The sequence below is a fragment of the Rhyacophila brunnea genome, unplaced genomic scaffold, assembly GCF_057557595.1.
Source record: "Rhyacophila brunnea isolate RB1 unplaced genomic scaffold, BYU_Rbru_1.0 scaffold_21, whole genome shotgun sequence".
In the NCBI taxonomy this organism is placed as follows: domain Eukaryota; kingdom Metazoa; phylum Arthropoda; class Insecta; order Trichoptera; family Rhyacophilidae; genus Rhyacophila; species Rhyacophila brunnea.
The window spans coordinates 12,514,638-12,586,726 of NW_028232871.1; the positions used below are offsets into that span (position 1 = coordinate 12,514,638).

Sequence of the window (72,089 nt, forward strand, 5' to 3'; positions counted from 1 at the left end):
ATATGCACGCCGATTATTTCACCATTTATTATTTTTTGAAAGTCGCTCAGGATCTAAGGGTACCTAAGTTTTTTTAAAATTTGAACCCACTTTTCCTGGATTCGAACTCCGGACCCCTAATTAATAATTTAATCGTAAAGCGTCAGACTGTAGTCGACAGCATAACCATAATAATATTTAAACAAAACACGGTCACAAATAGGGACGCGCCTAGCGGGGGTGTTGGGGGTGCGAAAAAAACCGGGCGGCAAGATTCAAGTGGCAGCAAATGTACGAAAAACTATATATATATTATTTTTAACAATATAACAGGTCTAGAGGCTCAATGGCAGTATTGTAGTTTAACAGTAATGTATTTAGTGATAGGAGTGAAACAAACACAAACACCCAGGCTTTGAGAAAATCATATACATATATTATGTCCTCACCGGATCGAATCCGGACCTCCCGGATAAAAGGCTAGCCGCCTTACGAACTGCATAAAACATGGCGGCATACCACAAAATGGCGATTCGAAGAATTAAACCGAAATAAAAACTGGCACCCCCCAAAATCATCAGAATGATTTTAAACGTTGAAATTGAAAGCCGATAAACTATACCTTTGGGATTGGACAAATAAAAACACGGCAAAAAAATATTTGTAATTCTCCAGCACCCTTTTTAGAAAAATTTCTTAGATTTTAATTTCTAACACAAAAATTTCGAAACACTAATGTCGGGTTTTTTTAGAAACCCAATCCCTAATGGAACTGTCAAAAAATTCTCGGTGTCCACCCGAATTCCGGAGTGGTGTAGGTCATGGCTGGGGAGGCCTGACAGGGCTCTAACCTGGGGGACCCGGCGTGTCGGGTTGACCAGATAAGTGAGATAAACACATCATAAATTAGATTTAATAGTAAAAAAAGTCGCCTGCGGCGTTATTGTACTTCATGGCCATGAACATTTTCAATTATATAATTGTGCAATAATATATTTTTTGATTATTGTGTGTCGATAATTGACAGCTCCATTATTAAAGTAGATATATTAAAAATCGCCAATAATTCACTGTATGAGTACATTTAATTTGAACTAAAACACAATTTGAAAAACGTTAATGTAGTGTTTCACACTGCCTTTAATCTTAGCGGTGGGTAGGGGGCCCGCCAAATATCCTAGCCTGAGGGCCCGTTTCAGCATGTGGGGACCATGGTGTAGGTACACCGAGTGCAATAGACAAAAGGCCGATAAACGAGAAATTAGGCTGTGAAGAAAAAAAAGATCCTATGGGACTAATTTACATTCTCCTTCTTGCCCCCCCCCCCCAATATTAAATCCTGGGTGCGCCACTGTCTGGCTGTATCTTTTGTATACCTGAAGCTGGCCATGGAACGCCACCAGATTCCGAATCCGATCACTACTTATGATACATAATTACAAGAAATGGATAAAAACATCAAAATAAAAATAAAACGTATTATTTAAAATTATTAAAATATGGAAATTAATTTTAGTTATCCATTTATGTGCCCCCTTATGTTTTGTGCCCTAGGCGGTTGCCTAGTTCGCCTATATGGACGCACCGGCCCTGGACCTGGTCACAAATAAATCACATTGTCAAAACAACCGAACTAGAGAGGCACCGGTAAGCAACCATTGTACGTTCAACCTGGATTTAGTTTTCTTCATCGAGATAGATGTTATCGTATTTATGTATCTAAGTAATAAATTTGATTAGGCTTGCCTTAATTTTTATAATTTTGGCCGCTTCTTTCGATAATTTCTCTTGCATAGAATTTGTCTTATCGATCGGCATTGTGCGTTTTCTATTGATTGCAGATAAATAGTCTGTTTGCTTGCGCTTGCTTTCTTCTGATTTACCCATTGCTTCATCTGGCGGATACTGTAATAAAAATACGCATATCGACATTATCATAATAGATTGGTATTGATATTGAGAAAATTTCCACATAATATGATACATAATACACTATTCAATAGTTTTTCACGTGTTGTGAAATTTTCATTAGGGCACAACAATCATGGCGGAAAAACTTTCCATGTCATGAAATAGGTTGAAATATCGACTACCGCTTAGAAACTAAAACAAGGCGCAAATTGTATTGCATATTTACCTGACAAATATCCATTTTATCCATAATTTCGTATGTTTATCGAGTTTTTTTCAATCAAAGCGTAAGGCGGCAATGCACGACGTGAAAAACAAATGAATCAAACTAGCAAAAAATAAGTGTGGCTGTTGACACGTATTTATCTATGGCTATGTACACTTTATTTTGTTATAAAAATATTTTGGGAAAATGTACGAACAAAAAAATACACAATAATTATTTTTAAAAGAATAATATTTTTTTGTACTAAAACAATGTAAATAATATGTAATAAATAAAATAATATTGAAAGCGTGTAGGATTTGAGCTATAGGTCAGAATAATTTGTGTCATAAAGGTTGTATATGTGTAATACGTAGTAGTGACATCTACCGGTGTAAAAGAAAACTATATTATTTAATTTTCCGGAAGCGGAAGTTCTGGCGTTCTCTTTTAATTACTTTTATTAGGAAATTAATAGGTAGGTATATATGTATAGGTAACGTGATAATAATATTATTATTTTGTAAATTTTTGTAAAAAATTATAACTATATTATTATATTATTTTCTTCAATAACCACCTCTTAGGTAGGTATATCATATTATTAAATCCGTGTCATCATTATTAAAAATGAGAGCAACATTACAAAAATTAATACAATTTCGTATACAAATAATAACATCATCGTTGTTATCATCATCATCAGCATACAAAACGATGTGGATTTTTGCTGCTCGCCGTTTTTTTTTTTTTTTTTACAAAAAAATGGTTGATAGCTAATCGTTCAACCTATTACGTCCATCCTCTGGATTCAAAAATACATTGAAACGTCATAATTTATATTAAAAAAAATACATTTCTGATGTTCATAAATTGTTGCAGTCCCAAGATAAAGATAAATGCTGACCTTTTGTGGTACAGGGTTTTTTTTAATTTTACCCATTTCACAAAATTTGACCGTTGCATCCACATGGATCTCTTTACATTCCATAATAAAAGGGATTTAGGATTTAGGGAAAGGGTACCTATGATGAAAATAAACAACGCAATTTATTTAAAATGTTTTTTTTTATTCAACAATAATCAATCTGTTTTCTGAATTATCACTCATTCGTCGCCGTTCAAATCAATACATTCATTCATCAGGAAAATACAGAAATATACTTCAGTCATTCAGAATACAAAATCTTAAAATGAAATATTCCATTAACCCTTTCCTTGGCAATGAATTTTATACCAGACATTATATTATTATGTATTATCGAAGTTAATAAAGTAGTATTGACACTGAAATTGATTGAAAAAAAGGAAAGACCATCATAATTATTTTTAGGTGATTTTTAAAGAATACATTTTATAAATAATTAATTGTGCTCTTTTATGAATTGAGCGTTACGGTGATCAAGTCACAATAATTTAAATATAAATTTTAGGTGTCTACTATATATTTTGAAACTGGAATAATTACTTTTTATCATTTTTTTTGTTTTTATTTAAAAATATTAGTGCATATTATTATTTGCAATGTCCCATATTTTTCAGGGATAACAATGATCAGATCCATACTTTATTGACTCCAGCGTAATTATCTAACAATACAGTTGGTATTATAAATATGATGACTGCCAAGTCAAGGGTTAAAAACATACACAAAAAAAATCAGCTATAGAAACACAACACATTTTTATAAAAATTAATGTTACCAGATTCCCATAGCCGATATTTCATTATTAGATACACTAAAGAGAATCAGCCATAAATCGAGTCGATAACTTTTGACACGAAATATGCACAAATAAATAAATAATCAAATAAATAACGTATTACTACAATTATTATTAAAAAACGAACATGAATCATTATTTATTTTAATTAAGTCTAAGTCGATGGAAGTTTTGCATTGAAAAAATGAACAGTATTGTCGTTTCTTTTCAGCAGGTCGGTAAAAATCATTTAAACAATGATTAGGTAAAGGTATTACAATTTGGTCTACAAACGTCAGTCTACTAAATTCAATAATAATATAGTTTTTCAATTCGTTCGAGTTGTTATTTTTTGCAGTCTATTCGTAAAATAAGTCACTAGTAAAAGGGGTGTTAGAAATAAATAATTCGAAGAAAATAAATAATTGCCCAACGTTAATGTAGGCTTTGTCATATTTAGCGAATTAAAAAAATGGATTGTTCAACCATAAAATGCAAGACAGTGTTTCGTTCGAAGCTTTTACCGCATAAAATATCAATTTATTGTTTATTAGGTAGGTATGTACGAAATGTGAAAAGCTTCGAACTATTAATATCCCGGAAAAAACAGTGTTCTATTTTCAAAAAGTAGAATGTCTTGGTATGCTAAGAGACAATAATTGAACTGGGTTGCTATTAATTTAATAATTTTATACCCATAATAGTTTAATCGAATTGTTTATAAGGTTGTTTATTTACTACACAGTGGAATTTTATCGCCGTATTTAAATATGTTTTTTTTCGACGGCATGATAATTAATGGTGGTGAGGGGGGATTTTCGTAGGTTTTTGTTTTATTATTTATCGCATTTTTTTAAACTTCGTTACATTGGAGGTACATTTGGCGGCAGTCAACGCCTGATCTTCCTCTGCGTCCAGCTTCATAATATTCGTCGAAGGTTGAGCCGGATTGCCTCTCTAGTACGAAGCTCGTCGCGTATCTGGAAGTAAAAAAAATATAAATATTATTAGAATAATCTTATCAAGCTGGTTTCTAGTAAAGATTGGAAGATGGCTTCGCTTATTTTTTTCCCATCCAGTACCTATTCGATATTATTAATCGTTTGAGGTACCTATGCAGGGAGTTGATTATGTACGACGTAGACCTACAAACTTATCTAAAGAATGAGCAAAATTGGAACTACGAACTACCATAGGACGCCATTTTGAAAATGTCATTCGAATATCAGATTTTGTCCAGTTAGGAGTCAGATTGGGTAGTTTTCGACAGTGGCTCCCCCATCACATTCTTCAGATAAGTTTGTAGGACTGTAACAGTGTGTTAAAACAATTGGTTGCTAGCCATTTATCCAATGCGATACAATATCACGTGCTTTGGATACCAGTATGTTCGTACCTACTAACATGCTGATTGAAAAATGAGTACAATTTACAGCTGAGAATAACACGTCTGTGTGGTTGCTATCTTATGTTACGAATCCACATAAGACAGACCAGCGGGTCTATTCTATACACAAGGCGACTATCGACCGCTAAAGCGATAAGTGATAGTATTTATTACATACTTATTAATTTGTATTGAGGTATTATAATTGTTACAAAAACTATCTAAGAAGTCAAAACTGTATCTCGCTCTAAATTTTATCACAGTCAAGAGAGGTGCTGTTAAAATATAGCACTTATTTCAACAATTACAACCAACTTAGTGTAATTTTTATAAGAAGTGCTAATACTTTGATACAGACCTACCCTAAGTTCGATAATATTTATCACTTTATCACTTTAGCGGTCGATAAGTATAGAATATACTCACAGGAATGCGATATTGTGACAAATAGGACAGATATTTTAATATAGCTTAAATTATATACCTAGTTCTTTTTCTAGCCACTAGCGTAACAGTAGCATTTTAAAACCCGACAAAAATTACCGATGCCCATCCGTCGATATTTTGTTTGGAGTCCACTTATGCCTGACACAGACGCAACCATTGGTAGCTACAGGCCACAGCTGCATCCCATGTTTCCATCGCTCATATCAGAATGAGGTGTGTCTGGCTACGAGGCATATGTGTGGGGCATGCGCTGCACCAGATTACGACAAGGCGGAGGTCAGTCATACCGACAAGCTGGGGACATCTCAACTTCCAACGCGAAGCCAACAATGTGATACTTGCAGTTCACAGCGTGTGACTACCGCTGGTCGCAGCCATAAGTGATTGTATCTATAGTAGGCCAAAAGCATGGACTTAAACTTAATAAACAAATCGATAAAAATACATACGTTCCAAGCTGGCAGAACACGCTCTTAGGTCCAATGTCTGATGAGCATTCGGTGCTGGCCTCGCAGACGTACTTCTGGAGGCACTTGTCGTCGGTAGTAGCGAAGGATCTGACGTAACTCTTCATCATCGTGATGCCGGCCACAGCTGCGTCACTCATGGAGTCTTTCTTGCCGAGGGAGCGGGCTGCCATCGACCTGTGCGAGAATGATGTCTTCAGGGCGTCAAGGAGGTTCACTACGATGTTGATGAACTGGAAAAATAGCAAAGAAAACGTGACGTAAATTTTCATGGGATCCAAACACGACATGTGAATATCTACATACCTACTCAGTTTCATAGGCAATTTTTGTACTTGTAGGTATCGTGAAATTTTCGACCCATAATTATATTTTTTAGAGTAAGTATTAATTTTATTCATCTTACGTGTGTCTGCTTTTTCTAGCACACCTATTTTTTGCACCCAAATTTTTAACATACCTACTTACAAATTCAGCTATTTGTGTGATGTAACTTTGTAGACATAATATAGGTAAATTGAGAAGCTTTTTCTGTAGAGATTGAGTCTAAACTCTAAATAATGTATGAAGTTGAACCTCGAAAAGAACGAAATGTATTTACGTGGAATTTTATTCTAAACGGTACAGACCAGTGGTTCCCAAAGTTGACTGGGCTCCGACCCATCTAACAAAAATTTCCAAACTTGGGTCCCACCTCTTAGCTGTCTTAGAGAAAAGAGGGCATACATATTGGTAATGCTCAGATTCCCTAGTGGCGAGTCGTGAAACTACTTAATGCTGTCTTATTTGTTCTAATTGAAATAAAAAAAATATTTTTTATTAGTGTTACCAACATGAATGAAAGACTGTTGAAATAAGAAACACAACTTAAATAAAAAAAAAATATTACTTAAATACCTACACCTGCAAGGTTTTTTTACAAAGTTATTTCAATGGGAAGGATGTATTTGTTTCTTATTTTCCTTCATTACAGTTTTAGCATCAACTTCAATTTTAGTTACTTTTAATCGCAGTGAGTTTTATATATCCAATTTATTTCGGTATTTAGTTTTAATGTTAACCATAGCCGAAAATCCGACCTCACATAGGTATGTGGTAGTAAAGAGGAGGAGGACTTTCATAGCTTCATCGAACAGGCAATGATAATTATCAGCAACTGAGAGCCAGAATTTCGTTAACTGTTTACGATTGAAACTATTTTTCAGTGACGTATCTTCTGATAAATCAATGAATTCTTCACTTGCTTTTGTTGACATACTATTTGGTAAGTCGTCTTGAAATGGGTTACAAATCCAACGCAACGAATCAAACTTTTTCATCTCTTCCCCAAAATAGTCGTCAAAGTTATTCTTCTATTTACTATTACTTCCTATTTTTTTAAATTCATGTATACAGTGGCGAGGGCCCACTAAATATTCGCTCGCGACCCATAGTTTGGGAAACCATGGTACAGACTATAGTTTTAATGTAAAAATTGCTGAAACAAGTTCGAGTTTTACTACCAAATTGCCATTTTAATAGGTATCCAAACAATGGGGTCCCTTATTGCCTCCGAATTCAAAACGAATCACGCGTGTTTATGCTCTCAAAAATGTACATTTTCTAAATTCGCTACCGGGTGGGTGTAGCACTTGAAATAGTTTTATCATTCTGGCTTTTAAATGGTTTAATTACGCAATAGATAATTGATCAACCACGTACAACACATCGAAGATGTTTTGAGAGGCGACTGAGACAGTCTTCAGAGATGATTCTATATCTACGATGTTGGTACTTTCTGACGAAGCGACCACCTCATCTGATGCATGGAAAACTGTCACTGATTACGTTAGAATCAGGGGACATATGCGAAGCAACAAGACTTACTTCTCGAGTGTGGAGAAATATGGGATAAACTTAAACGCGTGGTAAAAATATGTTATTTTCAATAATAACGTTTGTGTGCATTTAAGTTTGTCATGTAACCAAGACACTTCAGAGGTTTTTTTATTTTAACCACTTGACCTGACAGTCATTAACTAATAAAAAAAATCCTGCTTTAAAATGTTGGTTTATTAGAGTAAGTATATGCTTCATATATAGCAGTGGCGAAGGGTGGAGGTAGACTGTTAAGACCCGCCATAAACAGTGCACACTAAACTTTGTCAGTTATTCGTATTTGTTTTCATTGAAATAAGACTACACTTTACAGATGTTGTTTGTTAGTTTTTAAAATTCAATTAAACCCTGCGAAAACCAAGCCATAATATATAATAGTAAAAAAATACTCGTCTATCTATAAAATATCTAAAATTATACATAACTTTGAATATTTTAAAGATATACATACCTACTAATATTTTTATCTATTATAGTTTGGTTTAGGCAGGGCTTAATGAATTAAAAAATGAACCAACAATAATATGTGTACTATATAATACAATCAAAAACAAATAAGTATGAAGTATGAATGAAAAAGTGTGCACAATTTTGTCGTATCGTCCATAACATACCAAAACTATTACGGTTTGGTTTAGGCTGGGCTTAATCGATTTAAAAAAAAACTAACCGATACCATCTGTAAATAATTGTAGTCTTAGTTCAATAAAAAAATACGTATGACTAACAAAATTTAATGTGCACTAATTATGGTGGATCTTAACAGCCTACCTCCACCCTTCGCTACTGCTATATAGTTACTATACTCTCTATAGCGACTGGCTTTGCATTTCTATCTTATTAATCTGTTCTGCGGTTATAATAGATTTCTTATACTTAGATAATTAGTTAAAAAATCATCGACGAGTTGTAGTAATGAACTAGTAGGTATTTGTAATTAAGATATATAACACAGAAAACATACCAACCAAATTGATTACCTATTACCTACAAGTATTGAGCTGATCTTAAGTGGAACACTTAAGTTAAGGAACTTTCTCTTTTATGATCAGTTAGTGACCGTGGGATGAAATCGAAGATTTCATAGTGCCATAGACCTTTTCTCATGCTGGTATAAAGTCAAAGCGATTGACGAGTCAAGTAAAAAATATACAAACTCTTGAAAATAACCATCTTAATATCATAATAACAATTTATTCAACCACCCTTTGTTAATACCGGTATATTCACATTATATACAAATTAAAAATAGTGTATTTTTATATATAAATGCTTCAATTATTTAATTATAAATAGGTACTTTTACTCAGTGGCGGGTTTAGGGACGTAGATGCCCGATGAATTGATTGATTTTGAGGGCCCCCACTCAAAAAATAATAATTGATGTCACATCTTTAATTATTAAACATTCACTTTGATATTAGCTCGGGGCATCTTTGTACTCAATTTGTGAGAAAAACAGTCGGTATAATTTAATAATTATATGGCTGGTGTGCCTAGTCCCTTTTTGTCGGCTCTCACATCTAAACTCGCCTCGTCTGCCGCACAGCCATAAATCAAACCTTCATCTACCTAGCGACAGTCGCACGTAACCTTCGAAACGTATAGAGATTTTGATGCGGCGATCGGCGAGCCGGTATAGGAATGACCAATTCGTAGGTGTTTGTATGCATCCTGGTGTCTTCGACTCGCAGCCCGAGAAGCGTGCAACTTATCGATTGCAACAGTAGATGTTTTTTTCAAACTAAAAATTCGCATTCGAAAATGCAATTCACATTCCATTTGGCAACTTGTGTTTTGTGAATAACGATGACGTTACATCGACGTATTCGACACGTTGCGGGCGGACGAGTTTTGATGTGAGAGCCGGCTTTATCTTCTGCGTCAAAGAAAATCGTTGCTGCTCTTATTAATGTTAATGTTAATGAAAAACAACATTGATTGTTGATATTGTGTAATTCCTAAATATTGTAAACATTCAAAATTAACTAAATTGATTAAATTATAATATAGTGACGCGTAGAAAATGTTTGATCGAGATATATTATTTGGTTAATATTGGTGTGTTCGCCTTACCTCTCCAGCCTGTTTAGCCATGGTCGAGACCTGGTCGGGATCCTTGGTACCGAGGACCGCGGAGAGCACTGCAGCCAAGATACCCTGAAGCAAGCCAAACAAAAGCGTTCTGGTGCCGTAACCATAGTAACATATTTACAGATTTTCCTAATCCGACAGCTAAACTACAGCTGAGCGGCCAATTGGTGATCGTGTGAACTAGACCTTATAAACTACGTTATTGCAACAAATGATATTCCTTCAAATTAATTTAGAATAATATTACTATTAATACGTACACTATTCAAAATTCCAAGTATAGTCTGTTCAATTTTTCTTCATTAAATAAACTTGAAATTAATCTGTGTTTATCTTAAATGAAACACTTATCACAATACAACGTAATAAGTGATTTATAATATTATTCGATATTAAATTTAGACACCTTCATTAAAATTAGACAATTTAATCAGTCCCACGATGGCCGCGCGGCTTAAGCGTCAGCCTATAGCGTCGTGGGTCCCAGGTTTGAAACATGGACTGGCAAGTACACGTCATATTGTTTTTCAATTTGTGCATGAGTCAGAGTATGGACCTAATAGGTTGAGCAAGTGGCTTACATCCATTTCTCGTAAAAACAAAATTTGTTAATACAAACTTCCACTCCGTGGAAGGCCCATATGATCTTATTAGGATCGAACATGGTCGGAAAAATTTAGACACAACATTTGGTTGTCTTGTAATTTATTTTACATGAGAAATAACATAAGGAATATTATATGTTGATTTCAAAATTTTAGTATTGTATGCAAACTGATATAAATGACAGTATATTTGTGAATCAAAAGTAATCAAATTGCTTACGGAATATATGAAAAAGTGTTAGCACACAATTATTATTTATAATATGAAGTTAAGTGAACTCTTCATTATGACAATTGGTAGTCTATGCAAGTTCAATCATTTACTACATTTTGAATTTTGATTGCGGCAACATTAATTTCGCACGTTCAATTTATTCCCAGCACACATGATTGGTTAATTTCATTTCCTTTCACTTAAATGACCAATCAGAGAAAGTATTTTGCGGTGTTCTCTTATTGTTTTTATGCCGGCTATATTATGAGCAATTACTTTTGATTCACAGTACGACGTCATTAAACAGTGGAAAATATTAGTAGCGAGTAAAATATTCAAATAAACAAAAGCGAAATGTGATATCTACCGTGGGATGTCCATAAATGTATCCGTAATAATTAATTAAAATCAAAATTATATGTGATAACCAATGAATGCAATTTACAATTTATTTTTTATTTAATTTAATTTAATTTTTTATTTTACATTTTTATTTGTTTCTTTATTCAACACCATAATAGGCCGTGAAGCCCAATAGTAGTGGTAAAACTCTCAGGCTTAAGGAATTTACATATTAGATTATGTAAATATTATATTTTGACTTCACTGGGAATCGAACCCAGAACTCCGTGATGGAAGGCCAGCGCCTTGCGCATTGCACCACGAGAGCCGCCGCATTAGAAAAACACTAAAATAAAACAATAATTAACAAATTGCTGTTTCAGTATTTATCAATATTACTCAAGGTAACCCGGACTAACTATAATTTGAATTTAACTGAAAGATAATGAACATTACTTTAAGTTTTATTAATTTAAAATTCTATTACATCTATGGACATCGCTTGTTTTTAGAAAACTATTTTTTTTATTCACAACACCGTGTTTGTTATAAATTTTTATTTATATTTGCATTTGTTTGGTACATTTAAATAAATGATTATAGTTATATAGATTAAAATGTATTGCCAGGATATTTTCAATTAAGTAACTTAATTTTATTCGTCATGACTAACACTTATGTATACCAACCAAAGAAACGTAACAAATGTACATATTATTTGTTATCATTTTTTCTAAATTAAAATTTAACAAAATTATAAATGAAAATATGTATGTAAATATGATTTTTCTTATTTGAGATCTTTCATACCTGTCTTTAGGTAACATTTTAAATGATTTCAAAAAATCTGTCCCAAGTGGGAATAGTGATATCTTTGTTTATTAATTTGAAAATAGCTAAACCCAATAATTTCTAGTGATTTAAAAAATGTGATGTGATCAGTGGTAATGGTGACAATATCGTTTTGGATTGAGCTGATTGATATCTGTTTTACAGTTATAATTAAATAAAAAGTAAGGCTTAAATCCAGTAGAAGTTTCGTGGTAAAACCATGCCTTGCACCATCATACCCAAAGAGAACCGACTGTTACCATGGGAAGCGAATTCAATAGACTGCTGAGATAAGCTGAAAATCACTCACGAAAATCAAAGTATGGAATACCTATTTTTACACAAATCATGCCAACATAAATGCAATCATCCAGTCTGATAAATATCGTGCTGCCTTTGATAATTTCTGGAGCGATATCAAGGGGCATAATAGTTTATCTGGCACGAAGAAGAAGATTAAACTGTTAAGTATGTATGTGGATACAAATATAAAACTTAGTCGGCTGGATGATGTATTTATATAAGACGAGCTAGTCACACATAACTTAGAACTGACATTCAGGAGATCGCAAAGCAAACAAAGAATTATTGATCATCTTATAAGATGCGAAGACCTAGGAAGTCTAAATCAGGAGGAAAGCGGCTTTGGATAATGAAGGTATGGGTTTACGTAGGGTGTTGATTTACACTTTCCACTTATTAAAAACACTGATTCAGGGACATTAAGTATTACGTCAGTATATTTCGCTTGACAAGTAACAATTAATTATTAGCAACATTATTTTACAAACGCACGCTTTGGCGCGAAAGGTGGCAAATTATTGTATTTAGAGGCGACGTTTAAGGTTCAAGGGTAGGTTACCGACTGCCCGTACCGTACCTACTATCGATCCTTTGTCCGCCCAGAAAACAGATAACGGTAACTTTCTTTTTGTTTGTTTCGCTGTGCGTGCATCCTGGTCTAGCCTTGACTCATTTACAGTTACAATAATATCATTATATTCCCAACTCTGTCGATTGGAGGATTTTCGATGGAGGATTTAGGCATTATGATAATATAATAAATATTATTTGGTATCAATAGATAGTATCCAATGAAATATTGTAAGTATATATCGCAAGGAGTGCCTTTCTCAAAATGAGACGCTCCTTAGCAATCGAGACCTTAACCTAGGTCTGAGACTCCGTATGATACGTTGTTATGTTCTCTAAATTTTTTTCTACGGTATGGAAGTATGGACGTTAAACTATAAGATGTCACGGAGACTTGAAGCTTTCAAGATGTGGCTATATAGACGCATCCTCAAAATTCCTTGGACTGACTGGGTGACACATGTTGAAGATCTCAATCGAATGGGAAATGACTGAGAAGTTCTGCGTAGTATCAAAATCAGGAAACTATAGTACCTCGGCTACATTATGAGAGGACAAAAGTACAGCTTTCCCCAATTTGTCATTCAAGGAAAGATCAATGGTAAGCGTAGCAGAGGACGGCGCCGCATTTCGTGGCTTAAGAACCTCAGTGATTGAAACGAGTCCAGCTCCACTGAACTGTTCGAGGTAGCAGATGACAAATCTAAGATCGCCTTGATGGTGGTCGACCTCCGCTAGGGGATGGCACAATAAGAAGAATAGTGAAATATTGACGGTAAACGTAATATAGTCTGAAACCGCTTATGAAGTTTTATGATAGGTAAACATTGTCTTGGATATCAGGCGATTAAGAAAAGATTGCCATGATAGTGACCATGGTAGCGAAATGCATGAGAAGAGTAAGAATTAAAACTATACATTGCTAATGGATCTTTCGGTAGATTTTAATATGATTACAGAATGTTACGAAATTTGATTATAAAAAACACAGCAGTTCTTTTATAAATCAGCTCAATCCGTTGATATATATCAAAAAGTTAGTGTCGTGAAAATGCACCTCAAACATCCAAATTAAAAAAAAAAACTTGTATATGCTTTCAAAATGTCGTCCAACCTGCATGGGAGATCCGTTGTCAACTTTGTCGATTCCGTCGCTGGACGCACCCCCTCCGAGGATGGCGGTGAGGATCTTCAGACCCATGGAGAGAAGGTTAGCCCAGGGAGATGGTGCCACACCGGTGTCAGTGTCCAGGTTGTCGCTCTTGTTGGGGCCGGTCGGGCCTCCGTTGAAGAACATCTGCATCAGCATACCTGGAGGAAAAGACGCGGCAAGGTCTTAATTAAAGGGGGTTATCATTTTTTATCCCCTTATAAAAGTATAGTAATTGGATAGATATATTTATGTATGTATTTATACAGTGCCATGTTTTTAGTAAAGTAAATTACCATGTTCGATCCTAAGGAGAGCATATGGGCCTATTATACAGAGTTTTTTTTATGAAGAATAGTTGTTAATCATTCGGGTTAATATAAATTATACAAATATGGAAGCTGCTTTATGCACTAGGAATAGACAAACGTGAGCAAAAGTGAGAAGGTAAAAGATTTTTGAATAAGCTTATAAATCTGTCAATAATTTAGGTATGGTTAAAAGTCCCAATTGATTTAATTGACGGAATGAATCTTTCTCTTGACCATGTCCGATTCTAATAAGATCATAATATGGGGTTTGTATTAATAGATTTTTGTTTTTACGAGAAATGGATGTTAGCCACTTCCTCAACCTATTAGGTCTATACTCTGACTTCAAAAACAATTTGAAAAACAATGTGTATTTGCCAGACTCGATTCGAACCTGTGACCCACGACATTATACGCTGACGCGTAAGTTGCTCACCAATCGTGGACGGAGTGAATAGATATGCAAAATAATATTGCGTTGTTTTAACTGCAAATTAATATTCTAATGGATTTAAATTCAAATTCCATCAAGTATCCTCGGTCGATAGTATGAATATTGAAAATTAATACGTATTATTTCTTGGGACATTTATGTTCTTGTTGACTAGATTTTTCCAAAGATAAGTTAGTGTCTAAGGCCGGGGTTCTTAACCGCGTGCCCATGGGCGCGCGTGCGTTCATTATTGTATTTTATCGGTTTTTTTATTTGTAACTGTATGGGTGTTTTATGCTTCTTTTGTGAATGCCATCACAGGCGTTTAAATGTAAATAAATATATAATCTACCGATATAATAAATGTAACACATAACAATTAAATGTATTTTTTTAGAAATCCGATGTGCGCCCGCCACTATTATCCCAAATGCGCCCGCTACCGCAAAAAGGTTAAGAATCCCTGGTCTAAGCCAACGTGTTCGCGAGCATAGTGGTAAAATGAAATAATAATGATACTCTTGTGATATAGGTTGACTCACCCAGCATGTTCGACCATGAGAATCCGCCTTCCTGGATCTGATTCGTCTGGATATCGTCGATGTCGTCGAGCGCCACTTTCTTCATGGCGTTGGGCTTCTCGGCGAACTTCCTGTCGACCGGTTGAGGCGCTGCTAGGCCTCCGCCATAGTAAGATGGGTGCTGCGTTCGTACTTGACTGCCAGCCTATAATAATCATAATAATATAAATTATTAAGTTATCCATGTACCAGTGGCGACGGGTGACTTTTGGAAAGAGGTAGGCTGTGGAGATCGGATAAAAAGAACATACTTGTCAGGTATACTTACGAGAAATAAGAAGATAATACGATATTACTACTAATGAATAGGTACACACTAATGATAACGACACACTAATTTAATGAAACTTCAAAAACTCACTGACGACATAAAACTAAGCGCTCAGTTAAAATCACGTATTTTTTCAAAACATTTATACACATCAAAAATCATTAGATAAAAGTTCTTTTATTTAAAAAAAACAGTCTACATTTTATTAATATTCGATTAAACACCATAGATTTTTTTTCGGTTTTAGGCTCTGCAATCGGAGCTTATTATACCTTAGTTCATACAATTCGATAGACTGGGCGAGGCTACGTGACGTAAAGTGCATATGAAATTGAGAATTATTTGAAACATAATCCGACCTTTATTTACGTCAAGACAGATGGCGCGCTGTGGTATATTTTTTAAAACCTTTGCAGATTATTTTGTAATTATCTGTGTAATACATTCCTACACATACGGCATCTCTCGTTGGCAAAATAAATTATTTTATAGAATATATAATCAATTTAATTAAAAACTTACGATAAAAATCTGATTGAAAAATGAATACAAAAGTGCAATTTATTTATATTTCCTATACCTAGTTAAAGTTGATTCGTAAAATTGATAATGTACGGAGACTCAAAAAAACACGAGAAAACGCTTGAGTCATCTACATATTATTTCTTTCAGCAGTCAAAAGTAAAAATTTGTCAGTGGCCAAATGTTATTTCAGTAATAAGTATAGTTTGTAGGTTATAGGCTTCATCGAAAAAAATAATTGGTACAACTATACGGCCTGGTCTGGACATACTTGTGATATTTCTGGAGCCTGTACTGCTTGTTGAGGGTATGCGAAGGTGGCGATCATGCAACTACTGCATACAAGGACCAGCAACGCCCAACCTGATACTTGTTGATTATGCATTCTGAAACAACGGAGAAAAAAGTAACAATTAGAAATGATTATAATATTGTTATAATATGACTATAAAACCAGAGCGACGAGCACATATTATAAGAAATAGCTTTCAACATAATAATATATGAATATTGCCAGAAGAGTAACAAGGGGTGTGCGATTAGGACAGTAGCCCCGGGCGCAACTCGGATAAGGGGTAAGTGGAGTTTTGTTGAACGTGTAAGAAAAAAAGTTAACAGAAAATTTCATCATAAAATGTTCAAATTATGAACCTTATTATGATTATAATAAAAAGTAATGTTTTATTGTAAGAAAGTTGCCTGCGTGCAAAGCTTTTCTGTGTTTATTATCTTTCAACAAATGTGTTTATGTGATAGTGAAACCAACGAGATACGACATGCTAGTCTCCCAGTCTCTCAGTTTCCAGTCACCCATAAAACAGTGGTACCAATATCAGTAGATTCGATGAAAAATCATATTTTCTTACCAAAATTGGTAGCACTGAACTGAGCTGCACTGAATAAGAAATAACAAGTGAAGACGTCAAAAGTTAAAGATGGGAGAACCGATTTTTAATTAAAAATATGTGGCAGATGTTGAGAAATACTCCTGTCTCTATAATTACAGACTGCCAAAATATTCCCGCAAAGATATTACGGAAAAGGCTTAGAATGAAGTAGGAATGACAATGGGTTTGACAATATGGGATTATTAGGTTCCAGTAGCGCCGTGTGCGAAGCATCAGTCACTGGTCAGTTTATGAGTTCTATCACCAACCTGTTCGTCAGATTATAAGTTTCTGCGTGAGCGGATGGACTAAGAATGAATCTAGAGACGTCATTGCAACATTAAAAAGATATTTATTACATATTTTTGTTAACTTAGTTAGATGGATATTTTCAACAGATCAATTTTAAGTATAAGCGGACGAAACCACGTTTGATCAGTATTAAGTTATGTAGATTGAGTATTGTGTTTCATTTTAATTACTTAATACAATTTAATTAATTTATTGCAACAATATTTTATCATTCTTCCTTTAGAGTCAAACAATGTTGATATAACGTTTCCTCATAATTCACACCTTATATATATGACAAAAAACCATTAAACAATAATCCATTGTATAGGGTTACGGAGCCATAACATGACCATAACTTCGTGTGCTTTGTGCAAGAAATTTTCCGATAGATGATCAAAGACAATAGAACTTTTTTCATGACATAACAGAGAACATGTAATATATAAAACTAAAATGGATGCATGTAAATATAATCTTAATTATATGTATGTAGTGAATTTTCCGGGTGGAAACGAGGTGCTTTTGATTTAATTGTTATATTTATGAATATGCGGAAAATATTATTACAATTTAAACGTTTTCATAATACAATTATATATTGTTATTTTTATAATAATATAATGCATAATATTATGTGGAAGTAGAAAATATTTCTTTCATTGTCCCAACAATTTTGATAGATGCCAAGTGGTAACGTGTCAGTTTATAATATCAAAAGGTCCGGGGCTCGAATCCCAAAAACTACATGTTTTTTTTTCAATCAATACTTAATAGGTTGAGCAAGTGCTAACATATTATTATATTTCTCATAAAAACAAAAACAAAATAGGTAAGTAAGTAAATTAGAAATATAATCGTATAGTATAGATTTATATAAATTTCAGCGCATCTATTCTATATACAAGGCTGCTATCGACGGTCATCGAGGGTAGTTTATAATATTTATTATAGTAATTATTACAAGAAGTTAAGAAAGGTGCTGTTAAACTATAACACCTTTTGACGGTTAACTTATTGTAACATTTAACTGCCTCAATACATTAAAATGATAAACTACCCTCAATAGTCGCCGATAGCAACCCTGTGTATAAAATAGATGAGCTGGTAGGTGCTTTAAAGTATTAAGTCGTACCTATTAACTATGACAACGTTAACTCTTAACTAACAACCTACACTCTTACCTCACAACAACTTAACCCGGAACTGCCGGATAAAAGGCAAGTGCCTTACGCACTGCACCACGAGAGCTTTATAGTTATATACGATAATTTAATAGTTATATAAACATCTGGTAGGTAGTGTCAAATCGTACATTCAAATATCTGATAATAATGACAGCGTTTTTATCAGATATTTGATACAAATCAATATAAAATTAATATTATTTATTATCTAATAAAATTACTGCCTGCAATGGTCCGCAAATAACGCGTATTTTTTTATTATCTCAATGTTATACACTATACAGCATCTCATTCCGATAAAACAGCTCATGCAAAATGAAAACGTTCAATTTACGTACTGTGGCGATGTAAACACTGTTCCGAATTCACTTCTAGGTACTCATTTAATCCCCAGCATCTTATTAGTGTTTAATAACATATCACAGGTCTATTTGAGCAAATAACCGCTAGGTAGTGTTATTTTCCCGTACACTTGTCAGAGGTGTTTATCATAATAATTATTACTATTACAGGTAACAAGATGTGAAAATAATTCCACTTATTAATTATTGTTTCTCAGTTCGCTATCTTGTATATACAGGTATGCACTCCGTACACCATACCGTTATGGCATGTGCCCAATTCAAAAGTGGACCAACACATGATGGGGCGTCACCGTTAATTTTCTCAGAATTTTATAAGAACACTTTAATATTTTATTCTGCCAAAGAAAAGGGTTATTTTTTATTTTGTATTCTTCATTAATGCTTTCGTTATTATAAAATATACCATATTCTCTTTGTCATATATCACAATGTATTGCATCGTGCTTCACACGATTCTTCAACCTCCCTGTTTTAGATACAGCTCTCTAAATTGGGGAATACGACAACTGGGCGCCAGGAAAATTGGGCGCCACACTGTCGAATGAAATAAATAGACGTTCATTACGATTTTATACAGAGTAGACGAAGAATTTCATATCTACTACTTAGTAGTTTTAATCAGAGCGTTGGAGCGGAGCTCGGAGCAGGAGCATGGAGCACTAGAGCAATGGGATTTTACCCGGAGCAGGACCGGAGCCGGAGCACCGACAATTTGTAGTTATTCTTCAATTTTCGTCCTAAAATCCAATGAAAATAGTATATTTTCACTCTTTGTAACACTGGAATTATTTGAAATATGCATATAACACTGCCGGTGATAAATATCCTCACTTTTTTGACAGAAGAGGCAAATAATGAGAGACGATTTGCTGTCGGAAATTTTGTTTATTAGAATTAATAATGAAAATGACGATTATTTTAAAACTACTTACTTATTTTTTTATTTTTTTTAACAGTATTTGTATACATATACCTAATACTTTTTACCCGGAGAGGAGCCGGTGCAAGTATTAGGTCCCGGAGCGAAGCAACTAAAAAAATGTACGCTCTAACGCTCTGGTTTTATTTAATTGTTTTTGTTTCTCTGTCTCATCATCTGTTTTGGCGAGAGCCAGGCGTTAGTTAGTAATTAAGGTAATTAATAGTCCTTGATTTAATACACAGAATTCGATAGTCAATAATAACGCAACTTGATAAGCATTTCATGTAGGACCTACTAGTTTAAATTATCGCAATTAGATAGGAGGCTCGTAGCATAATTGGTTAATGCACAGTGGCGCGATACCAGTGGTAATACGAGTCCAAATCCCGTGGAGCATCGTATTTTTTCAAATATGATTTTTTCTAGTGGGTGAGGTGTTTTCAAATTATGTAAGAACTTTAATTGCATAGAATAATTAGGATGAAAGTACTTCAGAAAATATATTTTAAAGATACTTAAGCATTATAATATTGGCTAGTGAGCAGCTTTCGTTTAATTGGTGTCTTATAGTAATAATTGAATAATTATTAATACTTATTAAAGTATTTAAGTAATTAAAACTTTCAATTCTATCCATTGCAGTCTGCCATTAAATCTCATTAAAAAGACATTATTATTTTTCATTTACTTAGGTTCACATTTACAACAGCGATTAAGTACAAGAAAATAATGTAGACATTTAATGTAAAAGCCATGGAAATCGTAATTATTCACAGTGATGATTTAAAGTAAGTATGTAAAAGAGTACTTTAGAAGCCCCAGGCGCTGATTGATTTCGTTTTTCACTGCGATAGAAATTAAACCAATCAAGTTTTAATAAAACAAACATAATGAAGTTTTAATTAAATTGTAAAATAATATGTGTTGACGTACGTATCTCTCTGTTTGTATTTTATGACAACACAAAAATGGACCTTCCAAACCAACCGCCCCGCACCACACTCAGTCTTAATCGAGTGTATCACGAGGCCCTACGTTTTGATGTGGAGCATCAGCAGTTGTTTACGCCTGGGAATGTCTCAGGAGCAGATACCTAAGTACTGAGATCGCCACGCTCTCTTAAAAAAGTATCATGTGAGAGAAATACACGAAGACTTAATAGAAATAAATGAATATATAAGATAAAAAACGAAGGTAAAACGATACGGAAAAAGAAACTATGTGAAGAGATCTTCACGTCCGCAATAATATAATTGGCCTTTGTGGCGTCCAGGTTGGACGGCCCGATGGGCCCAACAGCTGGTTGGACTGACTTAAGCATCACTTCCCTATCGGACCACATTCTTGGACATTTCCAGGGGATGTGGTTTGCGTCCTGTAGTTCTCCGCCATATGGACATGTTGGCCGGGTAACAAGTCCAAGCTCATAGAGCTTGGCAGAGAATCCTCCGTATTTTATGACAGCTGAATCTCGTTATAGTGAGTTATAAAGTTTTTTTTTTTAATTAATAAAAGTGTCTGTAGAGATTATACAAGAGCGATTTACGCGTTGTTGTTTTGGCGTGGAAATAAGCAGTGAATCTGGAAACGTTGAAAACTGGTGCTTGCACTATATTCATGTAAATAAGTTAATAGTATTAGGTACCTATATTCGCATACCCGTGACACACAGCCATGATATAGCTTCAATATATTGATGTTATGGTGTTACAACTTCTGATGAATTCAAATTTTAGAATAGAAACAAAAAACAACTTTATATCCACATAAATTAAGGTTGACTTTCAACTGTTTTATCTAAATGATTCGATACAAGTATCTAAATGACAGGTGGTTGAGTACATTTATCTTTGAGAGTTAAACTACACCGTTTAGTAGAAATGAACAGAGAATAATAATTGTAATAAAAACCATTTTGACAAAATTGTCACATGCGAAACTGCACACTATACACTATTGTTGAAATACTTATAATTTGTCAATTACCCACTAGTTGCTTTGCAGTAGTATGTTGGTTGGTACAAGAAGTTAAGTTTTATAATTCAATTTTTCGCCATATACCTTTATCCAAACAATGCATTGATATTGTTCAAACGAACAATTTTTGTGTTTGTAACAAAATTACGTAAATTTTATGACAAAAACAATTCACTTTGTAACGATGAATACTCAGACGCAGGATATAATAGAAACGTGAACGTAAAATAGTGAATGAGGTATCTATCATGCAAAAAGATTCGGTCCTTTGAATTTTGGGTGTATAAACGTTTGCTTTAATATAAATTGTAAAAGACTAGATAAAAAGTTGATAGAGCTATCTATATATTATAATTATACCATAGACAGTGGTGATTTTTTGGTTTTTACGCAGTTAATTCAATTCATTATATTATTTTTTTCCCCCGACCATGTCCGATCCTAATAAGATCATATGGGCCTCCACAGAGTGGAGGTTTGTATTTATATATTTTGTTTTTACGATAAACGGATGTCAGCCACTTGCTCAACTTATTAGGTCCATACTCTGACTCATACACAAATTGAAAAACAATATGTGTACTTGCCAGAACCAGGATTCGAATCTAGGACCCACGGCGCTATAGGCTGAGCTTAAGCCGCGCGGCCATGGTGGGTTATATTTATTATGCTAAAATCCCTGCAACTAATACAATAGGGACGGGACTATAACACATCCACTAGAGGAAATGCACTTGTACATACATAAATAAACCAATAATTCTATCATTAGTAGTTTATTTTTGGCCCTCGTAGACTAGTGCGTAAAACGCCGGCCTCTCATCCGGGAGCTCCAGAATCAATTCCCGGAGAGATCACAATATATTTACATAATAATATCAGCATATTTTATTAAATCTGTTTTAATTTTTTTTAAAAAACCATATCGAATCCTATGAAGATCATTTATGGGCCTACACAGAGTGGAGGTTTGTATTGATAGATTTTTGTTTTTTTACGAGAAATCGATACTAGCCACTTGCTCAACATAATAGATCCATACTCCGACTCCAAACACACATTGAAAAATAATATGTGATGTATGTCAGACTCAGGATTTGAACCTGGGACTTACGAAATTATAAACCGACGCATTACCCGCTCGGCCATCATTATAATATTATAGGTTGCTGAAAAACGTGCATGAAAATAATACGGACGAATAAAAAAAAGATTTTAATAGTATTGTCAAGTATAGAAAAAAAGTCAAAATCCAAGTAAATTTATGTAAAAGACTGAATTTAACTGCTCATTTTTAGTATTCAAATATGTACTTAATTCAAGAATGTAGATAAGATATTGTGTGTAGGTACAAGAAGTACTTACTTGCAATTAAAATTTCAATACTTTTAAAAATACCTGGATTTTATGAATGAAAGGGAAACAAATAATTGTTCTTTTAACATTTATTTACCTGCACGGAAAGACAGGTATTCTGTGAATTTACATCACCATAAAATATGAGTGGTTTTTTGTTTAATTTAAAAGATATTATTTGTGAATGAACCGTTCACTGATTCATGGAGTATGGTGACTATCTCCCCACTTAAATGGCGTGTAAATTATATTTTACACTGCAAAATATAGTATTATAATAATATTATATATGAACATAATGTTATGGTAGGTATGTAAGAGGATTGGTAATTAGCTATTTACTCCACCTTTTGGGTACATACCTAGTTCCAAATATTATATAAAACACATTAAATTTACCAAGCCGCTATCGAGGTGCGAATCCATGATAAAATGCACAAACCTTTCTTCAACATTGATTATTCAGCAGTGGCGAAGGGTGGAGGTAGGCTGTTAAGATTCGCTATAAATAGTGCACACTAAACTTTTTTAGTCATATGTATTTGTTTTTATTGAACTAAGACTACAATTTACAGATGGTGTTAGTTAGTTTTTAAAAATCAATTAAACCATGCCTAAACGAAACCATAATAGTTTTGGTCTAATTTGGGGAATACGACAAAATTGTGGGTACTTTTTCATTCATAGTTATTTGTTTTCGTTGGATTAAATATACATATTACACATATTGTTGGTTAATTTTTTTAATTCATTAAGCCCTGACTAAACCAAACTATAATAAATAAAAAATATTATTCTATTTATAAAATATTCAAAGTTATGTATGATTTAATTGTATAATTTTAGATATTTTATAGATACACATGTATTTTTTGGACTATTATCTATTATGGCTTGGTTTCTCAGGGTTTAATTGAATTTTAAAAACTAACCAACACTATCTGTAAATTGTAGTCTTAGTTCAATGAAAACAAATATGTATGTCTGAAAAAGTTTAATGTGCACTATTTATGGCGGATCTTAACAGCCTACCTCCACCCTTCGCCACTGTTATTCAGTCTATGTCGTCCTGGATACTAATAGGTAATTCAAAACTTAACATGTAAATTTCCCCAATCAAGCGTAATTTTAAATCTCAATCCACCGAGGTCCAAGGGTCGAGAATTTGTTTATATTAATTAATTTATAACAGGATACACTTATTTTAGATTAATTATACAACTACAAAATAGAAACATAGTACATACATAATTTTGAAAACACTTCTGAGGAAATATATTATACTTAACCGATAGAAACAGAGACACCCTGCATGAATCGAACCTGCATCTCTCGGGTATCGTGCCCATGCACATAGACCACTATGATAAAGGAGTCAAACTTAATTGCGACAAATTTTAACTAATGGCTTTTAATACTCACTGAAGCGCTTTCCAAATTGAGCTACTATTGGCGATCGGCTTTCGTATTTTAAATTCTAACGGATTTAAGTTTTGTACTATTCCATTTAAGTCGTTTTTCGCCATCCGGGTTTCGCCTTTCGGCATCTTCAGGCACCGTGTACACTCACCAAAGGCAAACACACGGTACAGGCAGGACACGGTGCCTGAAGATGCCGAAAGGCGAAACCCGGCTCGCAAAAAACGACTTGAATAGAATAGTAGAAAACTGAAATCCATAAGAATTTACATCCAAATTCCATCAAGTACCTTCGGTCGATAGTATTAATATTTCGTATTTTAAATCAAAGTATGTATTACTTTAATTATTAACCGACGTCATTGGTTATAATATATTTTCTCAGAAGTGTTTTTAAAATTATGTAGGTTCAATAATACGAATGTTACATTCTTAAAGCTTGTGAATTATTCGTTGAATAAAAAAAAGTTAATTAGAAACATAGTGTTGGTCGGTAGTGTTAAAACTCGGATTGGAAAACTATCGACTCTGAACTCTGCCGCTTGATGACGCCAGGAACTTCCCTGACCAGAGACCATCATGTTATTTTAATTTTGTTACTGTTTATTCTCTCTTTAGATATTTGGACTTCGTATTATTGAGACCACCTGAGTTATTATGTATAATGCAGGTGCTTTTTTGAACAAAACAACATTTCTGTTTTTGTAAGTGGCATTCCATTAAATCCAACAAAGTGAGTCATTAACTCATTAACCATAGACAAGGAGACAGCAATCCTGGCGCCAATTTTTTATAATCCTAAGTATTCATGTTTCTCAAAGAAAAATACCTGCGACATTATCAATGAACGAAATAAAGGACTGTTTTGTTAGACAACAGGTAAATGAGGTGAAACTAAATTAAAAACATTACTATGGCTTTCAAGGTATCTGTTCTGCCATTCAAAACAATAATACGAAGTAAATTCTAAAAATATCTTATTGTAAACATTAAAAATACAATTAAATAGATATTGGCCGTATAGAATTGAGATAATAAATGACGCGTTGTTCATGGAGCATAACAGACAGTAATATTCCAATTTTATTAGATTCAATGAGAGATTTAATTTGATATTGATTGTAATGAAATATCTGATAGGTAATAATGCTGTCATTAGTATCAGATATTTGATAGGTACGATTTGATACTTATGAGCACCTACTAGAATTTTATATAACTATAAATACTGGCCTTTCATCCGGCAGTTCTGGGTTCGATTGCCTGGGTGTTTGTAATTGCTTCATTTTCATTACTAAATACACTATTGTTCCACTACACTACTTGTCATTGGGCCAATTAATCATACAATATGATTGTATTTCCAACATACTTACCTAGCTATGTTTTTCTCTTCCCCTTGTATTCAGGTTGTTTTCATTATATGTACGTATTGCTTAAGTGTTTTATGTAGACATTGATATGATAGAAATATTATAAGGCCATATATTTTATATAAAACGGCTCTGTATAAAATTGTATGTTTTTGTTTTCAAAATTTTATTTTTCTTTACTTATAAAATTGTACTTAAGTGTGTTTTGATTTTTTTTTTTTTATTATTATTATTTTCTATATTCTCTTCTTCTCTTTTGTGAGGGTAATATTTGTTATAATGTAAATCTCATGTTGTGTACGTCTTGAATTTAGATTTGTTATGTCCACAATGTTTTGTTTTCTTAAATAAATAAATTAACTGTGATACGGCCAACTGCATACGTACAAATTTCCAAATACGCTGCCAAATTCCGGCCTCTACAATTTATTTTTTACCCCTAAAGTTAATGTAGATTGGTTAATTTATTTTTCGAGAGAAAATAATTATTGCTGGTACCTAACTGACGATAATTCTAAAAGGATATTTTTTATATTTTCCTCTTACAAGTTTTATACAAGGGAACTGTTTAGTATCACGTACATACAACACTGAATAGAAATGTCAATACGTCGATATACCTGTCTAACCAATTTGTCTAAATTAATTTGCTTTCCGGTCAGTTGTGGACATTGGGCACACGATGCCTGCTTAAATAAGACATTCACGTTTAGTCGAGTTAGTTACCTGCGTCAGAAAATAAAATAAATTAAGCAATTCGTTAGAATGTAACAGTTAGATGTGACCTGTGCCTAAGAATGCGAACACTTTGCTCGCACACAAGATTAGTACAGTTATTTTTCAAGCGCGCTAATGCTGAACAAAATAATAATATACAGTATTATTATAATATCATCTGAACCAAAAGAATCTTAATCCAGTCATTGACTTAATCAAAAACAATTAAATATCACTGATAGTTGACGCATTAGAAATTAGGGGTCGTATGCATGAGATTCCCAAATACGTTATAGGCTATATACTGCTCGTTTGTATGCATAAGTGCAAATGTTATTTGTTGGTTAGCGACTTCACAATGTGACGTCATAATGTGTCATGGCGTACAAATAATTGCAAGCTTATAATAGGTGTGTCCTCGGTATTAAGTTCTCGGTAAATAAGCTTCTAGGATTCATCATGCGACAAGCCAAACCATTCAAGAATCCGAATGTCACACTTACACTCTACGTCTCGCTAGTTCTTGAATATGGGTATATTATCTGGACTCCTTATGAAGATTCCTACAAGTTTATTTTAGAGCGCGTCCAAAAGAAATTTCTTCGATGTCTTTATTTTAAGACATATTACTATAACCATTTTTCTTTTAATACTTCGTCAAACGATTACTTTTCGACTGCAAGGCATGCTCACTTTTCACTCTCTTGAATCTCGTAGGTCACTTCTGCTCTTGAAACATTTCTGCCTGCTATCACGAGGGATGGTTTCTAATCATGGCGTCATAAAGAATTTAAATTTATATGCGCCTGTCAATTACCTACGTGGTCGCAGCTATGAACTATTCTGGGTTAGAACTGTTTCCTCGAGTCAAGCCTATCAGGCACCATTAGCGAGGGGTGCAAGATTATAGTAAATGCGCTCCCTAAAGACAGACATTTTTAAAGATGTACTTTGCATTTTGTTTTTGAAACTTTATTTTATTGTATAAAATTTAATTTTATTATTATTATTATTCTTCTTCACTCCTATGAGCGTAATATTTGTTATAATGTAAATCTCATGTTGTGAACGTCCTGAATTTTGATTTGTTAGTCCACAATGTTTTGTTTTCTTAAATAAATAAATATATAAATAAATTCCTAGGGAACTCTTGGAGCGAGAACGTAACTTACTGACGTCTTCAAATTAATGGGAAATTCTGGGAAAAGATCAGAAAACTACAGTACCTCAACCTAGTGCTGCCAACATTAATTTAATTTAAAAAAATATACCAAATAGGGTAAAAAAATAATTACAAGATAAAAAGAACTTTTTATATACAACGTTTTCTGTCGAATCATATAAACTTGACTTGACTAGCTTAAACGATCAAAAAAAAATGTATTTGATAGAAATAATACTGAAATGTCATTTTGACACTCATATTGATTTCCATAGTAACGAATATATTAATAATTTAGTTGTTAGGACCCTAGCAACCAATAATAGTTAGGATTGGATTACGGATTTATTCCCAAATAACTTTTAATACAAAACAGAATTAACTGAAAATGAATTTAATTCTGAAAAAATCTTTTTGAAAAATGGCTAAAAGTATTAAAAGTGCATTGGCATCGTGTTCTGGCATATTATAAAAGTTTCAAATGTCTAGCTAGCCGGGAAGTTAGTTAAAAATCGATTGCAAGATTTGTACCGGACAAACAACCACCGGAAAAATAAGAATACGACCTAATAAAAACGTTGTAATAAGGTAGATGGCAGAACAAATGCTAGATTTTTTCGAAATTCAAAAAGTTTCTAGCACTAAGATTTCATAAAGACATATTGTCATAATAATTTTTAACAATGTTTTTATAAGAACAATGATCGAAAAGTCTAAATTATTAATTCAAATAATAAATTAATTAAAAATTCATGCATGTACGATATTTAGTTATCATTCTGTATTTAACATTTATTAATAAGGTAGGTACTAAAGATCGGTTACATGTAAATTGTACGTAAAACATTTCACCGTGGCACAGTTTGCCGTGAAATTTCTTATTGGAAAGAGATGACCGTATACTGTACGGTCGCCAATAATATTAGATTCAATATGAACATTAATTCAATTTTCATAGCTGATTTTGGCAAAATTCATGAATTCAAAAATGAAAACCTAACCTAACTTAAAAAATAATCCAGTATATCGGCTATTTTCAAAATCTTCTTCCTGCAAGTAAACCGACAAAAACCGTGTTTTATTTAGACATGAATTATATGTCAGTAGGTACTATACGACCCATAGACGTTGGACGGTCTTTAATATACGACCATATATTTCCGATAGGTAAAAAATTTTAGGGCGAAGTAGTGTGATATGGCGAACTGCATACGTACAAATTTCCGGACACGATCATTGTGTACGCAACATTTATATAAGGTAGGTACTAAAGATCAGCATGTCGATTTTCGAGCACATCTGATAATATAATATTCTAGCTATATTACGAGAAACTTTAAGCTGTCCGCAGTGTCAAGATATGCTAGATTTAACGTCATACTTGAGATGAAAATTTTCCAAAATGATACAAAAATACTGCTTCTTGGTTTGAATACGTGCTGTTTTAAAACCATTCACTTGTGTTTCATGTTGTGTTGTGAACGTGTTGAATTTGTAATTCGTAATGTTCACTATAAGTAAATAAATAAGTGTAAATAATGTAATCATTGTGTACATATGAGTAGGTATATAATGCCTGCTACGTATCAGCGGTCATCTGAGGAACTAAAAATCCTTTCCGATCCTTCACGTATAGATAATATAATATTATACTCATGAGCTCTCGTCGCGTATTTTATGGCTCGAAAACATTACCATGACGTATCTGAAATACTTAACGGGTGAGGAGTAACAGGAAACCGATCTCAAGTGTGGAGGAATATGGGATAAACTTAAACACGTGTTAAGAATACACTTGTCATTCATTCTGACAACTGCTCTCGGCTTATGCACTGACGCTCATTCAATATTGGTATATTTGAAGATTGCGACAGACGCAATTGCACGTCTATAATGTGTGGTTCATTTTCGTAGGACACTCACACATTCAAAACCCTGCGTCAAAATGTTGTGTAGCCTATCGGAATTATATTTGTTAATCTGTTCTGTGTTATAAATCATTAGATGTTGAATCAATATCTCTATCTCAGCGTGATAGCACGTATCGTGATAGCAATGTGTTCGGGCCATAAAACTACCTACTCACATCACTACGAAATTGCAGTATTGACCTTTTGTTTGTAGAATAGCTAAGGTTACATTTTATCAGGTTCACTTTCATAACATATATCTTAATAGAAAATGGTCGTCTTTAAGTGTTTTTACTATTTCAAAACGTGTTTATATGAAAACAGTAAAACCCAACCGGCAACCTCTATTTTCAACCTGTTTGAAAGCAGTATTTTCAGTTTCCAGGCCAGAGCGTAAAATATTTTATTGTTGTTTATTGTAAATAAAATTAATTCTATTTTTTTTTATAAACACGCTCCATTAAGCCGGCCGAATTCCGCGCTGAAAAGTGAACCAAACGATTTGACGCGAAATTAACTTTTTGGCATAAAAATAGTCTTTTCATTCGTATATTTTCACTGATGACAGAAATAATCCGGCCAAAGACATTAGTGCTACAAAGTTTGTCTGACACTGTTTTGTTTTACACATAAACTGCTTTTTTTTCAAATGAAATTGTTTGTCTGAGAATCTCGTTTAAATAATTTCTGTTTTTTTTTATTACAAAGTAAACGTTAATAATCCAACAGGAAATAAGTATTCGTGATTTTGTTGTAAAAATAATTCAATGATTCCATATTGTGACAATAAAATTCAAACACGTCATATTATTATTAACTTGACTTTGGAACGAATACTGAGTTAAATTTACGAAACCATACTATAAACCAGTGGCGACTCTACTTCAGGGGTTAATATGGATAAACCCCGCCTTCAATTATATACAAAATAACACTAGAAAACATCGTTGACGTAAGATAATTTTTCTCTGCTTTATACCACAATTCATGTAAAATAAGTAGCATTAATTTAATATTTTCTTTGGGATACCAAAAAATAAATAAAAAACGTTTGCTCATCCGTAGGTTTTTAAAATGGTACAAATACGTGATAATAAATTAAATTATTAAATTAAGGGGGATCCTATATGCCAACAGAGAACCTAGCGGAAAAATACGAAGCTTGCGATTTGAGATTTTTTTGATAATTTACAATTTCAACTGTTTTAATTAATAAATATGTCTCTGAAAACATTAAAAAGATTTTTTTAAGTCAAAGATAAACTTGTGAAATTAAATAAAATGTGAATTTGTCACATATTTGCTACATCGGTTACATTATTATTACATAATTTTTATCGTTATATTTATTATTAAAATTTAGTTTATTAAGTTTTCAATTTTTTACCGTTTAGAATTTTGACTAATTCATAGTTTTAATATTTTTTATATCTATTTTAAAATACATCGATTTTTATAAAAAATATAAATGTGTATAATTTGAAATCCTTTTTATTTATATTTTTCGTATTTTTCCGCTAGCTTCTCTGTTGGCACATACTCATATAGGATCCCCCATAGGATGATATTATTTGGAAGGCGACACTCCTCTCTCAATTATTAACATTTCGACACACAATACTGCTATCGGCAGCAATCGAGGGTACTTTTGTATCAAAGTATTATCACTTGAAATTGAAACAATTACAATAATTTAGTTGTAATTTTTACAGTAAGTGCTATGTTTTAGCAGCACCACTCTTGGGTGTGCTTAATTTTGGAGCGAGACAGTTTTGACTGCTTAGACGGCTAACTTAATGTAACAATTGTAATTCTTCGAAACAAACATCCCTGCATGAATGACGAAAAACTACCCTCGATAGCTGTCGATAGCAGTCTTATGTATAGAATAGGTGCGCAAGGGATCATACTGGACTACCCCGATGGCGCATATTTTCACGTGTGTGACCAAAAGAAAAAAAAAACTATAATTATTATAGTCTATAACTGTCGTTTTTTTTCTTTCGGTGTCGTCTTTTAATGAAGTATTCTATGCTTTGGTAGATCAACGGTAGCTATAGGTATATCTAATTATATAAAAATACAAAATATATTATTAATATTTGACAAAAGGTATGTTTTTTCCTGGTTTACTGTTAATTGAATAGAATCAAAGAATCTCACACGTAGCTTTGAAAGAATATAATTAAAATATGCAAACTTAATATTATATTATATATTTTTTTCATTATTAAAATTAATACAACCCATGAGAATGTTGTATTTTGATGCATTCAAGAATCAGATAGAATATATGCGCATTAGCATGAAGAGACTGGAATAAATAAACTAACCCGTTATAAAATAATTTATAATTCTTGTGGTTTTTTTCTAGAGACGCTACTGACATACATTTTTATTGAATACAGATTGTTTGAATTTACCGTAGGTAGAGTTCTATTGTTTAGAATTTATTTCAGTAATAAAATATGACGCAAGATGACATTCTATCAGCAAAAGCCAGATTCTGGACAATGACGACGTGTGATACGATTTAGTTATATTTAATACATACCTATCATATTATTATAAATAATACAAAGCAGAATGCAGGAACTCGCTGAAGTAAGCAACAAAGTAGGCTTTAAATTTAATGTAACAAAGACGAAAGTCATGTTCAACTGCTTTGCGGGCCAAAAAGAGATCCTCATCAATGGCACTGATCACGCTCGAACAGGTGAAAAACTATATCGAGCTGAGACAACAAGTGACTATAGATGAATGTATATTTTATGAAATTGTTCGCAGAGTAAAGCTAGGCTGGAGTGCTTTTGGCCGCCTGAATAATGTCTTCAAAAGTGACCTACCACTGTGCCTAAAGCGCAAAGTGTTCAACCAGAGTGTGCATCCCGTAATCACATATGCGTGTAAAACATGTAATGTGAGTAAAAGAGAGATCCAGAAACTTAGAGTAGCACAACGCTGTATGGAGAGGTGCATGGTGGGCATAACGCGAAAGGACAAAAAGAGGAATGAGTGGATAAGGAAGCAGACAAGGGTTTACGATGTAATAGAGTTCGCAAGAAAACTCAAATGGAAATGGGCTGGACACATAGCCCGAAGAAGGGACAATCGTTGGACAATTTTCGTCATCCAGTGGTATCCAAGAGGTTCATAACGTCCACAAGGTAGACCTAGAGGCAGCTGGATTGATGAAATGATAAAGTTCTGCGGAAGTACGTGGCAACGCAACGCACATGACCGGGAGAAGTGGAATCAGCAGGTCTTCATCCAGCAGTGGATAGATTCAGGCTGATGATGATGATGAACATATTATGAAGAATAATAACAACATTTTAGAAAAGGAAGCGATCTTCTTTTGATGCACTTTCCATGCACTTTCCATAGCGGCGCGACGAGCCGGCGTCCAGCGTAAAAAAACATTAACTAGCCGTAGAGTACGTGCCGTTGGAAAAAGGAAATTCATAATGATCTGTTTACAATAATAATTAATGTGTGAGTTGTAGCAAAAATTGTCACATGAAGTTGATTGGCGAAGTAATAGAATCAATCAATGTAGTTTAAACATGGCGTGATTGGTTTGACAAATCGTGAAATAATTGGACGACAATATGAATTGAAGGGTTGAAAGTCTATATGGTCTAAGTGCCAAAAATGTGAAACTGAGATATAACAAAAATAAGAATAAAACCATGCATATAATATGAAAACTTATTTTTATTTTTACAAAATTACAGAAAAAAACATCAGTATAATATGATAAGTTTATTAATTGAGTTAGAATTTACTTGGTAGAATTCCATTTTACAAGAAATGAAAATATAATTAATATTAAATTCTACAGGTTTTTAAAAGGTTTTGTCGATAGCTATTTCGGTTGTAACACAAGACTATTCAGATAGGCCGTTTGCATTTGCTTAAATACTATACGTATAGATAGAGACAGAATACATTTTCATATTCGTTCAAACAATATTATGACTTTGTATACTTGATAGTATTGATAATGGTGTTACAACCGAAATAGCTATCGACGAAACCCTTTAAAAACCTGTAGAATTTCATATTAATTATATTGTCATTTCTTGTAAAATGGAATTCTACCAAGTAAATGCTAACTCAATTAATGAAGAATAACATATTTAAACGTTGTAATGTAGATAGGTATGTAGGGGCACATAGACCCCCTCATATTTTAATGTATTTGTATGACAAAAATGGTAGGGTTAGAAACAGACTCTTCAGAATATCATAAGGCTTGGCATATAATATTGTTTTGAAGTAAAAAACTTGTTACATAATTTTATGTAACAAATTTTGAAATTATTAAATAATTTTGGCACCTATACCCCATAGACTTTCAACCCTTTAAGAAAATCTCTGCTAAACTTTTAATTACCACATTTAAATAACACGTTAATTATATCTAATGGCCAACGACTCCAAACGCGCCAGTCGCGGTGTTAGCACTAAATGAGTTTTAATGTATATAATTGACTTCACTTCACTATACTGAAGAGACAATTGGAAATTGGATTATTCTCAAAAAGAATACGACGTTTCATTAGTAATAGAGACATCATGCTAGGATCTGAGATTTCGTAAGTATATATTTGTTTTATATATTTTCAATACTTTTATGGATTTGTTACACTAAATAACACCCATAGTGTAGCTATGTTTAAGTAATTATACTCAAAAAACCTTAGACAAATAAAGTGATTAATTTTGACGTTGTTAAACGATTGGGAAATGATTCAACTAGAAAACTATAGAACCACGGCCACAAAATGACAGAAGAAAAGTACACCGTTTCCCAGCTCATTATCCTAAATGAAGATCAACGGTATACGCCGCAGAAGAAGATGACGTATTTCGTGGCTTAACAATATCTTTGATAGGCACGAGCACGGGTTCATAAAGCTATTCATAATTAATAGTAAAGATTATCTCGATAGAGACTGACTCAAATAGGGATGGCACAAAAAAAAAAATAAGAATATGGTTCAGCGCATCTATTCTATACACAAATCTGCTATCGGCGGCTATCAAGGGTAGTTTATCACAGTGAGTTATGTATTGAGGCGGTTAATTGTTACAATAAGTTAACCGTCTGACCTGTCAAAAAGTGCTATGTTTAAACAGCACCTCTCTTGGTTGTGTTAACTTTTAGAGCGAGATAGACAGTTTTGACAGTTTAGACGGCTAACTTATTGTAACAATTATAATACCTCAATACATAAATATGATAAACTACCCACGATAGCCACAGATAGCAGCCTTGTGTATACATTATTACATGTATTATATTCCACAGTATATAATGGGCGCTGAACTCTCAAAAGGAGTATGTTTTAATAGCACCTCTCTTGGCTGTGTTAACTGTTAGAGCGAGATAGAAAGTTTTGACATTTGAAACGGCTAACTTATTGTAATACTTTATAGCCGATATATACAGAATAGATGCACATAAGTCAAGAAAAGCATAATAATTGTATCCTGCACTGGGCATAACATAATCTTGGTTTAAAATTTAAACGAACATAATATATTGAAGTTTTAATTTTTAATTTCTATGGTTTTAAATAACTACATTATTTTTTAGTGGTTTGCATTTTGATGTTCGTGATATAGCATCGTCACACTTTGGCAAATTCCGCAGCGACAGTTTGTTTATAATTCCTAAACGTCAGCCCAAAACGTAATCAACTTAATGACACACTACGTGATGCATTGTTAGGAATCGTAGTTATGTAGGTCTCGCGAGTAGTGTTTCGCCTACATGACCATTTGGGCATGGAATTACGGAAGCGTTGCGGAAGTCAAGACACACTTCTTCTTCTCAGTATTATTAAATCGAAAATTTAACATTTGACGACAAAATAATGCGTCACATTTCGAAGTATGAATCAGCGGAAGAGATGTGAATCCGCAACTGCTAGTTTTAACACTAGAGAGAAGTAGGTATGTGGAATTAATTTGTAAGCAAACACATCATGATAATATATTGTATAAAAATTGGATCTTTATTAATGTTTCCATGCACGCATACCTATCAAAATGTGCGCACACATATTTTCATCCCCCGCACAGTCTTCACACAAAAATATTGTAAAAGAAAGTTTATTTTGCCAGATTTTAGTTTTGCTCGAATGCACGAAACGTCTCATTTATCGGAAGGCGACTAACGCGAGCACGAAAGTGAAATTTTAAGTCTGACCGGGATGGGCCGGGAAGGGCGGCAAATCGAGGAGAATCATTAGGAAAGCTACCTAAACTTAGTAATAACGGAAATATCTTTCCATTAAAAAATCATTTTAAAAATATAAAAAATATTTGTTAAGTTTAATATATGTAAATAAATATATTTTAATTGAATTGAATTGAATATTTCATAAAATTATAATGAATAACTGCCAGTACAACGGTACTTCTCTTAAAAAAACCGTTAATAATGAAGATTGAAGCGGCATGACAGCTCACTGGTTGGAAACAAAATGTTTTAATTAACATAAAAGGTTTAACAGGACTGTAACTTATTTGTCGGATTCGGGATGTCTAGTTTACTTCCATTGTCTTTGGAAAACATGTTCTTGATGACCAGCAATGACACATGCAGATTTGCGAATTATATTTGAATTATAGGTAGGAACCTACATACTTAGGTATCTAATTTAAAATTTGTCCAAAGATATTCTTGCCAGTCACATGCGAGGTTTAGAAGTTATCAGGTGTATTTTTAAATGTATCTGAAACCACTGACTCGCAATATTGTCTATTGAAGCAGAGATGGCATTTAAATTAAAAAAAAAAAGTTTAGTGGTATTTATACTTTGTTAGTGTGTAATGTATCCATACAACACATTTCTTAGATATTGGAGTCGTTAAAGGGTGTATAAAAATGGGGCGGCATTTTGACCCTGTCTGGGGGCGGAATTTTGTCCAGGAACGTCACTGCTTTTATATTAGGAAAAAATGCGTTTGTCTTCCCTTGCAAGAAGAAGTCCATCGACCCCATACTACTTGGCAAAGTTCAATAATACTCTGTAACTAAAATAAATTCAATCCATAAAACTAACTTATTATTGGTTCATTATAGAAGTTTATCAGGTGACTAAGCATAACGTACATAGCAAATTCTATGGATTATAAACTTAAAGTTCCGTGAATCGAGTAATTGAAAAGAATCAGTCAATATCCTCGTTTACACGGCCGTCTTAATGTCTTAATTTACCTCATTTCCTCGCCAGGTAAAACAAGTCAAGTGCAAGAGTTAACTGCAGTTAACGTTGTGACTTTGTGTAAGATAACGGATTCGAATCTGCGACCATATTTGACGAAATGGTGCCGTGCCGCGTACACGCCATTTTGTATTTTTGTCTCGTGTGGTCGCAGAAAATAAATTGCACTTTACAGTAAACCGATGCGAGATCTATTGGCGTGTGGTTATTTTCACAGTTACTCTTTCATCGTAATGGCAATGATGAATAACAAAATGAAAGGAAGATAAACACGCTAATTTTATGCGTATAATGATTGAAATTATATGGCGGGATTTTTTTTTACATGCAGCTTCATTGTCTATGACTCTATGGTCTATGAATATGTTTAGCTGTAGGTGAACTTCGACATCAAGTTAATACATTGTTATTATTTAAATGATATTTCGTGCAGTTAAAAAGTGAATAATTGGGGATTGAAGACATCATCATCATCATCAAGGCCTCTCTAAGCTGATTCCACGTCTTTCGGTTCTGTGCGTTGCGTTGCCACGTACTTCCGCAGAAATTTATCATTTTATCGATCCAACGGCCTCTAGGTCTACCTTGCGGATGTTTTGTACCTCTTGGGTACCACTGGATGACTAAATTTGTCCAACGATTGTCCCTTCGTCGAGCTATGTTCCAGCCCATCTCCATTTGAGGATTTTAACGAACTCTATCACATCGCAAACCCTTTTCTGCTTCCTTATCCCTCATTCCTCTTTTTGTCCTTTCGCGTTACGCCCAGCATGCACCTCTCCATACCATGCTGTGCGGGATTAAAGTAATATCACCTAATGACCAATTGAATAAATCGATTTCAAAGTTAAATACATGTTTGAGTTACTAATCTATATGTAGGTACTACACAAGGATTTTGACTGTAAATTGAAGAAGCCTTATATGTAATATAATATGTTATGACATTTTGAAATTAATTAGAAAACGCATGATGCCTGATAAGTTGGTAAACCTCACAAATATTTACATCGTTTAGTTACCATTCCGATTGTATTTTTAATGTTCATTATGATCGCAATAAAATTATAAATGGTTTTACATAAATTTTGCAGGATTTTTCAACTAAATAATAATAATAACCCACGATGGCCGCGCGGCTTAAGTGTTGGCCTTTGGCGTCGTAGGTCCCAGGTTCAAATCCTGGGTCTGGCAAGTACAAATGTGTCGCTACATTTCAAAATCAACCTAGTCCACCTTTAGGTATTTTTTACTTTTTTGTGAATTACTGAAGAACTACTGCTTTCTAATATTTCTGCAGTATCAAAATTAGGTATCTATTTATTCATTTTAAATATTCTTTACTAGAAATAATTTATACTTTCACCCTTGTGACTGTGTATGTGAGAAAACAAAAAGCTGTTTTTCTCCTATTCATCTATTATGGACTTGGGTCATTTTGAAATCTAGCGACACAAATATTGTTTTTCAATTTGTGTATGAGCTAGAGTATGGACCTAATAGGTTGAGCAAATGGCTGACATTCATTTCTCGTAAAAATATATATATATATATATATATATATGTCAGTGGAGGCCCATATAATCCTATGAGGATCGGACATGGCCGAAAGAAAAGAAGAATATTGTGAACGTCTTAAATTTATAATTTGTAATATCCACAATATGTTAAAAAATAAATAATTGAAATTGAAATGAATGAACTGACAGAATATTGAAAGCTTTCAACTTGTGGCCATCACCAAACGTAAAAAAAGCTTTGTGTGTATGTCTTTCGTTTTGTTTAATATTGACAAGTGTTGGATCGTCGTACCTTGCGCTTATAGAACGTAAGTATTACAAAGCTGAAACTACAGTTACGTGGAATGGATCCACGCGTTTTCACTTTCGCAGCCTTCCTACACCGGCTCGAAATATTCAACACACTGACGAAACAAATGGGCAATAAAGGTCGCCACGGAATAGGCGGCCGGGAAATACCTGTAGACGTCGCGAGTCGCGCCCAACACTAGTGCGGTCCTGTTACTTGACACAAATACCTCTCGACACGAATTCTTGACAGTGCCCACGAAGACCGATCAAGTGTAAATAATATGTTAACTACATCAGAGTATTCTTGATATTGAATTTATTTTTGGAGTTGCCAATGGAATGTTTAGAAACCCTTATGATAAAATAAATAAATCCATGCATTGATTGCATTGTAACTAGGGATTCCAATCCCGGGATCCCGAGCTATTTTCGATACCTATGAATCCCGGGATTGATAAACATAATCCCGGGATTTCGGGATTGATTTTTTTATCAATTTTTATGGAAAATAAAAGAAAAGCGAAAATAAAACAGAAAAAATACTTTTAATAAAAAATAACTACATTAGAAATAAACTGAGTTTGAATGAAGTTTGATTTATACCCATGTGTATGTTGCCGATTCATTTTATTTTTTCACATGAATTATTAAAAATGAGAAAGATTGGAAAAAAACAATACTTCGCACTTTTAACAAAGTAATTCTACCATGATATCATACGTTTTACGGTAGTTTCATATTTGGCTGACTAATAAATTTATGATGCGGAAAGGCCATAAGTACGCCATGATTATTTTCTTTACTATTTTAAATCTCGCTAATCTATTCATTATGTCTTTACTATCAGAAACAGCAATCTCTTATTAAATTCACATTATTATTTATATTACAATATTATTTACTCCATTAAACTTGTGTATTTCCAAGATTGAACGTATAAAATTTGATTAACAATAAATGTCTTAAATAGTATAAATTATACTAGATTTATTTTTGACCGATTTTATCAATGATATTTGTAAATATAAATTTTTTATATTAACAACGAAAAAAAATGCCAATCCCGGGACCAGTCCCGGGATTGTCAAATTGTAATCCCGAAATCCCGGGATCAGAATTTTGGCTCGGGATTGGATTCCCTAATTGTAACAGTATACCAGAGGTGAGGAGGTAGGCTGTGATTCGACATAAATAGTGCACACTAAACTTTATCAGTCATACTTATTTATTTTCATTGAACTAATAATACAATTTGCAGATGGTGCTGGTTAGTTTTTTTTTAAATTTAATTACACCGTTCCTAAACCAAACCATAATAGTTAAGATATCCTATGGCCGACCCAATAAAATAATGCATACTTTTTCAGCCATACTTATTTGTTTTCGTTGAATTAAGAATACATGTTACGTTGCTTAGTTTTTTTTAAGCCAAGTCATAGTCGATACAAAATATTCTAATTTTAGATATTTTAGAAATAAACGACCATTTTTTGACTTTAATCTACTGTGGCTTGGATGGGTTTAATTGAATTTTAAAAACTAATAAACGCGATCTACACATTGTAGTCTTAGTTCAATGAAAACAAATACGTCTGACTGACAACGTTTAGTATGCATTATTTATGTCGGATCTTAACAGCCTACCTCCACCCTTCGTCAGTGCAGTATACCTACAATATAAGTACATATTTAACTTATTAGCGTTCATGTTTTTTTTTATTTAAACTCTAATATATACAGTACCTAAGTTATATTCAAAATTTTAAAGGATATATTATATTATATTATCTAAAATTACATTAATAAGGCAGGAAACCACGTCCCCTGTATCTTCTATAAAAATGTAGGTATGTAATACTCCTACGAGATGGCACTGATTTTAATATTGTTGAATGCTAGTTGTACGTTTGTTCTGTGAAATCTAAATCCATATTATTTAAAAAAAAATACGCGACTTTTTAGAATTTTGCTATAATTTAATATTTTTTATGTCTGGTTTGAACTGTTATCCTTTTAATTTTTCAGGCTAAACGGTTACGTCATATGCATTATAGAAAAATCAAGTTTTCATATAACTTACTATACCTACTATAAGAGTTCATGATGTTTGAAATGGTTCAACTTAAAAATAATATGAAATTACGTCCATATTAAAAATATAGTAGCACCATGCCGAAGAGTCTCGTCTTTACCTCTGCTGAATTCTGCTCCATCTTACAGCAGCAGGTCGCACATGGTGAAAGACACGAGACGTGGATATAGATTGCAGGAAGTAGCGTGATCTTGTGGTTGCCCAATGCTCCGATGCTGGAGCTTCACAGGTTGCAGCAGTTGTAGGTTTTTTTTTTTATAAAAGAAATAGTTCACGATAAACTCGAAGAGATTCACCGATATATTCATGATTAAATTTTAACTACATTTATTATCAAACACATCGTTACCAAACAATACATGCTGAAATTTTGTATGCATTTTTGTTGTTGACCCGATAGAAAGTATTGTGTGTACACATGAGAGCAATTTAAAAAAAAGTGAAACCTGTACCGATAATTTATTTTTGAAGTATTGCATTAGAAACGCATATCTTTATGAAGACATTTTTAAGATACTTATGTTTCTGTGGAGGCCCATATGATCCTATTAGGATCGGACATGGTTAAAAAAAATATTATTCTTGGTTCTTTTCAAAAACATTCAATTCATTACTGAACGACTTATTGTATTGTAATGACTCACTGAATCATTAGTTCATTACACTCATTATACCTATTATTGACTATACTAGAGAAATTTAGTTTCGTTGTAATGGATAAAGGACGATAAAGATAGAATATATAATACGTATTAGAAGAGTTTAGAATTCATCACATACAATGCGAGTATAGATTGAATTATTTCAGTAATGCGTGACAGGTAAAAACAATAGCAGGTAGATCTACTATGACTGTCAGTTGCATTACAATTGAGTTAACTTAACTTATTGCGGGTAAGTGAGCAAGTGAGCGGTCATCGCTTTCACCTACAATAATAATATCAAATATATATGAAAGAAATTTTGTAATTTTATTCATTTTGTTATACCTATTGCAGGTAAGTAAATCACGCTATGCTAAAACATGAAAGCGTGCTGCATACAATTTTGGAGAGTAAAGATTTTTAGATAATTACAATGTTTTTTTTCACTTTTCATCAGAAAAGATAGCATGTATAAATGTTTTTTAGATTGTTATAAATTTGGTTATGTTTTTTTTTGTGTCGACAAAAGCATAACCAAAATCAACGACTACATATATTCAAAAAAAAAAAAAAATATCAGAAACAACTTATCACGACATATATTTTTATGATTGAATTTTTTGAGCTTGCAATACTAACATAATTCATTCCTTTTCTCGTGGTGTCGTTTTCTATCAAAGATTTGCGACTAAAATATAGTACATACTTACCATGGGGTCTAGGAAGATTTGGCGCCGGGACAACTGGATGGCAATCGAATGACATTCGAAAATAAATAGACGTTCGTGAATTATATGTATTTTAAAATATATATTTATATTTAACTTATTATATTAGTATTTAATACTCGGTGAGAATTGAAATATGAACACGTAAATAATGATTTAATAGTAGGTACATATGTCTAAGTTCCAACAAGATTCGGGTTCTTTTATTTTTATAGGTATAGAGCCCCAGGTATGATAATTCTCAATACGCAATAAAAAACACTATCTATGATTAAATTATCTCATCTACTTTCTGTATAAAATCGTAACGAACGTCTATTTATTTCATTCGACAGTGCGGCGCCCAGTTGTCCTATTGCCTTACCATGAGTAAGTTGTATAAGATCACCAACGCATTTGACGTTCATTCACTTAGGGGTCGTCTATAAACGAAATTACACGATTTTCGGTATTTTTTAAGGTCACACTCCATCACAAATTATATTATCCCCCTGTTTACTTATGTTACTGTTTTAACTGCCACCCCAATCGCAAAAAAGATATCATTGAAAATTATCGATTTCAGTATAATATTGATTCTCTTCTTCATCACATTATATAAGACCCCTTATCGAGGCTTGACGTCACGTAGTCAAGAAAATCGCTTTCTGTCGCAACCTATGCTGCCATCTACCATTCTTTGCATTATGAGTCCGGTAAATCATATCGATTCTCATTGACTAAAAATTTTTGTGCGCTTATTGATAGTTAATAATAATTATTGAAAATCATTTTGAAAGCGGAACCGGTACTGTCCACTTATGTTCAATTTACCGGCATCTATTTATTTAATTTTATATTGGCGGATAATCTCCAGTTATGCCATTGATTAATATTGAGCCGTCAAGTTCAGTCGACGCACTTGACCCAGAGCCGGAAATTACAACGTGTTTTATACCAAGTATTTTATTTTGAGTAGCCATTCCTGTCATATAATAATTAGAAACCGTTAAAAGTAATTGAGCTTTGCATAAATGAAGCATTAAATTTAAAATTAACTTCAATATTAATTGATCATTTAAGTGAAATAGATGCTTCACGGAAAGTTCACTATACAATTATATTATTAGTTCCAGTATTTAAAAAAAATCTTTTTTTACTTTATGGTTCCTAGTGTTGTCAACTGTTGTTGAATGAAATAATTCAAACAGGGTACCTACCTAATAAAAAACCTAGATGGCAGAAAAATGCGAGATTTTATCAAAATTTAAAAAAATTATTGATTCGCAACCTACGAAATTTTGTCATCGTTTAAGGGCCCACATGCTCTCTAATGGTTGAGAATTAATAATTTGTGGTATCGTTAGGAATTGAGTCTGGACAATATGTAGATTTTATAAGTCATTATTAATATCATAAACGGGCATTATTGTAGGCGTCACCGTTTATAATGGGATTATTGATCGACGTGAATTATACCATTGATTTTAATGATATATATCATTAAAAGGAAATTAATATATTATTGAGTTGAGATGGTGATAGTTTTTTGAATAAGCTTGTGAATCTTCCAGCGCGCAAAATGTCTTAAAAATAAGCATGCACTATACTTATATATTACTCCCGCAAATTGCAGATATAAAATTAAATCTTAATTAACTATTTAAATCTTTTATTCAGCGACTAATTCACAAGATTTTAAGAATGTACCATTCTAATTATTGAACATACATAATTCTGAAAACACTCATGAGAAAATATAGCCAATAGAAAAAATCTTTTTTGAAAAAAGTAAAACACCCGGCAGGATCGAACCTGCGTCTCTTGGATATCGCGCCCTATGCATTACCACTATGCTACGACTGCCATGCTTAATTGCGACAAATTTTAACTATTGGCCTTATTAATACCTGCTCATAAGCGCTCTTCAAATTGAGTTACGGTAGGCGATCGGTTTTTGTATTCTAAATTAAAGTATTTATTACTTTAATTACTAACCGACGTCACGGATCACTGCAATATTTAATAAGGCCTAAAGTTAAAATTAAATCGTTAATACGTCAAGTATACCAAACATTAAAACAAATGAGCCAATATTTTCTAGTGTAGGATCATCACTAATAATGCTGACTTGATCACCGAATCATATTTTTTTTCTAATTAGTTTGTTCATTAGAATTATTGATTTTAAAACTGTAAACACTAATTCGAATGATTTAAAAATTCGAATCAAATGAGATACAGACCTACAAACTTATCTGGAGAATGAGATGGGGGAGCCACTGTCGAAAACTACCCAATTACGACTCGTAATAAGCAAAATCTGACATTCGGATGACGTTTTTCAATATGGTGTCCTATGGTAGTTCGTAGTTCCATTTTTGGCCATTCTCCAGATAAGTTTGTAGGTCTGTATTTGAATTTTAGAACATGTTCGTAGAAGTATTACTTTTTGAAAATTGTCTATGATTGGTATCTGATTAAAATCGTAAACAAATTGATTGCATATTACAACGTATAAAATCAGCGTAAAAAAGCAATCTTTGACGTGTGTTAATCTTCAATTAACCGCTATTTTACTCTCATCTGGACAACGTACCGAAGATCATGTAGCAAATACCGCTAGAAGACCTGGCATGTCAGTGAATAAGAAAATGTGAGAAATTGATTCAATGATTAAAGTCATGGTTATAATTAATTAGAAATATACATTCGTAATAAAGTTGAGAAGAAAACCATAGCGCTATCTTTGTACGTATAATTATTTAGGTAATTGCTTTAAAAAAAAAACACGTAAATATGACTGAGATAGATTTTAACTCTTTAAAAACGTCTTGAAAAATAAAATAGCGTAGATCTGGAACTCATACATCTAAAATTAATTCCGACCAACAAAATATATAATATAAATAACAGTAAGTAGGTATAGAGATAACATTTTTTTGTTTACTCGTTCGTATATGATTGAGTGGTTATGTCAGTGATGTTCCGTGAGGATAGGCGGGTCATTCGTTGTTTGAGGGCGGTAAATGAAGGAACGAATACGAACATTACAACATTGAAGAGTGGTAGTTTTCCACGAAGCAGACGATATCGTCGCTTTGTTAGAAAGTGCCCACATCTTAGTTTAACAAATTATGGAAGCATAAGATATAATCCTTACGAGCTATGCTATCTTTATTTTGTAATGGGCAATTGCGGGGGTCTCCACACATGTCAGCTTCTCAAACCTCCGACACCGTTGCTTGAGCGCAGGTTTCGTGGAAATGGTCTAGACTCTAGAATCTAGATGGTGTGGTCATTTTATTTTGCGCTTGTCGGTTTAAGATAGCCGAAAATAACTTTATACTATTTAATAAGATAGATAATTAGGTTAATGGGCCCGCCAAACCACATCCGCCCCGCACCACACCCGGTCTTAATCGGGTGTATCATGGGACCCTACGATTTGTGTGAAGCATCATTTTTTTTAATGATTGGGAATGTCTCAGGAGCAGTTACCCAAGACTAATGTCACCATGCACTCAAATGTGCTCTGACTGAATTTACATAACTTTAAGTAAGGTACACATGGGAGAGATGAGCACGTAGAGGCAATATTAAAAATTGTACTAAAAATAAATTTGCATACAATTTGAGAATGTCATTGAATTTGAGATAACAAATTAAAGGCTATGGCATTCTAAGTCTGCCTAAGGGTGACATTTTGCCTGAGGACGTCGCTGAGTTATGTTATAGGCTATAGGGCATTTTGATATTAGTAAAAGGGATTTTTTTTTAAAATATTTTGAGTAATATTTTATACTCAATATTTGGACACAATACTTGAGCAAATGGCAAATAACCATTCTCAGTAACACAGTAATATAATACCTTCCATTTTATTATTTTACAGAAATTGGGAGTAAAAATAAAGATATATTTAGGTTAATTTTATCAGTGATATACTATTGTATTTTATGATTATTAATGAATTAATGAAAAAATGTTTGTATTTAACACATTTTGGTTAAGAATAACTAAATATGTATGTCTAAGGCATTGATATACTACAAGATGAGGAGTTCCCATACAAGTGTCATTTTAAAAATGTACCACAAAAGAAGATATTACGAATATCGTCTTATAATATTTCCTTGTAGGTATAATGCGTTAAGACCGTTAACATGGATTCCCGAATTTTACCCGTATTGCCCTGGCTGTAAAACTAAATTTGCGTTCTTGGAATAGTGACTCTGGGTGTCCTGCAACCCAAAGCTTGCAAACTACCAGAAATTCTTGTCTGAGCGGACAGAGCAAGTCGTCATGCGCTGACTATTAGTTAGAGTAAGATGCAAGCTAGATCGGGCTTACTCATAATTATTGCCAGGTCGTTTTCAAGACATATATTAAGTGAGCTTATATCGAGTCCGCTGATATTAAAACAGTAAGTTTTAACACTGGCCGAGTCGCTGAAAATCGGGCGTCATTTTAAGAAGCATATGATTCATCCAGTAGTATATCAATGGTCTAAGGTTTAAATAGCTGTGATGACGTTCGAACTTTGGTATAATAGACAGAAGTAAGTAGAAATTTTCTGGAATTTACTTGGCTAAAAAATATCTACATTTCTCTAACGAATTCTCTCATTTGACATTGAATTACTTCTTTCTTTGGTCGGAATCATAAATTTTTTGTTGCGCGTTCATTCGCGAATTTTTTCACGCTTAAAAATTCTGTACGCCAACCGAATTTCGTGGACATATTATTATTATTTTAGAAAGTAAGACGACTGATGAAATTTCATTAATGTATTTTTAAGTTCCCCGGTATGCGATGTCTCATGCACATTTCTTTTGAAAAATATGTCATACCTACAGTTTTTAAAAACATGCTACGAAGACACGGGTAATATAATATATATATACATATACACCAACCGAGGTTTAATATAGCAATGAAACTAAACTCAATAAAAAAGATGGACTGATATATTCTTACTAACTATTTTTTAAGCAAGATCAATGATACAGCTTATGACAACTTCGGTAATAATATAATAATTAAATGTTATTATAAAATCTATAATTAACTGCGACTTAGAGACCAAAAATATCCGTTTTGAAAGAAATCTAGTGAAAGATCAGCGCATCTATTCTATACACAAGACTGCTATAAATAGGCCGCTATCGGCAGCTATCGAAGATAGTTTTTCAGTTTTTTTATATCGAAGTAAGTTAGTTGTAATTGTTACAATAAGTGCTATGTTTTAACAGCACCTCTCTTGACTGTGTTACATTTCAGAGCGAGATAGACAGTTTTAACTGTTTAGACTTTAGATGGCTAACTTATTGTAATTGTTACAATAAGTGCTAATACTTCGATACAAAAAAATAAAAACTACCCTCGATAGTTGCCGATAGCGGCCTATAGCAGTCTTGATGTGTATAGAATAGATGCGCAGGTCTCTAAAAAAGGAAATTTAAACAAAGAATTAATTAAACCCGTACTTGGACAATTATTACACTCGTGGACATATTCATGATCCTAAAAATAACTATACTATACTTGCTACAAGGTATTACAAAATAATATTTGCATACTGGCTACTTTCTTTACTACAATAATACGGTTTGATAAAACGGAAGTGGCTCCATTTGAATTTGGAATAATTCGAGTTTACTTTTAATCGATTCTTAAATAACGCATTGGCCAAAGTAGAAAAAAAATATTTGCTGTCAATTATATGCAGCAATTAGTTTTCAACAATCAAATAAATTAATATCATAAAGGTTTTCATTACGCCAGAGACAATGGGTACCTACCAGTGGCGAAGGGTGGAGGTAGGCTGTTAAGATCCGCCATAAATAGTGCACATTAAACTTTTTCAGACATACGTATATGTTTTCATTGAAATAAGACTACAATTTACAGAAAGTGTTGGTTAGTTTTTAAAATTCAATTAAACCCTGAGAAACCAAGCCATAATAGATAATAGTCAAAAAATACATGTCTATCTATAAAATATTTAAAATTATGCAATTAAATCATACATAACTTTGAATATTTTATAGATAGAATAATATTTTTTATTTATTATAGTTTGGTTCAGGCAGGGCTTAATGAATTTAAAAAATGAACCAACAATATGTGTAATATGTATCTTTAATCCAACGAAAACAAATAACTATGAATGAAAAAGTGTGCACAATTTTGTCGCATCGCCCAAATTAGGCCAAAACTATTATGGTTTCGTTTAGGCAGGGTTTAATTGATTTTAAAAAACTAACTAACACCATCTGTAAATTGTAGTCTTAGTTCAATAAAAACAAATACATATGACTAACAAAGTATAGTGTGCACTATTTATAGCGAATCTTAACAGCCTACCTCCACCCTTCGCCACTGGTACCTACTATGCATTTGAATATGGGGGGGTAATTGATGTTAATAACATATCCACAAGTTTTTTTAATGCTAAGTCGTCAGCATAATACTTTATAATAGTCGAAAAGATTACTATATTTTATTTGTTCTTAATTGCATTTCACTTCGTGTGTGAATTCAATATTCTAATATATCTAAATATGTTTTAGTTTACAGTAGATATACTAATTAACACACAATACACACGCAAATTTGTCTAGAAAGCGATTGTATGGTTGTAATTATGCACTTGAGTAGGTATTAATAGGTGTACAATTTAATATTACCGTTATTACATAATATTTACGTATGTACCTATTAATTTGTAATGTAAAGTGAAAAGGGGTTGAAGCTAAGTAATGCTTACAGGAATATTCGGGAAAGTTTACACTCAAGTTAATTTGGTGAAAGTGTAATTAAAATGTTAATACTTCTATTAGTCACTGATTAAATTTAATTTTTGTGGTATTGTAAAATTTCTAATAGAATATTTTGTGTAGGTATAATTGGAAATCAAATACATTAATTAAAATGATAACAGTAATGCATGTTAAAATATAGCTATATTTATTATGTTTGTTACTTTATTCTCCACAGTAAAACTTATGGGTTTGTGTTGATCAGTATCAATTATCAGTTTGATTAAATGATTTAAATATTATAATATTCTGCATTGTTTAAAAAAAAACTAATGATTTGGGAAACGAATGGTTTTATAACGTATTAATAATCGTAGTAAAACACTAAAATTTATTCTATACAATACACACGTAGAAAATACATTTGATTAACTCAAAAATAATAAATAAAACACAAATAAAATAATCAATAAATGTCGTGATAATATGTCATCATTTATAATAGGTAATATATCTTTTACGAAGACGTTAATCAATATACAAATATTAATATATTATAAACATGTAGGTACACGTTTATTAATTAAATAAATAATTAACATGAAGGCGATAATATTATGTTATAAGAAAGCACAGTTTTATAATAGTAAGCAAAATAAAGTGAATTTTACGTTTTGGTTTTGATTTTTTAAATGCTACGGTTTATACTATATCTGTTCTAATATGTATCGTATAGATTTTTACACAGTACAAGAATATTTTAATTAAAATAAACGGTAATATTCTATTACAAAAGAAATACGCTATTTGTATCTGTGGACTTTGGTAATTTATTTTGGGGCTTTATTGCAAGTTTTTGGAGATATTTTTTATTCAGCCAATCTAAATTACTGACGTACCGCTAATATTTGATTACTTATAATAAGTTTTATAAAACAAATACTATTGCAGTTTCTTTTATCGGTTTGCAAGAATTTTTAAAAATTTAAAACTACTTAAATGAAAATTAACAGTTTTATGTTTGTGAAACGTTTACTAAAGACTACATATACAGTGTTAAAAATCTTATTTGTATCTGTGGGGATTGATAATTTATTTTGGAAGAGGTATACAGTTTTAGTTATTTTGTTTGATCAATCCAAATTACTGAAGTACCTACTGCTAATATTTGATTACCTATAAGTTTTATAAAAAATACCAGCAGTTTCTTTTCTTGGTTTGCAAGAATAAATTTAAAATTAAAACTACTTAAATGAAAATTAAAAGTTTTATGTTTGTCAAAAGACTACAGATACAGTGTTAAAATGTTATTTGTCTCTGTGGGGATTGATAATTTATTTTGGCTTAAGTAGGTAGGTATACAGTTTTATGGTAAGTTTTGAAAGCTATTTGTCTGGACTACCGAAATTACTGAAGGTAAATACTTCATTTAAAGTTTTATAAAAAATATCTATTGCAATTTCGTTTCTCGGTTTGCAAGAATAAATTACAATGTTAAACTACTTAAATGAAAATTACCAGTTTTATGTTTGTCATGTATTAAAAAAAATCTTACCTTATTTCTTGAATTAATTCCCACTGAATTAAAATATAAATTCACAATATTCGAGCTTTTACGATAAAAGCTTTCACCACAAAATTACAAACACGTCGTTCTAATGCAAAAAAACTTTGCGAAACAAATTTTTGACAATTTCTTTAGATAGTGATGGGCAGTGATAGTGACTTTATCGCGCGTGTGCGTACTCGGTACTGTCGTCGGTTCGAGAGTGGTACTGGCAATGGTGAAAGAGGCTCGTGAACTTGACTTTATATACGGTGACCTACTTTTCAGGGGATAGTAATGCTGGGAGGCGTCGCGATCGCCGCTTGTGAGGCGCTCTTCGTAGGTCTTGAAGCTTGCTCGCTAACTAACTCGATGGCTGCCTTGTATGTCGTTGAACAGGGCCGAATTATGGCTTTCATGAATTATATAAATGTCTAAGAATTGTATAAGATTTACAATACACGGGTACAGAGGACACTTTATGACACTAAAAATAAATAACTGCAGAGAAAATGCAAGATACCATTTTTTCTAAAACTTTTTCTTAAACTCATTCACCATGGAATATTTAATTACTATTTAATTATCACATTTAAATAATATGCTAATTATATATAATGCAGATCTACTGCCGACACAAAAGCTGTACCGTCAACGCTTGCTTAGGCCCTTCGCTCATGAAGAAACTAAAAATTGTTTGCTGATGAAACTCATAAATTGGCCAGTGACTGACGGCAGTGGCACACTGCGCTACTGAAACCCACTTACAATAATAATCTCATAACCTCAAACTCTCAAACCCATTGTCTTTCCTAATTTATTCTAAGCCTTTTCCGTAATATCTTTACGGGAATATTCTGGCAGCCTGTAATAATTGTACAGTTAGGAGTATGTCTCAACATCTGCCAAATATTTTAAATTAAAAATCGGTTCGCTCATCTTTGAATTTTGACGTATTGACTTGTTCTTGCTTTTTTAGTTCAGTTCAGTGCTACCAATTTTGGTAAGAAAATATTTTTTTTTCATCGAATCTTGTTGGAATTGGTACCACTGTTTTATGGGTGACTGGAAACTGAGAGACTGGGAGACTAGCATAACACGTTTATTCGGTTTCGGTCGCGAACGTTTTGAAACTGAGAGGTTCCAGTCTTGTCGTCAGCGAGCTGCCATTGAAATATTTATTAGCTAGCTGCTAGATACTGGCTGGAATTTTAGTTTAAGCCGCGTCTTTGTTGAGTATTCTCGTGAGCCTCAGGCATAAGGTGCATGGTTGTCACATCAGTCCCGTGCTGCTTCGTCTCGGGACAAGGAAGTGTGGCAATAAAATCTTTTTATTCTAACAAGTTTTTATAGCGTCATGAAAGGCGGCCGTACACAAATGAAGACCCTTTTCAATATCTTCCGTTCTAAGATATCCAGATTTCGTTAATATATTTTATTGTTTAGTATTTTAATATTATGAAGATATTTTAAATTCCGGCGATTGGACGTTAAGTATTTTGTTTGGTTTTCATTTTTTTGTGAAAGATTTCAACGAATGGTGAATAGCAGAACCTACTTACTGTTCGGTTGTAATTATTTTGGACATATTAAAATAAATTTATATGTAATATATATAATGTCAGCTCTTGCAGTAAAATGCAAAAAACTCTGGTTTCTCATACAAGGGGTTCTGGGTCTGATTTCCGGACAGGTCAGAATCACTATACAATATATAGGTACTTACATCCTATGTAATTTTCTCTAATAAATGTGTTTCACGATTGTTAAAAATGGTGACCTCGTGGCCTACTGTGGTGTTCATGCTCATCAAATACATGGGTGTAGAATATTTTAATTTAGCGTTATATATCATTTGGTCTGCTATAGAAAAATTGATTAAATTTCGTAAAAACATGTTCATAATATAAAATTTAACGTCAATTTTGTTGAAAAAATGTGATATTTTATAGTATTTTTACAGAATAAATCAATTTGTTACAAAAGTCAGTTGCTATAGACCAATATTCGGAAGCCAGTTTTAGATTATAACATAATGACGGTTAGGACATAAATCGCAATAAATACAAAACTTCTGAATATAATCTAATTTTAACAGTATGAAATGCGCGTTTCGTTTATATGACAAACTGTTTATACACAATAATATTACTGCCAAGTTGGTAAGTCTGAAAATCATGTCATGGAGTAATAATTGCAATTCAGGCATAATGCTAATTTACGTGTGCTTTCTATATTTCGGATGACGTTGATTTTTTTCTAGCTTTCTAGCAAGTACCTATATATTTATAATATATATATATATACATAATCCGTTATTAACTCTAAATACCTACCTAAATTATCGACTTACCAACTTTTGGCAGCAACCTCATGATATAATAAAATAACAAATTGTGTTCAAGCTTAATCTATGTTTCTAAGCTCGAGAATCGTACCTTATTCGAGCCACACACAAAAGGTGAATAATTTCCTTTTATTTTTATATACCTTCATTATGTTCTATTACAGTTAGTTATGCAGTTAATAACACAACTTACATGAATGTGATACTATTTTATGTGTGTCTTTTTACTTCCCTTATCAACAGCGCTCTAAATGGAAAATTTTACGAACCGGAGCGCTCGATGATTTTACGAAACTATTAACATAGTTATCAAAATTTATGGGTATTTTTGTTTTATAGCCGATCAAGCACAGGCAGTCAAATTATTTCCTACGAAATTTTATTAATCAGAACAGCGCTCCGTTGCGTTCCGGTCCATTTCGAGCCCTGATTATCAATGTGTACAGGTGTAATAAAAATATTTACGTAATCTATAAAGCATTAATCAGTAATAAACTCAATAATTAGAATGTCATATACAATGATGGTAGGTACCTATCAAGTGCCTTATTACTACATTCAGCCCTGTAATATGTCTCGGTACTCGTTCGAATTGTAGACTTTGTCGGTCAGGTGTTTGAATGCACGGAGCTCAGATTTTGCATGCACACAGACAGTCAATTGAAGAAAATGTAAAAATAACTTTGCTTTTGTTTAATGATTATATTTCGTCTGACAAGAATGAATGCATATATTATCATATATACATATAGTTGAACAGTAACTATGATAAGTATGTGAATAATTTAAAAATTGAGCATTTCAAAATACATTGTTGTCATTGAAACAAACGAAGAGAAATCGTCATTTTTGACATGGACAAAATAAATGTAGAATCTTCTTCCTCGTTATATTGAGCGTCGATCTTACTTGACGTAGATTATGCGATCGATTCACCAGAAAATTTAAAAGGGGGCCAGTCATACGTATAATTAATATTGAATTATACCAATGCCTAAAATGAAGCGTGTTTCACACATATTGAGTGTAAAGTATTATCCAAAGCATGATAAAATCCCTGCAACTTTACTACTCAAACAGATACCTACGTATTTATATATATAAAAAAACAAATCATTAATTAGGTAACTTTGTGTTATTCCGGTGTCCTGGAATGCTGACTTTCCAAACTTTCGGCATAATTTTACCCTCGTCAAAAAAAATGCATCAAAATATATTTATTTTCCCCTTTTTTAGTACATAAACAAAATAATAACAAGCTAAAAATACAATTCATTCAAAATAAAATATACATTCACAACATTCGTTATGATCAATGAGAAGAATGAAATTGTTAATGTTGAGACAGATCATCATAATTTGGTTCCCTGGTTGTTAATTTTAATCTGAGATGTGGTTCCACATCGAAAAGCCTGTACCTTTTTTACGTAATGTCTACAAATGCTGAAAAAGCAACTTCACATAGATATGAAGTTGGAAAAGGTAAGATGCTAGCATGGATGTTGTATTGATATCGTATTAATGCTTGTTGCACCAGGCGCAGCCAAAGTCCGGTGCAGCGCGTACCCCCACCAAACTCTTCCCGTACCCCAGGGGGTACGCGTACCATACTTTGGGAAACACTGCATAGAGTGTATACGGCAAGGCTACAGGATGCTGGAGAGGGTTGATAAACCTTGTGGTGTCTATATGCTCCAGCTAAGGGGCGGATATGGCCGAAGAAGATTGTGTCATCTACAATACGTAGGTATTTTACAACGTTTTTCTTAGCTCGTATTCTTATTTGTCCGGTAGTTCTTTGTCCGGTACAAATCTTGCAATCGATTTTTAACTAACTTCCCGACTAGCTAGACATTTGAAACTTTTAGAATATATCAGAACACGATGCCAATGCATTTTTTTTAAATACTTTTGGCAATCTTTAAGTAGAATTGAATTCATTTTCAGTTACTTCTGTTTTGTATGAAAACTTATTTCGACACCATTATTGGTTGTTAGGGGTCTGGGGTCCTAGCAACTAAATTATTAATATATACGTGCGTTACTATGGAAATCAATAAGACATGTCATAGTGACATTTCAGTATTATTTATATCAAGTACCTACACATTTTTTTGATCGTTTAAGCTAGGTCAAGTCAAGTTTATATGATTAAACAGAGAATTTAAGAACGTTGTATATAAAAAGTTCTTTTTATCTTGTAATTATTAAGTTATATGCTTTCATTCAAGAAAAGTGATACCTACATTGATATTTTAATTACATGCCTACCTATCTACACACGTTCATAGTTGTTGGAATTTATCGTTTCTACTTTATTTTTGAAGTTATACTTCTTTTGGCGCGTTTGAGAAAACAGATCAGAGTGTATTTTTGGTGTGTGACAAAGTTGCGCGCGCCGATGCAACACAAATTGTTATTATGATTATATTCATTTCGGTCCGCATAGTGTCATTTAGTTAGTAGTCCAATACAACCAAGTAAAGAGCACGTGTTGTAAATATAACCAATATTGTGTCATAATAAATATATATGTTTATAAACAAATTTCTGGAGACTAACATTCTACACTGTTAATTTATATTCATAAAACTTTATTTATATTGGAGTGTATATTTATTTTTCATTGTAAAGATTGTGTATTTGAGGCTATATTTTATGTAAGTATTATTTATGAGTAGAATCAATAAATAAATAAAAATTTTGTGAATGTTGAGTTGGTAAATATTCAAACAATGGTATGTTGTAAATTTACAATATTTAGACACTTCATACACAAAAATACATATTTTTACAGTTTAGGATAATATTTGTCGTATATCCCATGTCAATTTATTTATTAGTGGTTTATAATAATTGAAGACAATAATAATTATTGTTTTGTTACGCCAAAGAAGTATAACTTCTAACGCGCGTACATAAGTACACACACCGATTTTTTATGTATGACTCGCTATTGTATACCCATTGACGAAGACCTCATAGGTCCAAAAGGAAGAATAAAAAGTAATTTTTGAAGAGTTACATTAATTTAACGAATGCACTTTTTGACTTGATAACCGCTGCGCAAAGAGAAAAAACCGTTCACCTACGAATCGGTTTGTCCTACGTCCAACGCCAGACTGCTCTCAGTGAAGCTGACGCGTTCAAATCAAAAAATATTATTTTATCATTGATATGATTACATACTGGTAAATTCAAGACCAGATCAACGACCTCTGTGGTGTACAATCACCTATGCTAATAACTTTGAGGGGAAATTAAATTTACTCTGTGAATTAATCGACTTGCTTTGGAATAATCTATTCAAGAAAGCAATACAGTATATTATATTGTTAAATAAACATTTCATTAAACTTATCATCAATAATTACAAGATAAAAAGAATTTTTAAATTTTCCTTTGAATCATATAAACTTGACAATTCTATGTATTAATATACACTTTTTTGTACTTGATAGAAATACTGATTACATATAGTTTCGGCATCTTCAGGCGCTGTGTACACTCACCATAAAGTAAACACACACTATTAACTATAACTTATATAACAAAGCAATACAATCAAGTAGGCGTAAAGTTATCACCTACCTATTAAGTCAAGGATCCAATAAAAAATATTACATACAAATTATGAATAGTTGAAGTGTTTGTAAAAAACTCCATACCTTATCAATAATAATACACTCGATAAGCTTATGATAAATCGTCAAAACCTAAGAAGAGATCATTAGTAATTAATTATAAACAATAATAATTACAAGATAAAAAGAACTTTTTATATACCACATTTTTAAATTTTCTGTTGAATCATATAAACTTGACAATTCTATGTATTAATATACACTTTTTTTGTACTTGATAGAAATACTGAATACATATAGAATATTGAAATGTCATTTTGACATTTCGTATTGATTTCCATAGTACCGCACGTATATATTAATAATTTAGTTACTAGCACCCCCTTAGCAACCAATAATAGTGGTTATCTGCAATAATGTTAATCACATACCAATATAAAAATAATTACAAGATAAAAAGAACTTTTTATATACCACGTTTTTAAATTTTCTGTTGGATCATATAAACTTGACAATTATATGTACCTAATAATAAAAACTTTTTATTGTACTTATATAGAAATACTGAATAAATATAGAATACTGAAATATCATTTTGACATTTCATATTGATTTCTATAGTAACGCACGTATATATTAATAATTTAGTTGCTAGGACCCCCTTAGCAACCAACAATAATAACTTTCCATACAAAACAGAATTAACTGAAAATGAATTCAATTCTGCTCAAAGATGGCTAAAAGTATTAAAAGAATGCATTGTCATCGTGTTCTGATATATTCAAAAAGTTTCAAATGTCTAGCTAGTCGGGAAGTTAGTTAAAAATCTTCAATCGTCCAATACAAATCTTGGATAAACAAGAAAAAAATTGTACTTGACAAACAAGAATACGAGCTAATAAAAATGTGGTAAAATTGATGCCTTTCAGATGTGTTTTATGGCTATGATAAGACATCAGTGGCGAGTATCAAAATCACAAAAAGGTATTACTGTAATGTAATAAATATCCAACGGTGATTTACCCCGGACTAACTTTTCTCAATGAAGGCTTATTACCAGCTGTCAGAAATTCATATCTCTTTGTAGTATGCGCGTACAAACGGTGATAGTTTTTGATAAAATAGAAAAATTCGTCGCTTCGTAGAAAAATACAAAATCTCTTCAAATTTTTTTTTAAATTAAGGCAACGTAACTATAACAGCTTATGAGGTCTTACAGTAGCGAAGGGTGGAGGTAGGCTATTAAGATCCGCAATAAATAACGCACACAAAACTTTGTAAGTCATACGTATTTTGAAATACGACTACAATTTACAGATGGTGTTGGTTATTTTACAACGTTTTTCTTAGCTCGTATTCTTATTTGTCCAGTGGTTCTTTGTCCGGTACAAATCTTGCAATCGATTTTTAATTAACTTCCCGACTAGCTAGACATTTGAAACTTTTAGAATATATCAGAACACGATGCCAATGCATTTTTTTAATACTTTAGCCATATTAAAGTAGAATTGAATTCAGTTAATTCTGTTTTGTATGAAAAGTTATTTCGACACCATTATTGGTTTCTAAGCGGATGGTCCTAGCAACTAAATTATTAATATATACGTGCGTTACTATGGAAATAAATGTGAATGTCGAAATGACATTTTAGTATTATTTCTATTAAGTAAAATTTTTTTTGATCGTTTAAGCTAGTCAAGTCAAGTTTATATGACTGTATACCAGAGGTAAACTATTGTAACTCCAAAAATCGTGAAATGGAGTTATTGTTATATTGTTACTTCATTATTTATCCTGCATACGTCGTAAACAGCTGTAACTCATATTACTCTTATTATAAAAGTTAAAAATTAAAAATGTCATTGTAACTCCATAATTATTAGAGTTAAACAACAGTAAGAAAACATACAATTCTTTTGATGAAGCTTATAATCGAACTACAGCGGTAAACAAAGAAAAAGGTTTTGATGAATAGATAAATTTTATCTTTTTCCATTCACGAATGCCACAAGTTGAAATTTCCAAAAATCACAAATTCGTCTCTCCTGTGAAGTTGTCATTTTGGATTTACCGTAGTTTACCTCTGGTATACAGAATTGATTCAACATAAAAATTTAAAAACGTTGTATATAAAAAGTTCTTTATATCTTGTAATTATTTTAAAATTCAATTGAACTATACAGTCGCTTCATTAGAAAGTATCGACATTTTCCGACCATGTCCGATCCTAATAAGATCATATGGGTCTCCACCTCCACAGAGTGGTGGTTTGTTTTAACAGTAGGTACTTCGTTTTTACGAGAAATGGATGTCAGCCACTTGGTCAACCTATTATGTCCATACTCTGACTCATACACGAATTGAAAAACAATATGTGTACTTCCCAGACCCAGGATTCGAACCTGGGACCAACTACGCTATAGGCCGACGCTTAAGCCACGCTACCATCGTAGGTGTCAACATCAAAGAATAAGCGAAGCATAAAAAAATCGGTGTGTGTACTTTTCACGCGCGTTAGAAGTTATAGGTACTTCTTTGGAGTAACAAAACAAAATAAGCCGTTACCTGAGTCTATTAATATTACAGTGGATTAGGTTGATGAAAACGTACGTGTCTCATATAGCACATGATAATTTTAATTTAATTATTGTATGGACTAAAACCCATCTTTTCCATAAATCGGTTATAATCGATTCAGAAGTGCCCATGATGAATTAATAAAAAATCAAATTTTAATATATTTTTTGAATTATTTACAAACTCAACATTCACAAAATTTATTTATTTATTGATACTTATATAATTTTACTCATAAATATTACTTACATAAATATAGCCTCAAATCTTGATACACAATCTTTCCAATGAAAAATAAATATACACTCCATAAGTTTTTTGAATATAAATTAACAGTGTAGAAATATTGGTTGTGTTTACAACACATGCTGTTTACTTGGTTGTATTGAACGATTAACTGAATGACACTATGCGCATGCGCATGTACCCTTAAGACCGAAATGAATATAATCATAATAATAAATTGTGTTGCATCGGCGCGCGTATCTTCCGTCACACGCCAAACATGTTACATCGGTGCGCGCAACTTGTCTTGCTAGCCGGGAAGTTAGCTAAAAATCGATTGCACGATTTGTACTAGATAAACAACCACCGGACAAACAAAAATACGACCTAATAAAAACGTTGTAAAAACTATTTTTTTATTCAGTGAATAATTAACAAGATTTAAGAATGAAACATTATTTCCGGACACCGGACAAACAAGAATACGAGCTAAGATAAACGTTGTTAAATGAAAGGGGACTGCATTATAAGTCTGCTCAAAGACGGCACTTTCCCTAGGGACGTAACTGTGTAGTGTGTACCATACCTAATCATAATATTACCTGAGTCCAAACTATTATTACATTTCATTAATAACAGTGACTATCTTTTGTGATTTAAAATCTAGGTACTTCTTAACCAAAGGTACTATTAATACATAGGTGAGTCATTTTTAACAGGCAAAACATTAAGAGCGTCGATAGCTTCAAATACCTGGGGGTACACATCACGGGAGATGGTTTTCTGCAGAGAGAGCTCGCTATCCGAATGGGAATGGCTGGAGCAACATTCAACTCGATGCGGAGTGTCTAAGATTCACGATTGTACTCGGTTAAAACCAAATGCCGCCTATTTGACGCTTGCATTCTTTCAGTGCTGCTGTACGGTAGCGAATCATGGGACTTTACGAAGGCTCAGAGCAACCGTATACTGAACTTAGAAAACAGATGTTTGCGACGGATACTAGGTGTGCGGTGGTATGACTTTAGGAGCAACGAGGAGATAAGAGAATGCCCCAAGCAGCCTCTCATTACACTGAGAGTGAAGAAGCGACTTTGGACCTGGTCGGCCATGTGCTGCGGATGCCAGAAGATAACCTCAAACTGGCTTGCCTGTTCTTCAAGCCGACCGGATTCCGGCGTCCTGGAAGGCCGCTAAATACTATCTATGGAGTGTATACGGTGGAGCTATGGGATGCTGGTTTGACATGGAACGAAGCAAGAAGACTGGAGAGTGACAGGGATTCTTGGAGGCGCCGCGTGGTTTTCATATGCTCCAACTAAGGGGCGGATATGGCCGAAGAAGAGTCATTTTCCTGAAATCAAAATTGTTTCTAATTGTTTATTTTTTGGAAATTCTCTCTTTGTAGTACTTACCTACATTTAAGTTTTATTTAAAAACGAAAACATCAATTCATAAAGTAATTTACCATTTCACTAATGTTTATAACCGACATTGTTCAATTGCTTTTCTCACAAAAATTATTTTATACGAAAATGAAATGTCATTATTTGCTGGTGAAGAATGTGCGAGGAGGTAAACAAATAGTTCTTGATCTCAATATTAAGACGTTTATGTTGATAATTCCAATAAAAAGTCGATGTAACAGTTCTCTGTGTTCATTCTCGTGTATTTTTTGTGTTTACTTTCCGCATTTCGTCGTTGAGAATCGTGTAGACGAATTATTGGAAATTACAATCATTTTGAACACTTGAGGAATGTGGAACACGTACTATACATATGCATTGTAATGATTATATTATGTAGGTATTATTATTAAACAGAGAATAAATAGTTATTTGCTGCAAACAGGTCAAACTTCACGCGGATTCTGACCCTAAAGCCTAATGCCCCTGCTCCATTGACACGCAAATCAGTCGATTTACAATTTTCGAATTTACGAAATTCTTTAAAGAAACCCGTTTATATTATTTTATGTAAATAATACAATATTTCAGGATTATCGGAAAACATTACGATATGTTTAACTATTGCAACTGTCATAGCTTGACTTTTTACTCGTTCATTAATCGTCAGTTAGTCAGTAGCAGAGCATAGACAAATTGGATGACTTATTGTCTTCAAACTTTTGATTCGTTAATGCAGTGACATCCCGTGGGGGTAGGCATATTGAGCGTCACTTGGGGTGGCAGTTATTTGAAGGGCGGCAAATTGGGGAGAATCATTTTGTACATATAGAAATACCTACATAAACTTAGCAATATCGAAAATATCTTTGATGATAAAAAATGGAGCGGCATTTTGGCGCCATCTGGCGGCATTTTATCTAGGGACATCACTGGGTTAATGGAGCGCCTGCACAAGTGTCCATAGAAAAACAAGGACCAGTATATGTAAAAATATCAAACGCACAATGATATCCACATGGAAAGGAGTAGAGAGCCGCGGAAACTGACTACGTACGTAGCTGCACTGATGTACGCCTTCGAGAAGAAAATTATGCCAAAAGATATATAACCCCGTGAGTGAGAGTGGGGGGAGAGGCAGTCAAGGAACTCAGAAATAATGGGAACTGAAATACCTAACGGGTAAAGAGTAGCATGTAACCGATATCGAGTACGGAAGAATCCGGGATAAATTTAAACACGTGTCAAGAATACGTCATACGTCGAATACTGACAACTGCTCTCGGTTTATGCATTGATGCTCATTCAATATTGGTGTATTACACACACTATTGCACGTGCATAATGCTTGTTTCATTTTCGTAGAACACTCACACATTCTAAGCCCTGCATCAAAATGTAGTGTATTGAATATAGCCTATCGGAGTTCTGTTCATTATTTTTTTGTGGGTGCAGACAATCGGATATGTTGCACCCTCGCAACTAAACTGCCACAATCCAAAAAACGTCAAACAGAGAAAATCATAAAAAAAACATTTGTGTGCCTCCTGTAAAATTTGATTTGTGTGGATTGCACCCTTTTTCCTTTCTACAGTCGATATATTATATTAGTTTGAAAAGGATAGGGAGTGTTGAAGTACGCTGGTCTGGATTAAGTTTCACCTCAAGTGATCATGATGGCCATGTTTAAGTACTAATTTATTATAGCTTATAAAATTGTTCTTCTTCACAATGCAATAGTAAGTACGGAGAAATTATAGCATTTGACCGACTGACTATATATAAATACTAAAAATAATACGAGGTCTGGCCCTAAGACCCTGGGGGCAAGCAAGGTCGCATTCCTCTCGCCTGACGGTAAACGCGACGTCTGCAGCACTAGCGACTCGAGTTTGAGTCCCGTTACACATGCATTTGGGTTAACGAGAGTTATTATAATTTTTTATTTATATCTATAGTGAGACGAAGCACGTTATATTTCTATATACAGAAATGTTAAAAATACTCCCTCATACATAATAAATAATACGTTTTTAACTAAACTGTTTTACCCACTTTTTAATGCACAATGTTTAGAAATGCTATTGAATGGTTACATGTAAATTGAACGTAAAACATTTCACCGTGTCACAGTTCGCCGTGAGCTTTCTTATCGGAAAGATATGATCATTTACCATGCCCCCGACACAAAAGGGTGCCGCGTTCAAAAGGGGCCCGGCGAGGCGAGTCGACCAGATAAGTGAGACAACACACTCATCATAAAATTGGTTAAATATTTAAAAAATTGGCCTGCGGCGCTATTTTCCTTCGATAATATTATTATTTAAAATTATGTGTATGTACGATACAATTTTTATTTATGTATCGACATTGAAGTTAAAGTCCCTCCACCAAACCCGCCCCGTACCACCCTCGGTCTTAATCGAGAGTATCACGGGACCCGTCAATTGGTGATGTGAAGCATCTAAGAATTGGCCTGGGAGTGTCCTGGGAAAAGATGCCCAAGACTTAGGTTGCTACGCTCAAAGTGGCAAAGCTTCTTACAAAAATGTACCGTTATGTCGTTGAGCTAATACAATGGTCATACTTATTTGCACATTTAACGTGAACAATATTGACATATGGCAGGTAATTGATTGATCGCCTATCGGTAAATAATACCATGAACAATGAACAAAAGTTATAATAATGGGACATCACGCCCACGGTGGGGCAGAGGTTAGCGCGCTTGCGATATGTTGCGATCTGTAAATTTAGATTCAATTCCCGTTACCTCAATCAAATTGTCATGTTACTAAAGTATTTATACTGTTAATTAGCGTGAGCATGTTCAACTTCTCATCCCCTATCTGAGGAGCCACCATTGTGGCGATCTTTGCTCTATATTCTGCTACTCGAAACAGTTTGGTGGATCTTGGACTCGTACCAATCACGGAGGTTATTACGCCACGAAATGCGATATCATCATATGCTTCGTTTACCGTTGATCTTTTCTTGAATTACGAGATCACTAATTCGGTAATTTTATATTCTCATAATGTGGCCGAGGTACTGTAGTTTTCAGTGGCGAAAGGTGGATGTAGGCTGTTAAGATCCATCATAAATATTGCACACTAAACTTGGTCAGTCAATACGCATTTGTTTTAATTGCACTAAGACTACAATTTACACATGGTGTTGTTTAGTTTTTCCATACAGATTGTGAAGAAAGAATTTGACCACCTCCAAAGGCCGCACTAGAGATTGGCTTAAGAGTAAATGAAAACAAAACTAAAGTCATGGTACAAAGCCGACAAAATCGGAGTAGGCTGTGCCAAAATTCCAGTTTTGGAAACCATCAATATGAGGTTGTCAACCGGTTCACATACCTGGGTTCCAATATTACAAAAGAGAACGAGGAACTGGAAAAAATAAAAGCCCGTATAATCGCTGCAAATAAATCGTACTTCTCATTGCTGCCCATATTCAAATCCAGAAATGTCCACAGAAAAACTAAGACTCGGCTCTATAAAACCGTCATACGCACAGTCGTTACATACGGGTGCGAGTCATGGATGCAAAATGTGAAAGCAGCTGAAATGGTGGATTGCTTTGAAAGAAAGATCCTGAGGCGGATAAACGGACCCATGAATGATGGTGGGGAGTGGAGAATTAGGTACAACACGGAACAATACCGCTTATACTAAGATTCAAAACTCTCCACCTTCATAAAACTCCAGAGGCTAAACTGGGAAGGCCGTCCAGCGCATGCCTGAGTCACGGATACCGAAGAAGATCCTCGAAGGAAACCCAGGGGGAAAGCCCAGTGGGAAAGCCACGCACTCGATGGGATGACAACATTACAAAAGATGCCAACCAGCTGCTAAGAATCATGAACTGGAAAAGACGTGCGGAGGACCGTTCCGGCTGGAGAACGGCGGTGGAAGAGGCCAGGGCTTGACTTGAGCTGTAGCGCCATCGAAGAAGTTGGTTAGTTTTTAAAATTCAATTAAACCCCGCGAAAACCAAGCCTTAATAGATAATAGTAACAAAATACTGGTCTATCTATAAAATATATAAAATTATGCTTTTTAATCATTCATAATTTTGGATATTATATTATATGTCTATTATAGTTTGGTTTAGGCAGGGTTTCATGAATTTAAAAAAAATGAACCAACAATATGTGTAGTATTATGTATTATTAATCCAACGAAAACAAAGTATGAATGAAAAATGTGCATAATTTTTTTTTTGGGTTTTTTTGGGTTAGGCAGGGCTTAATTAATTTAAAAAAACTAACCAACACCATCTCTAAATTGTAGTCTTAGTTCAATAAACACAAATACGTATGACTAACAAAGTTTGATGTGCACTATTTATGTCGGATCTTAACAGCCTACCTCCACCCTTCGCCAGTGGTAGTTTTACGAATACGTTAATACTACGCAGAGCTTTTCGGTTATTTTTAATTCATTTGAGGACATCAACATTTGTCCCCTCAGTCCGTCCAAGGAATTTTGAGGATGCGTCACCTTGTAAGAACTTGTAACTTTCATTAACATGTCTCCGTTTATCGTCCATACTTTCAGACCATAGAAAATAATTGAGAGAACATAACAACGAGCCATACGTTAGTAGCAAAATGTGGAGAGATTTTGTTAAGCTACGCCATAAATAGTGCACATTAAACTTTGTCAGCCATACTTGTTTGTTTACATTAAACTAAGAATACAATTTACGGATGATGCCGGTTAGTTTTTAAAAATCAAATACACCCTGCCTAAACCAAACCATAATAGTTTCGGAATATATTTTGGACGATACGACAAAATTGTGCACACTTTTTCATTCATACAGATTGGTTTTCGTCTAATTAAGAATATATATTTCAGATGGTGTTAATAAGTTTTTTAAAAATAATTAAGCCTTGCTAACTAAACCATAATCGATATAAAATATTCTTTTATCAATAAAATATTTAAAACTATATAAGGTTTAATGGCATAATTTTAGATATTTCATAAAATTAACTATTTGTTTTATTCAACGAATAATTTACAAGATTTAAGAATGTACCATTCTCATTATTGAACATACATAATTTTGAAAAACACTTTCTGAGAAAATATATTATAACCAATAGAAAAAATCTTTTTTGAAAAAGGTGAAGAGAAAAATGAAAAGTGGCCAATAGTTAAAATTTGTCGCAACTAGTATGTCACTGCGCAGCATATAGGTAATGCGTGGATGGGGCAAACCAGGGAGATGCAGGGTTCGATTCCCTGCCGGGGTGGGGTGGCTTACTTTTTTCAAAAAAGATTTTTTCTATTGGTTATAATATATTTTCTCAGAAAATGTTTTTCAAAATTATGTATGTTAGATATTTTATAGATAAACGAATATTTTTTGACTATTATCTATTACGGCTTGGTTTATGCAGGGTTTCATTAAATTTTAAAAACTAAAAAACACTATTTACACATTGTTGCATTTGTTAAATGAGAGCAAATACGTTTGACGGATAAAATTTAGTGTGCACTGTTTATGTCAGTTCTTAACAGCCTACATCCACCCTTCGCCACTGCTTTCAGATCATAGAAAATAATTCAGAGAACATAATAACGATCCATACGCTGTCTCAGACTTAGGTTAAGGTCTCGATTGCTATGGAGGCGTCTCATTTTGAGAAAGGTCCTCCTTTCAATCTCAATTCTAGTTTTTATTTCCTGAGACTGTTCCCATTTCTCATTGTCCCATGCTCCTAGGTTACATCTAAATTGTACGTAAAATATTTTACCGTAGCACAGTTCGCCTGAGCTTTTTTACCGGAAAGACATGACCGTATACTATACGGTCTCCAATTTTATTAGATTCAATATGACCATTAATTCAATTTTTAAGGCTGATTTTGGCAAAATCCATGAATTCATGAATTAAAACCTAGCCTAACCTAACAAATAATCCAGTATATCGGCTATTTTCAAAATTTGTTTGCTGCTGGATTTCTGTAAACCGATAAGAACCGTGTTTTATTTAGACATTAATTTTATGTCAGTACTATACGACCCAAAGAGGTTGGACGGTCTTTATTTATATACGGCCATATATTTCCGATAAACATTTCACGGTGAAGTGTGATACGGCGAACTGCATACGTACACGGTTCCGGTCACGATATTACAAAATCGTTGAATTGGTTTGCTGTTAATAACAAAACTTGTGTTGGTGATCGGTGTCTTTTACTAATAATAATTTTGTGTATTTTTTTAATAACATATTTTTATATAAAATATAAATATACCTAAGGGAAATTAATAAATATTTTAATAATATAAAGGGTGGAGGGCAGAATTTGATATTTTGCTGCAGGCCTATATGAGACTTTCTACTTTAAAATCCATGCAAATAAAATACATTTTCTGAAATCATCATTAGAATGACACTCTTTATGCACTTAAAATTAAAACAATATGATTGAAAGTTAAAGACGTTTTAAAAGTAAAACATAATAACTCCAAAAACTTTTAGACCGTGAAAATAAATAAACGAAACCGATATTTTTATTATTTTTCAAATGCCAATGCTAAAAGCATTCATTTCGTTTAAAACAAAATTTAAACATTGTCGGAATTGACCTTAATAGAATGTGTATACGTCGACCAGCATAAATAGTGTGTTGGATAAATGAACATAGAATATAGATTGTAATATGACAACTGTGGTTTCAAATATATATTGATACCTTATTCTCAGTGAACAGATTAATAAATAGAATTCCTAAAATTTGCGTGATCTAACGTTAATATATTTTTTAAGATCGTCAGTGTCTGTTTGTGTCATCCGTGTTATCTTGTCTTTAGAAATGTCGAATCACTTATTGCCTCAGATGATTGTACCATTTCAGAGCCACAGGTCTTCCACTAACACTGCGTATCGTAGAATGTCAAAAGAATTGGGTTAATTCGTTGAAAAGGTTGATAGGCAAATCATCCGCGTCACGAGTCACGACCCTCAGTAACGAGTTCCTAACAAAAGAAAAAGTAAAAGTAATATTCCATTTGCTAACTCGTCGGCTTATACTGTTGAGGGTCCCAGGTTTGAATGCTGGGTTTTGCAAATATATATTAGTAATTATATAACTATTTTTTTGTTTAACGAATAATAAATTCACAAGTTTAAGAATGTAACATAATAATTATTGAACATACATAATTTTGAAAACACTTCTGAGAAAATGGAGTGTAACAAATAATCCAGTATATCGACTATTTTCAAAATGTGTTTGCCGCTGACCATAACCGACTTGTACCGATTTTTTCTATTGCTTATAAAATATTTTCTCAGAAGTGTTTTCAAAATTATGTATGTTACATATTATATAGTTTTAAAATGTGTGTTTGGAGTCAGAGTATGGAACTAATAGGTTGAGCAAGTGGCTGATATCATATCGTAAAAACAAATATCTTTTTATACAATCCTCATATTATGATTTTCCTAGAGTTGGACATGTTCAACAAAAAGTATTTTATCGTTCCCGTATACAATAATCCTAATAGTTTTTAATATTTAACTGACCACATGACTAGTGACAGTTGTCGGATTTCACAGGTCAATGTCCACCTTTAAATAAATACGCTGGTATAATAATATAACTTTGGAGGCACAGGTGAAAGTACGGGTAATAATAAATAATATAATGTCTACCTGACCAAACTACATATAAGTACTCAAGTAACTGTGCGAATATTAACCAAATGAATTGAATTTCTTGTCGTCTCAAATAATATCATTCATTTGTCAAGTTCAAGTTTACGTACTGGTCAACCATAATAATTCTCATTATAATAAGCAGTTTTATGGCTTATTCTTTTGGCTTAAAAATGAACCTCGAGAAAACAAAACTATTACTAGTATCAAAAATAGCGAGACCAGACACCAACACAAATTTTGTCATTAACAGCGAACAAATTGAACGTGTGACCCATTATAAATATTAAGGTACATGAGTCAATGAGAAATGAGACCAGTCTCAGGAAATAAAGACTAGAATTGAGATCGCAAGGAGTGCCTTTCTCAAAATGAGACGCCTCCTTAGCAATCGAGAACCTATGTTTGAGACTATGTATGGTACGTTGTTATGTTCTCTCAATTCTTTTCTATGGTATGGAAGTATGGACGCTAAACCTAGAGATGTCACGGAGACTTGAAGCTTTCGAGATGTGGCTGTATAGACGCATCGTAAAAAAATCCTTGGACTGACCGGATGACAAATGTTCTCAATCGAATGGGGAAGGACCGAGAAGTTCTACGTAGTATCAAAACCAGGAAACTACAGTACCTCGGTCACATTATGAGAGGACAAAAGTACAGCATTCCCCAACTTGTCATACAAGGAAAGATCAATGGTAAGCGTAGAAGAGGACGGCGCCGCATTTCGTGGCTTAAGAACCTCCGGGATTGGTGCGAGTGCAGCTCTACTGAACTGTTTCGGGTAGCTGATGACAAATCTATGATCGCCTTGATGGAGGCCTACCTCCGCTAGGGGGTGGCACAATAAGAAGAATGGTTAATTGATAATTATAATTCATATTGTTTCTTGTCACTGGCTAACGAATGTGTAAACTTACGAATACAAAGATTTTGAAGAAACCTTGTTAGTCTAACTGAGTAACCTAATCAAAATTCTTTGCACCTTCTTCTTGTCCGCCCCTTAGCTGGAGCATATGGACACCACACGGCACCTCTAAAAATCCCAGTCGTTTGCTAGTCTTCTTTCCACAGAAAAGATAATAAATAAAATTCCGATAGGCTATATACCAATACAGTAAAGTTTGATGCAGGGTTTTGAATGTATGAGTGTCCTACGAAAATGAGCCACGCACGACGTGAAATAGTGTGTGTAATAAATACACCAATATTAAATGAGCGTCAATGCATAAACCGAGAGCAGTTGTCAGTATTATTTGACGTATGACGTATTCTTGACACGTGTTTAAATTTATCCCGTATTCTTCTTTACTCGAGATCGGTGCCTGCTTCTTCTTACTCGTTAGGTATTTCAGTTCCCATTATTTATGAGTTCCCTGCTTCTTGCATTATTCCAGGTTATACTGTCATCCCGTAACTCCGCTATATACATTAAATGGCTAAATAGGTAGTATTTAGCGGCCTTTCAGGACGTCGGAATTCGGTTGGATTGTGAAGTTCCTTGAAAATTTGAATTATCAGGTTCTGCTATTGACCATTCGTTGAAATAATTTGTAGAAAATGAAAGTCAAACAAAATAAATTTAATTGTGTCTTACTAGTGGATTAGAATTTAAATATATACCTATCTACCTATGTTACCTTAAAAAATAAACATGCGCACTCGTCCACTGTGCTGTTCAGATTTAAAAAACAATACAATAATTAAAGATTACGTTTATGTGTTTTTTTAATTGAAGATAATAATTTTGAAATTATAACAATTTAATTTGGCAACACTGCAAAACACTCAATAGTACAGACTAATATTTGATTAAAGGTAATGTCGTGGTATTCATCGTCATCATCCTGAATCTATTCACTGTTGGATGAAGGCCTCTTCGAGCTACTTCCACTTCTCTCGGTCCTGTGCGTTGCATTGTCACGTACCTACTTCCGCAGAACTTTATCATTTCATCGTGGTCGTGGTATTAAATTTTATAAAAGACATTTTTATATAATATATATACTTCACCCATGGTGGCCGCGCGGCTTAAGCGTGGGACTATCACACCGTGGGACCCAGGTTCTAATCCTGGGTCTGGCAAGTACACATATTTTTTTCAATTTGTGTGTGAGTCCGGGTATGGACCTAATAGGTTGGGCAAGTGGCTGACATCCATTTCTCGTAAAAAACAAAATTTGTTATTACAAACCTCTACTCTGTGGAGGCTCATATAATCCTATTAGGATCGGACATGGTCGGAAAAAAATATATACTTCATAAAAGTTATTTGGCATAAGTTTTATACCGTCTAAATTAAATTCTACGTGACTATAGAATATATATTATGGTTTTCCCCTAAATATTGTGGAACTATTACCAGTTTTTTTTCAGAATTATTAATAAACATGTACCTACTTGCTTTTTCGTACAAGGTGAGTAATTTTGAACAATCACAAACACTCAGGCTTTGAGAAACTCACCTTACCTCTTGATGCATTGCGTAAGGCGCTGGTCTTCCATCCGGGAGCTCTGGGTTCGCTTCCCGGTGCGGTCAAAATATATTTACATAATCTAATAAGTACTTATAAATCCTCAATCCTGGGAGTTTTACCACTATTATTGGGCTTCACGGCCTGTTGTGGTGTTTAACAAAGAAACAAATAGATGAAACAAATAAATATTGTATCCTTACCGGGAATCGAACCCAGAACTCTCGTGTGGAAGGCCAGCACCTTACGCACTGCACCACGAGAGCCGCCTAATTATTACCAGTTACCCGGTATTAATAAAATGGGCACATATTAATATAAACACGCACAGTTATATAAAATAAGGTTTGACTGGTATAAACTATAAATAAAGTATAAAAAACCTTTTTCAAAACTATAAATTCTATTTTACACTGGTATAATCTCTCCACCCTTGGTATTTTAGAAACCTTCGCTTAGAAGACGCCACAGAAAAGAGGAGAAAACGAAATTCAATGAATATATTTCTCGAATATAGCAATTTATCATATTGCAATAAAATTTCAGCACAGTGGGTCTAAATTTAATGGTCGATTCTATATTCAAAAGAAGCGAGAAGTCGCTAGCCGAAAATATAAAAAATAATTATGTCAAAAATTCAACAACAAATCGTAATAGGTATAATACGACACCATTAAATATAATGAAATGCTATCAATTAGGATTGCCATAATAGGTGTGAGTGCACAGAACACAGGGATGGATTGGCGATTTTAATATTACAATTCCTTTCATATTTACATACAGTCAATCTTGGTTATTACGAAGAAGATGAGACCGACTGAATTCGCTCGTTATACAGTTATATAACATTTTTCGCGCCACGTTCTATTTAAGCATAGAACATAAAAAAATCTAAAAAACCATCTTAAAAATCCCCGAAACAAGCATGGCATTCATAAACTACAAAATAACTTGTTTATTGTAGGTACTGGTAGGTACCTACTGACTTCACAAAGCTTGGATTTTTTACATGCAATTTCAACCATATGCGTGGATACTTTTTCAATGTTGTCGGCGAAAACACTAATTAGGTACATAGACACTTAACTAGGGTCATACACGTAATCCGATCCCGGCGGCATCGGTCGGATTTTATTGCTTAGGGTCGAAAATGTTGTTTTGATACGATCGACACATTAACAGTTTTGCTCGGTATACCCGAGAAGTAGC

General features: G+C 33.3%; 1 protein-coding gene across 3 annotated transcripts; it reads right to left on the reverse strand.

The window, feature by feature from the left end:
- Window positions 1-3,169: 3,169 nt before the first annotated feature.
- Window positions 3,170-50,946, reverse strand: LOC147070735 (uncharacterized). 3 transcript variants are annotated; one of them, XM_085948853.1, is made up of 7 exons: window positions 50,857-50,912; window positions 16,476-16,590; window positions 15,373-15,556; window positions 14,051-14,247; window positions 10,054-10,137; window positions 6,082-6,332; window positions 3,170-4,778 (listed from the first exon to the last, which is right to left on the reverse strand). In XM_085948853.1, exons 2-7 carry the CDS (start codon window positions 16,587-16,589, stop codon window positions 4,652-4,654), a joined length of 957 nt encoding a protein of 318 aa, XP_085804979.1. In that variant the 5' UTR covers window position 16,590; window positions 50,857-50,912; the 3' UTR covers window positions 3,170-4,651. The 3 variants fall into 3 exon arrangements, with proteins under 3 accessions (XP_085804979.1, XP_085804978.1, XP_085804980.1); XM_085948852.1 differs by having other exon boundaries at window positions 50,585-50,907; XM_085948854.1 differs by lacking the exon at window positions 10,054-10,137 and having other exon boundaries at window positions 50,585-50,946.
- Window positions 50,947-72,089: the final 21,143 nt, after the last annotated feature.

Excerpts from the sequence above, each read along its gene's own strand:
- LOC147070735 (XM_085948853.1), bottom strand. The coding sequence starts at position 16,589 with ATGCATAATCAACAAGTATCAGGTTGGGCGTTGCTGGTCCTTGTATGC. Across the intron at positions 10,138-14,050 it reads ACAACGGATCTCCCATGCAG|GGTATCTTGGCTGCAGTGCT; the intron begins GTTGGACGACAT and ends GGCTTGCTTCAG. Across the intron at positions 4,779-6,081 it reads GTGTTCTGCCAGCTTGGAAC|ATACGCGACGAGCTTCGTAC; the intron begins GTATGTATTTTT and ends TTTTACTTCCAG.